We start from the raw sequence: 72089 nt of genomic DNA, 5'->3' as shown, positions 1-72089 counted from the left end.
CAAGTCACACAATGAGTTTTCATTGTTTGAGTCGACATTCCTGTGCTGCGGAGTGACACATTTAACATCACAACTAATGCTGCATTCACAGCAGACGCCACGGGAAACTGTTGCACAATGCACATTTTCACAGGCCGATAGACGGGCATCTATCGCACACATTGTGTCTGTCGCTCATTTTTTAAAATTTTAAAGTTTGCCAAAGAATCGCGCTTACGCAATGGCAAAACGGCGTTGAGATTCTCCGGATGACGTCACAGACTCCATCTCTTGTGGAAACTACCGTCTTGTGTGGTTTCACAACACCATACGGAGCTGGACACAAATTAACCGTTATACTTCGGGAGCTTTGGATGAGAACCACTTCCAAAGTATCGCTGGAAGCGATTCTCATCCATACGTGGCTCCCAAAGTAAACGGTGAAACTCACCAAGTTGTGTCCGGCCACAAATGGTGTCGTGAAACCACACAAGACGGCAGTTTCTTCTCTGCAGACGTGTCCACATCTAGGGTTGGATACTGTTCACAATTGAAGCAATTCGGTACCAGTATCAGTATCCAGAATTTGTTGTCAAACGGTTCCTTATTTCAGTCATTTTTTAAAAATGTTCAGTTGTAAAACAAAGTCTACACTTCTCAGTTTCAGTTTTTTATTAAGAAGATTTAAGAACAGTAAATAAATAAACATAAATAAATGTTAGTAGGCTTATAATTACCTGAACGAGTCAATGAGGTGGATTCATCACTCATTCTGTAGTAAATAACGTTTGGCTTCATAAAGTTGGACTATGGATGAAAACACAGAGAAGCAGCCATGAAAAGTTATAGAAGTAGATTCTAAAGTGTGAGGTCTGAATCGTCTTGGTCTACATTTGTGTTAGCTTGGATAAAAGTATGCATCTCGATGGACTGAAAGAGTGCTGGAAATGTTTTGGTGAGAGTAAGTACACTACAAGTCCTTTCACTGGACTGGAAGTTTCTCTAAAGGAAACTTCCAATAACGATGATCTGGACGTATGAGAATCTACACAGACAACGTTTGTCTTGTTTTGTAACAGTCAAATTGAAAATTCATGTATTACAGTAATAATTATATTTTAGCATTTAAAATATCATTTCAGTTAAGGAGCTTCTACATATCAGTGTATTAACATCAAAATGGTTTTCATAATTTCCAATGCTGTTAATTTAGGGCAGCTGTGGCTTTGGGTGGTACAAATACATTTGTTAAGCATTGTAAACAAAAACATGACGAATACAGTATATACAATATGAACATCTATGCAGGTTGTGAAAATGTAGATAAAATATTAATTTTTACAGAAAATGGAGCTTTAATGTAGCTTTACATGGTAAAATATCTAACTATGTTGTGAATTTATCCTATCACTGTTATAAATAAAAACTTGACGACACTGTAATGCATGTTATTATGTATAATATACATTTACAGAGCGACTTTGCCAGCAGCAGCAGAGAGGAAGGGGTGAGGAGGGCGAGGAGGGCGAGGAGGGCGAGGGGCCGGTGAGTGTTAAACACTGTCTAAGCAAGGATGCACTTCTGTCAGAACCCTAAACAATAATCAATCAGTTTCATATTTATGTCCAACATTGAATAAGGATGCAGAGAGAGAGAGAGAGAGAGAGAGAGAGAGAGAGAGAGAGAGAGAGAGTAAGGAGGTGAGTAAAAGCTCTTTTGGACCAAGGACAAGAAAAGGCTTTTACACTGTAAGTGGTAAATGCACATGTTTGTGTGTCCGCTGTGTTGCTCCTGGCTGGCACTGTCCTCCAACAAATGTACAGGACATACATGAAGGAGAGGGATTGTTTATTTAAAGGGGATATATGCGAGACATCGCATGACCGTGATGTTGTCATTAGAGATTAAGGTCCTCTTCACACCTAATAGTCTCCGCCAGACTCTGTATGATTGGGGGCTCAAACCTTTTGAATAACGTATATTCCCCTCCTAGTCTGAGGTGGCGCTGCATCAAGAATTACTGAAGGAAACTCGCTCATCTATTGGTTAATAGATAATTTCTGTTTTCCGCCACATTAGAGCAAAACATGGAGCTGCGTCAAATCTGTTCCTGGTGTTTTTATTTTGTTATTTTATTTTGTCCCCGCTGTCGTTCTACACACGCGTATGTTTTGCTTGTTCACAATTTCAGTGCGATTTTAATCAGAGTACTTTTTGCTCAGGTGCGTTTTGTTCTTTGTTTTCTCTGTTGTGCTGAAAAAAAGGATATAAGAAACTCTATATTGCACATTTTTATACGCTCTGTACATTTAAAACAGAGTAATGGAAAAAAGCATCCAAAATTCTCAGTGTTCCAAGGGTTAACCGTTTTCAATGGCACTTGTGGTCACAGCTGCATTTCACTGTTTCAATGTTCATACTTACTTATCCTCTGACAAAGAGGTATTCGTCATCTGTCGTTTTTTGTTTGTGTTGTTCTTAAAGGTTTTTTTCTTTTTAGGTAATTTTTTTCTCAGTGAACAAATATAAAAGAAGAAATTAAAAAATAATAATAATAATAATAATAATAATAAAACATAATCGGTAAATGTCTATGAATGCAATGAATGTGCCATGGTTTCAATGGGAATGCAAAATTGAAATTGTGTAGCTATAAATATATAAACCTCTTCACATTGTGCATGTTTTTAAAGTAGGAAGAGGCCTTGGTTGGATTAAGAGTTTAAGTTTGACAAATAAGGTACATAGTTCTTTAGAAATATGAAACACTGACCTTCTCGTACCCTCTTAGTGGGTTGTTGAAATGTCTGTTTTTTTTTTTTTTACTGTATTGTGTTAAAAGGTCTGCGGCTCTGCTAATTAATGTGCATTTATACTGAATATAACCATTTTGTCCCCAGTATTCTTTTGTATATAATCACAAGAACCCTCAAAGTGTTATTTGGTCTTCCACTGCCATAGACATTTAACCTGCGTTTCACTCCAAATGAATGAATGGTTACATTTGTGCGATGCATTTAATATCTGGAGGGCTTTTGTAAAGGTTTGCCCTCAAATGAATGTGTCTGACACAAATATTTCTTCACTCTCAGACATCTTATTTAATGTTTTTGTTTTTAATGTACTCAAGAAACAGAATTTGAATTTTTTAGTCGTGATATAAAGTTGCAATCATTGTGCAGAAGTCACAAAATAAAGTGTTTTTCCTTTTGTTTTTGTTCATAAAAACGAGTAAAAAAGTGAACTTTGAACTGTGATGTGTTTCCAAATTTCATAAATCCAATACTTTTTGCTCAGGTGTGTTTGAATAGGTTGTGCTGAAAAAAGGATATTGCACATTCTTATAGCCTCTGTATATACTGTATATTAAAACATAGTAATGGAAAAAAGGGTTAAAAAAAGGAAGAAGGATACCATATAAAACCAGTTGCATTAGTTGAGTTTGATCGTGGGTTAAAATTGTACCAACAAAGACTATGGTATTTGGTGTTTGGTATTTTAAAGCCAGTGGGTGGCCTGAGAAAATCGAAATCAGAGCCTCAGCCCCACTCATGTAAACACCATACGTTATCCAGTGAGCTGTATGGAGCATGTGTCCTCTGCCTCTTATCAGATGATGTGCAGTTCAGTACACGCTGATGGAACAAGATACAAAGGCGGGGACTCATGAGTAAAGCGTGGCATGCTGCAGTGTCTTTATCTTACAGATCTGGACAACAAAGCCACCACTCCAACCAAAACCTCTCCTCCCTGATCGATACATCACAGAGAAAAACAACGGTGTTGGGTGTAGCCATCTCAAGTTCGTCATCACTTCTCCACTCGTCTTTTTTTCACTTGGCCCATCCCTCGCCCGTCTTATTTTGCAGTTGCATCTGTAGCTGGATCATTAACACCCAACAAGTGATGCCCAGAACAGTGTGTGTGTGGTCGTCATGTGTATATTAAGAGCACAAGCACAATAAGCTCTTGTGTTGGATCTCTCTCTCCCTATGTGTGTGTGTGTGAAAGGGTTTGGACATGGTTTCAAGGCTAGGGTTAGAATTAAGGGACAGTCTGGGGCTAGGCTAAGGGTAAAAGTTAAGGATGAAGGGCTGAGCCTGCCACCTAGAGGAGCAGGGAGGTGTATGGACCATACCATAGATGGTCACACCACTTTGGTCCCAGGTGATGTGAGCATCAGCATCTGTTGCCATAGTGCACCGCAACCCAGCCCTTGGCATCAAGGGCACACATCATTGTGGGGGGGTGTTTATTTGTGAAATGTGTTTGTTTGTGTCATCTATTAATGTAGTAAAAGGACAAAAGATAAAAAATAAGCCAAACTACAGAGACCCGAGACTCTTAGGACTGAGTCATACTTCATACACTCTGCCTCCATGGAGATCGGCTACTTGTTTCCACATCCTCCTACATGTGTGCGGTTCAAATCAAACAAGGGTTAAACACTTAGACAGGGGTACACATTAGTCTAGTGTTCCATGCACTTGATGTCACATACCAACATACCAAAGTTGCACATGTTTGGAGCCTTCCTCGTCTAACCTCAAGCAAGTTTTCATGGCTTACGTCTTCTTTGTCGTCTCTCTTGACCAAAACAAGATTGCGTCACCAACTGGACTAGAAAGAATTGTACTACAGCATAGTCAGTGTGTACATTAGGGTAAAGGTAAGGCTTACGCATTTAGTTGAGATAGTTATGGTTGGGTAAGGGGCTGTGAGTGTCTTCACAACTGTAGAGGCATAAATGGGTGTGTGCACAGATACAGATCACAGGGGTAAACCCATAATCAATGGGATGGAGTGGAGGGGGGGGGGGGGGGGCGATAGTAAAAGAATGTGTGTGTGTGTAACCAGATCGGACAGTCTGAGCCCCTCATTAGTAGCTGGGCTGTGGACACCAGAGGCCTCAGAGAGGCTCATGCAGATGAGCAGAAACATGAGGAGCTGTGGTGGGGCTGTCGTGGGGGTGTGAGCGAGTGAGACAGCAGCAGTTAGCTCACAAGCTAATGAACAGCAATGTCTTTCGTCTCTTCATCTCTTCTTGCTTCCTCAGTCTGTTCCTTTCTCTTTTGGTGCTTTTCCATTATACAGTTATAGCTCTACATGGTGACTCTACTTGGTTTATTTTTGCTTTTCCATTAGTTATAGTACCTGATACCCAGTGCTTCTTCTTTTTTTTTTTTTAAGCTGACACTTAAATGTGAGCCGGCCACTGATTGGTCAGGGAGTGTCGTCACTAAACCCGCCACGTATCAAACACGTATGACACGTATAAAACAATGTCACGGCAGACCCCGTCCACTATGGCAGCACTATGAAGTCATGGAAAACAATGTGCACGATACCAAAATTGAGTAGAGTGGAGCTGTTTCTCAATCCTGGTCCTTGGGACCCACTGCCCTGCATGCTTTCGATTTTCCCTGCTCCAACACACCTGAAACATCTAAAACATGCAGTGCCCGGTTGGAGGCACTAACCCTCCAACTGGGGCTCGAACTGCTGCAAAGGCAAGAGTGCTAACCACTACACCAACCCTGTGGCCCCAGGTCGGGTATTCCCCTGATAATGCAACCTGTGCCTCCTCCTTGTGCCGCAGTGTTCCCACCAAAGTTTGCACTAGAAAATATTTTTGACGGCCCACGTGGCTGCTAATATTTCAAGATTCCGACCATGGTTATTTAATGCTGGACACACACACACAGAGAAAAAAGATTTAACAAGTTTTCATTGAATTCTAGAAAACAAACATTCCACAAACTGTAAAACTGTAAACTGGTCCAAATGTCACGACTCTCCGTCGGTGTCAGTTTGCATTAGTGTTCATGTGACAACGGCCATACGCAAAACCCTGGTCCCCACCAGTCTTGTACCCAAACCTACGCCCTTGCTAATGTTTGCCAGACTCTTACAATCACAAATGGAGCCATTTATCGGCAAAAATAAGCACTTTCCCTGGAGATAATTCAGAAGGGCGATATTGCCCCATAAGATTACACTGCAACCCTTGCCGCCCAAACAGTGAAAGTACTATTTACATACACACCCACATTTATAAATATGGGGCACAGATCGAAAAATACCAGAATTCCTCTTTAACAGATCATCAGAAAATACTTCCACAGCAAGTGTCAGTTAGGCAGATGGTTTTTTGTTGTTGTTGTCATTTAATTTGAGGCACTGAAAGAAAGTCTCTTACCCTGTTTCCATTAGTGCTGCTGCAGCATCTCAACACATATAGCGTTAGGTACATGCCAAGGTTGAATGACAGTAGTTCACAAGGTGCAGCCCCTTTGTAAAAGGATGTGGGAAGAAAATAAATGATTCACTATCTGACTTAAGTATCTGCAGCATCCTCTTTACTCACAGTACAGTGTTACACTCAGCTCAGTCACTCTGTCCTTGCTCTGTTATGTGTACACAAATACACTGAAAAACCCGAGTCAATAAAGCCGATAGTGATTCTTAAAAGTTGTCTTTTTTCAGCTTTAACATCTGCCGAATAATCAGAAGTTAGAATCACTGCCCAGTGGACATGTGTCTCTGACTAATGCAGTGTCAGTCTGTATGATTTTTGTCCAAGATTCATATCTCCTGTACTTGTTGTTCTGAAGAGGGCTACGGGGGACGGGTCCTCATTGTATGTATTTCTATAGCTCACATCAAAACAAACCTCAATCTCAATATTTTAAGGTGCTTTTCAAACATTACAAATACAAATACATCAGAAATAAATATGGACTAAACAAAATCATGAGACATGCATTTAAAATACGCTACACAACAACAAAAAACCCAAGGTTTCTGGCTCATTCAGAGCTAAAAGTCTATGGTCTCGGCAGCTTTCACAGAAAGTCTTTTTTTCCCCTTTGTTTTTTTAGCCTTGATCTTTGAATGTGCAGGAGTAATTGGTTTGAGTAATAAATAAACAGTTATGCTGAAGCGAATATTTGCTAAGTTTGAAGAAATTCACGGTGTTTCCTGAAATTCCCAAGATCAAAACACATGTTTTACAAGGTCACAGTGACCTTGATTTTTCACCTCCAAATAAACTATCATAGATTCATCAAGTGAACTTTTTTTTATGTTTTAATGATGATTTATTTTAAGCTTTCAATATCCTAATTGTATATATTGTTAGAAGTATCCTTTTATATTTATATCAGGAGCCTGGTCAGCTCTACATAGGTCTTCCTTACATCCAACTGAAGGCAACATAGGTTTCTCAACTCACTTGAAAGGGAGGGATTATGTATATTCAGCTGCAACTTCACCAATTAATGTTGTCTTTAAATTATTACAAATAAATACAGCTCTAAGCAACACACAATTTGTGAAAGTAACTTTCTTACCAATGTCGGTAGCCATGTTAAATTAATAGAAAATGTCCTTCTTTATTTTATATTACTCAGGCCAATGAAGCTGTCTCACTTCCTCCGTCTCTCTGTCGTCGTCGTCGTCCCCACATACACACACACACTCAGCTGCCACATCTCCAGCTCATATCCATGTTTATAAAGAGCTGCTCTCCATTACCCTAATTGAAAAATGAGAGTCAAGTGCCACTTTATTCTCAATTCTCAATACATGGCCATAACCCTCCAATACACCTCCGGCTACTGCAGCTCATCCAAAAGCAGTGAAGACAAAGCTGTCTCTGTGTCTCTGTGTGCAGACGACATATAGTTTTCCTTGTTTGTTTTTAAATCGGTTTCATTTTACCACTGTGTCAGAAAGAATGTAAACTCCACTAATTACATATATAAATGTATACATATATATATATACACATATACTGTACATACACACACACTCACACAAAACTAATGCAATGTAAGACAAGATTTATCCACTTAGAATCATTTTTGTCTCCCCACTGGCCACACACACACACACCTCTTTTCACTGAAGTACAACGGTTGTTTGTAACACAAACACTGAGACATTCCGTGACCCGATACACAACATGTTCTATAACATCGTCCACCTATAACAATAAAGAGGTCTATGGAGTATGTGGTGTGTGTGTGTGTTCTGCAGCTCTGGGAAAACGTCAATAACCCCCGTGAAACGCACAGAGGGAACAATATAATCATGCACCACTCTCATTCTGCGATGCCACAAGTTATTAGTGGAAAATAAAGTACAAATATAGAACAATATTGAGCGCGGCGGCTCCGACTGATGGAGAAAAACAACAGCACTCCGGGGTGATCGACGGCATTTCTGAGTCATTATTGAAGCATCCACATTATGATGCTACTGTTAGAACATGTCTCCTTGGTTATTATATATTATCCTGTGGAGCTGAAAAGAGTAAACAATCAGTGATTTGCTCGGTTGGCACTGTGTCCGTCTGATTTTTTCTTTCTTAAAAACAATATGAACATGTCTTAGTATGTGGCAGATTTTCACCTTTACCTTGACTCACAAACCTAAACATACAAAGACGACAAAACAGCTCCACAAGGGGTTTATAAAAGGGTCATGCACAATCACGTGCTGGTCCTTGTTCTATCTGTTAATTTATCTTTGGTTTCAGAAGACCCAGAGGGTGCTGGTGGTCAAACCACAAAACTAGACACTTTTAAGACAGAAGTTCACAAACCAGTGGGTGAAAAAGCCAAAGTCCATTCCAAAATCCAAACACTTGAACCCAGATGGCAGGAAAAGTCAAAAACCAGGTCAACAAATCAGGCAAAAATCCCAAAACTTACAAAGCAGGTCGAAGATAAACAGGCAAACAAAAGGATATGCTGATCTACATATAGACAGGTTGATTAGGTGAAAACAACAGGTACAGGAAGTGGGCGTGATCAGAGAAATGGCGGGAAAAATTAAACAAAGACCAGGAACAGGAAGAGTGAAACAGGAGAGTGCCAAAATAAAGCAGGGACTGGAAAAAAAAAATGTGCTAGGTTTTATTTACTTGCTGCTGTCTCATTCCTCTCTGTACTAACTTCCTCTACTATTTCCAGCTTGAGTTTGACAGAACATGAATAAAAATGCAACAGTAACTCAACTCCCAGTCCATTATCGGGGTGTGTTAGTGACCTTAAAAACATTTGATTTAGTATTAAGTCATATTGACATACTGAGTGATTAAACACATATATCTCTACTAACACGAAATGTGAAAAAATCCCTAGTTTAATAAGAACCATTAGAATTCACTTGAATATAACTTTTCTCCACTTCCTCACACTGCCCCACCAGCCAGCATGTATAGTTCTTGAGACAAAGAGGAAAAAGCCATTATGTCTAAGCTTCAATTCAACTGGCATAGCACCCTGTTGTGTTGGCTTCTGATTGTGCAAGCTGGCTTTGTGTTGCTCTCAACCCACAGAAATATATAAAAAAGAAAAAGTATAACTTTCATTCGGCTCAAAACACTGCAGCATGTGATTCTCAGCACAAACGAGCAAATGAATTTAAAAAGTGCACAGGGACCTGCCGTTTGACTTAATGATATGTCAGCGTGCCTTATCAAGCAAAGCAACAGGAGCTGCATTACCGGTTAAAAAAAGAAATGTGCTCTGTCTGCCTCTACTTTGGCAGCATTTTCTCAAGTGCACTTTGGTCTTAAAATGGCGCTATTAGTTGTGGAACAGCATGTGTATTAAATATCTTTGTTCAAGCCAAAGAACGGATGTCTGCAAACTTTGCTATCGCAACAAATCCACTCCTCCTCCTTTGAAACATAAATACCAGACTTCAAAATATTTGAAAAAGGGATACATAGAAATACTAGGCAATGCAGGGACTCTCAGACAAACTCTTCTTCAAAAAGCCAGATTCTACTTATCCTATTGATATTAGAGACTATTTAAGGTGGGGTATGGTAGAGTATAATGTACAGCGACAGAACTATAGTTTGCTGTTTCCAGCCTTAAAATCTGGACCATGTCACAGGTAAGAATAGATGAAATAAAAACCTATGTTGTCCCCCTGCCTAATTAAGCCCCATTCACAAAAAAAAAAACTTTTGTGAGGAAAGATTGCAATGAGTGCAGGCAGAGATCAAGTTCATCCAACAGACCATGAAAACATAGAAAAGCAAGCTTTCATCTCCAGTATGCAGCCTTTGTCACGACTCTTTTGCAAATGCACCACAAACAAAGACACTGTCGTAGGATGGAATGATGGACAAAATTTATGTTTTCTTTACTAGTTAACCTGCTGCTCAGAGGCTACTGCAATGTTTACAGTGGACTTACAGTCATTCTTACAGTACTGCACAGAAAATTCAGCAAAGAAAAGGCTTCTACAGGTTTTAGTGAGTATTGAGTGTGGCCGACCCCTACACTTGAACATCCATCCATCAATTCTGACAGGCACGGTACACACTGAACAGTTCGTGGGGGGAAGCCGGAGAAAACCAACGCACACACGGGGAGAACATGCAAACTCCATGCAGAAAGGCCCTTGTTCCAACCGGGGCTCTAACCCTAACATACATTATCTCAAGGCACTTTACACGGTATAAACCCAACAGGAACACAATGAGCAAGCGCTTGGAAACAGTGGAGAACAATCTCTGACAGAAGCAGAATCAGAATGTACAGCCATCTGCCTAGACCGGTTGTAGTAGGAGAAAATTACAGTATTATACCCAGGGAGCAAAAGCTCCAATTTAGTGCTGCAATTGTATTGTATTTGTGTCAGTCACTCTGGCCCTCGCAGCAGAAATGGGCCATTAACATGTGCAAGGTAACCTCATCTGTAGCCCATTTGCTTTGTATGTGAAAAAGATTGTAGAGAATGTGCGACCAACGCAATCAGTCAAACCTTGACAGCGGGGCAGGTTTGAATGTCAGCAGAAGTGCAGTTTTACTTTAAAGTCACAAAAATATTTCACAAATAGGAGTCTCGCACATGAGGTGTATTATTTTAAATCAGTGATGCTTTGCCTTCAAGTGAAGTATAAAAATGGGGGGATTTTCATACTGTACAATCATCACAAGAGAGATTTATGTTGAGATGCACTGACAAAAGTCCATGAATGCAAACTGCTTGATATGTCATGAAAGCAACAAGAATTTTAATGCATAATAAATTCAGAACAGTCTTATCATCACGCCAATTCACACATTTTCAGTGTAGAATAAATGGAGAGAGACTGGCACTTGGCAGCATAAATCATTGATGGATAGTGATTTAATTGGTGAGTGCACTGACCAAGAAGACCCAACCCTTTGGGCAACATTGTAATTTATCAACCAGATGCATCCATCAGTTTACAGGTTAAAGACCAGCCTCATCCCCTCCCATTGGCCAACTGAAGACAAAAGTGGAAGGAGGCTATAAAGCTGCCATTTTGGCAGGATGGATGAGGATCAGTAACTGGTGCTGGGAGAGGTGGCCCACCAGAGCCTGGTCCTAATTACAGTAGATTGATAGTAGATGGCTCCTGTGTCAAATTTCAACATCAGCCTTGGAAAAAGGTTACGTCTTCATCGGCATGGGTTTATCTGTAAGTTTGCCCCTCTGTTGGCAACTTCCTGTCTATAGTTTTTGACGACTCGATCAAAATCTTCAGCATGTTCCCAATCAATTTTGGTAAGAATCTTTCCACTGTTGAAGTAATAAAAAAAAACCTAATTTTCAAGAAATCCTTACCTCTTACAATGGTCAAAACCCCAAAGAAATCATATCTCTGTCAAAACCCATCAGATTTAAACAAAATGTGGGATGCGTATGCAGAATCAACCATTCTATCATCAGAGTAAGACTCAGCCGGTTTAGAGGTTTGGCGGAAATTTAAATGTAACATGGTTCAGTCCCGATTAACAAATTTAGACGTGTTTATTACATGCTAACACAGGGGTGTCAAACTCAAGTGATGTGGGTGTGTCTTTCGACTAGTGTCTAGTCTGGTTGAAAGGAGGGGGGTCTAAGAAAAACTGTTCAGTAGTAGATGAGCAATATGTGCTTAAGATTGTCACATAATATTCTATTATGATATCGCAACAAAGATATCTGTGATGATAGTTCACATCATTTTTAAAGCAAAGGTGCATGCTTTTGATATGGAATCACATATAATAAAAAAAGATTCACAAAGCTACATAAATCTAGATCAATTAGCAGAAACAGAAACAGTTTGCCTAATTTGTGAATTTGTGAAATTGTGAATTTCTCTGTGAGATGAATAAAGTATCTATCTAATTTTAGTTACCGTATGTGCCCGGCTCGCCTCGCCATAGTTTAGGTTGTTTCTCCACTACAACTACGGAGTCATCACATCAAACTGCTGTGACTTCGTTTTACACGCGACACACGCAAACGAGTGACTAGTGACTTGTAAAGCAGTTGTTTGTTGTTTGAATTTGTTCAGTACTTCCTCCATGACCGGAGCACAGACTCCGTCTGACACAGTCATGGAACTGATATACAGCGGCAGGGTTTGTGATCCCGGTTGTGATCAGCAGTGCTGTCGCTAAATGCTGTACACAAGACTCCTCTGTTAAATATTGAGATTTTAGACATTTCCCTGGTAGTTGTTGGAGATCAACCCACATTTTTATCGATTTTCAGAAAATATCACAGAGGAGAGATACAGTATGTGTCCCACTTCTCCCGGTGTCACGTTTTCATGTTTACTCTGTGTGTATTAACCTCTGACTGTATGAGTACAAACTGTGGCTATGACCCGTGTGAGCCGGTCGACCTCTGTGGGTCAGAACAGGCCGAGTCTCAGAGCCTCAGCCAGACAGATCAATGTCAAGCTCAGGCCGTCATTGATCAGAGGGAAGCATCGTCGCTCAGCGGAGAGCGGCTGCAGATGTAGAACCACAGATGGAAATAAGATGGAATCCATCATCCAGCCAACGCCTTCACATAACAAAGTGCAGCAAGTAAGACGTTTAATGCCCTAATGGACAATAACGGGGCCACACAACGGCATAGTGGCCTGCACTGTTGCCTCACAGCGAGAATTGCTGATTTAAAACCCAGTTCAGCTTAGAACCTTTCCTTGTGACAAAAGAATTTCCCGCAAGGGATTAATAAAGTATTTTCTATTCTATTCTTCTATTCTACTCCAGTGTTGCATGGTCCAAAATGGGGTTAATTGTCCACTATAGATTGACTGTAGGTGTGTTTGTCCTGCGGTGGACTGGCAACTTGTCCAGGGTGTACCCCACCTTCTGCCATATCTCAGCTCCCTGCACCACCCGTGGAGGATAAAGCGGTAGACAATGAATGAATGATTGAACATGTGATCAGAGGATTTTTACAAGGTTGTGGTTCCATACTAGTGGCTGTGAAAGAGTCTTTTCTCACCTCTGAACAAATCTGCCTCACCTTCATGTGCTATTTTAGCCCAATCTCCCAAAGATTTCTCAAAAGAGCACGCTGCCGTTAAAAGCAAATCCATTTCTCCACCACAATAGGGAGTAGTGCAGAGGTAAACACACTCCGGGACATTTTCTTATGGCTGTAAAATGCTGGTTTCTTTTTAGCAGCACCACTATCCTTGTTCAGCTTTAACCATGTGGTTTAACCATTTCAACAAAGGTCTGCTAACACTAACAAAAGAAGCCATTTCAACCCAAAAGACAGTACATCTAAAAACCCAACTAAGTCTCTTTCTCTGTGCTGCAACCTACCCAAACTTCAATCTCTTTAAAGTCAAGGATGGTGAAAATCACAAATAATAGGTGAGGATCAGACAGAACTCACATGTGGCTTTCTGAACTATAAACAACCTATTTTATCGTTTTATATGTATCAAGGATGGTGATGTAGGACCCAAGTGCAGGACACAACTCAGGGTAAAAATCTTTTTAGTGAACGAAACTAAGACAGACTCAAGCAAAAATAACACAAGAGGTAAGTTAAAAATGTACATAAGCCAAAACCATGGGGGGAAACAGGATGAGAGGAGAAAACCAGAATCCATTACACTTGTAAACACTTGATAAAAACCCACGCACACATGGGGAGAACATGCAAACTTCATGCAGAAAGGCCCTTGTTCCAACCGGGGCTTGCACCCGGGTCTTCTTGCTGCAAAGGCAAGAGTCCTAACCGCTATACCAACCATGTGGCCCCCAAACCAGAATCATAATCAACAAACAGGCGACAGCAACACAGGAAGCAAAACACAGAATCTGGCAGAGAGCAAAGGGAAAGAGGTGCGTATACTGTACTGTATATGTATGTACACACTAGAAACAGAGATACAACTAGTAAACATAGTAAAACATAGTCACTGCTCCACAAAGTGGGTTACTTTGTTAAAAGGCAAGAGATTTCTTCCTCTTAAAAGGGAGGTTTTTTTTTCTGTTTGCTCATTGTGTGAACTGTTGGGTTTTTACTTCTCTCTAGAATATTGGAAGGTGTCATACTGTTATACTATGTTATACTATGTACAGTGCCTGTAGATAGTTATGTTGTGATTTGGCAGATACCTTGTTTCTATAGATAGAAAGTGTGGTGGGAATATGATGGGTAATTCATGTACACTAATCAAAAAATAACAAGGGACCCATTGTCTTTGGAGATGTGAATACTGAAATGCTACATATTATAGATTTAAGAGGAAAAGGAAGGTGCTAGAAAGACGAGGAGAACATTTGGACAAGAAAGAAAGAAAGAAAGACAGACGAGTGTCCATGGGGAAGAGAAACAGCAGCAGGAGGCGGTGAGAGCGACAGAGGGAGGGAGAGTGGAGTAGAGATGATGATTTGTGGCTCTCTCCAGTGTGCTAGCGTTACAGGAATGGCCCTCCAGGGCAGCATGAAAAGCCTCTTGATTGTTAGGAGTGGTAACTGGAGCCCCCGGCTCCTTGCCCTGATAGATTTATTTACATTTCAGCGCCTGGACCCCACTCAGAAAAAAATGATACGAGGAAGCCTCGGCATCAATATTTGGTAGTAGTGATGATCCTCCTTCAGCTAAACGTGCAGCTCTTTTGTTTCATGACTTAATGCTGATGGTGATGCCGTGCGATGGGACTGGTCACTCATTGGCTGGTTGATACAAGTGGCTGAATCCAACACAAACCTGGCACACATTGTGTATTTCTTTTGTCCCGAGCCCGACCTGGACACAGCACAGTCAGTCGCACGCCTCATGAGTCACTGCCAGCACTTGTGATTACGATTCAATTTACAGGCTCATGATTATGACAATCAGTTCTTACCCACTAATAACAGTTTAGATAATCCCACCGTTTGTGGCTTATTTTGAGTTATTGTGGAGGAAAAGGAGAACGTAAATCTCAGTGTGCTGTTGTGAATTATAAACCCAATAAATAATATACATATATACACACATATATATGTATATATATATATATATATATATATATATATAATTAATTAATAATATATAAAATATATATTTTATATATATATATATATATACATATATATTTCAGCACCACAGACAGCGTCAGATTGCGTTCACATGAAAGAGCAACCAAGCAGGCCACCTGTGAACCAGAAATACAAAGGAGATTGTAGTAATCAGTGGGTTCCCAGTTGCGGTGGACTGTTGTATAGGTGGTCCTGAGAATGTCCAACATGCTCGCTGTAGTAGAGAGGCTGTGATTAGCCTACCCACACTAATGTGTCTGTGTGGCATTCCCTGCTTACCTTCTTTCAAACTCATAAATCTGCTTTTTCCTCGAAATATTACCCCCCTCCACCGGGTCCATATTTATTTATTTTTTCATACTCGCTCGCCCTACTACACCGTCGTAATTTCTTAAATGTTTATACCATTTTTTTTTTCATGCCAGCATTTGAGTTCATCCTATTTTACTCGATTTTGTCCAAACCCAGACCGCCTGGTCCTCTTGGGTCAGTTTGGTTAACCATGCTCTTATCAACATAATAATCAAGGTTTTTCTTAAAGATTAAGTAAATTTCACTGCAGGTGTTCAAGTCTTTTTGGTCTCTAATTAACTTTAACACTTAATCAATGGCTTTTCTGTGGGCATGATTGCATTATGGTAGTTGAGTACACTACTCACTTGTTGTACCACTATGATTACTTTCAAGTCACTCCAAATGGCCAGGGTATCACTTTTGTTTTTCTTTCAAAGACTCATGCTGCTCTAAATTTAAAACCAAATGGGCAATCAAAAAAATAAAAATACAAATGGCCCCCATGGTTTTAATTTGTACCTACTACTGTATGCAATTAATTGAAATCACAGCCTCTCTCAGGGTTTACACTGCATCATCAATGGCATAATGTTAATTCTCCTCTGGGAAGGCTTACCAGTGAAGTCCACTATTTTAGTATCATCTGAATGACTTTGACCACAGAAGTCTTCCCTCTACCATCTCGCTTTAGAACAACCACACTAACTCTTTATCAGGAGCAGATCGATTCCCAACTCACTCACATTTTCCAGCCGGTCAGGGAATTTACTCCACACCAAGAGTCCAACCTGTGAATCATCTGGGCTCCTGTCTGGATGGAGCAGCATTTGACTGAACTCTGGCTGGCAGGTGGAGAAAACAAGAGAGGTTTATGCGTCTGGAAGCTCAGAAATAATGTGTGTGAAACAAAGGCAGGAAAACATGTGTGAGCTTTAATCCACTGTTTCCTAAAAATGTATATCTAATGACACAACACACTGTCTCATTCATTCATTGTCTATGCTCCAAATGAGGGTTGCAGGGCCACTGGAGACAATCCTAGCTGACATAGGGCGAAAGGCGGGGTATACCCAGGACAAGTCAGCAGTCCACTGAGGGCCACTATATGGAGACAAACAACCGGTCAATTTAGAATGTCCAATTAACCTCTGCATGTTTGGACTATGCGACAAAACAGGGGAAAACCCAAGCACACGCAGGGAGAACATGCAAACTCTACACAGAAAGGCCCGAAGTGGGATGTGAACTGGCAACCTTCTTGCTGATAGGCGAGTAATGGATCACATGAATTATTTGCTACTCCAATTACTGTGTTAGACCAACTGAAACTGTTGCTCAACTGAAATTCTCAGAGAATGTCAGTGAAGAGAGAATGTCGGAGAAGTTTCACAGTCATACAGGACATAGTCGTCTGCACTACTTAGCTGGAGACAGCTGGACTTGGCTCTTCGGTTCTTCAGTTCCAGGACTAAAGAACTAAACCTTGGATGAGAGGTCAAATGTTTTCAACTTAACTCATGTCCAGTTGTCTAAGGCTAAATACAGAGGAACACCCAGATATTGTGATTGGGAGTGGAATTACTACTGCATGAATATGTTCAGTTGGACTCAAGATGGCCTGGGAGCTCTTCAATAGCACCACAGTTCCCACCTACAGTTTAAACCATGAAATGATTGAAGGTAGGTGAAAGACCACAAGATGAGGAAGGTTTCTTTACAAATTGGGTTTATTTGATAGAGGGTTACGAGATAAAAAGGCCAAAGGTCAGGTCGATTGCTCCTTTAACAGTCCATGTATCATCTAGTTTAAAAACTCTTGGATGAAGCTGGAACACCTTCAGCTTTATAGGAGCCAAATTCTTTTCTTAAGACATGGCTGAGGTTGACTGTGACCTGCGCAAGAGAGAACAGAGAATCCTGAAACAGCATACTGTATGTCATTTTCCCATTATACAGTTCAAGGACTACTCAGCTTGATTAGACTTGGTTTTGTTGCTTTTACATCAGTGATAGTACCTGGTGCTTTTTTTTTAGAACCTACTCTGACGAGGTTCCAAGCGATCTGATCCGATACTAAAATGTGACGTCAACAGCCTGCCGGCCACTGATTGGACAGAGAGTGCCATCACTGGAAGAGTCATGAGTTTGACGTCCGACACAAGAATCAAACTGAACAATTCCAGAATAAGTTAAAAAGACATAAAAATCCTGAAAACATGCGTTCATCTCCAACATTTAGTATTATTTATTTAACAGAAGAGTCTGAATTACAACCCTTTTTCTTTTGACTATCTATTTTAGTAGATAGATCCAACTAATAATTCCAGACTTAATTCAAACTTAAATAATCCATCTAGTTCAAGCTAAAATTCTAAACCCATGCAGTACAAATTGATGCCCAAAAAATTATGGCCCCTTTTCGAGTAAAACATGTAGTTTTACTAAAGTCTGTGAGGCTGGAAGCCATTGAACTTGGGCAGACAGTTTGTGTAAATGCTGCAGTGAAAAAAGTACAGTTGTGCAAGTTTTAATCTTGCACAACTTATCTTTATGATCCCAGAGGGGACAGTTTGTCATACAGCGGCGGTTAAAACCCCACACATTACAGCAAACCGCAAAACAATCACAAACAAGTTGTTCAGCAGAGCAATGAAGGAAGAGACGAATGAGTTCTTCTGTCCGTTTGTCCTGGAATCTGCTGCACAGCCTCATAAAGAATCCAAATCCTTCAACGTGAACTCTCTGTCTTCACTGCTACTTTCTGTTCATGGCAGCCAACAATGACATGTCACGATGTTCGCATTGATAAACACGCTGATGTTTGCATGTTAGCATTCTATTGGTTAATCAGATTTTTCTGACTATATGTAAAAGCAAAGGTCCAGAGATGAGGCCAATGTGGAAGGAAGTTAGGAAGAGGAAGAGCCTGAAAGCCTGTTTTCTATTGAATGGCCATCAGGGGGCGACATTCAAAAACACCTTCCTGATAAGTTTATGTTCCAAATTGCTTGTTTTAGAGCTTCTTCAGTACAACAGGACATCCACTGTTGTCCAAGGCTGATTTGAACAGATTATTTGCCCAAATTATGCTGTAGTGTTGACAGACGTGATTTTAACATCATGGGACGCAGTTTTAACCAGGTTTGATATTTACGGCTACAAGATAAGCTGTTCTCAGCCATGACTTCATCTGCAGTTTTGAGCCCTTCTCAGCTCAAAACATCGCACACACAACAGCTATTAACTTGATGCGTCGACAGTCTGCCTCCATGTCTGTTTATATTCTGAAGTCACGTTAAATCACGCAAGTTTCTGTGAGATCCCAAATCCCTGGAATCTCCTCCTCCCTGAAATCGTGAAATTAAACACCAAGTGTGTGGTCCTGAGTCTTGACTATATCATCTAGTCTGTGCTTTCTCAAGATTAAAACATTAAAAATCAGTAACAAAGTCTGTCGTATCGGTGGTCTCTAGTATGGGACAGACACAGCTTGTACTATCAAATACAAACCAAGCTTTTATTGACAAATTCAGAAAATGTATTTTGTGACCCAAGGTAGATTCATCTTTTAACACAATAAAAATGAATGTAATTTTTATTGTGATTGTAATTCAGTTACATAAGGAAATATGTGATCTAATCGTTGACGAGCAATTAAAAAATACTCTGTAATATTTTACTTTTAATTGTCAACTGGCTTTTGTAGTTGCAACAAAATGTTAAAACGTGTGTTATAATCTTTTCCTTTTTTTACCTTTTCTTTTCATCTTTTCTTTTCGTGAACATGTTTTTGCAAGCAAGATTAAAATTATAATGGTTTTGTTTTCCAAAATCATCTTCCATGCTTTTACATAATACATACTTAGTGAAGAATTCCCATCATGATGTGGCAAGGACGCATGCCGTATTGAGCTGCCATTAGTCTTACTCTCTTGGTTTTAAAAACAATTTAACTTTCACTTTTTTGCTACAAAATAATGGATTTTAAAAGGGCCACGCTACTGCTGCAGCACGAGTTAGAGTTTTGTACTGAGTGATTTTCCAAAAAGGAGAACAAACAAGCAGCAGCAGCAGCATCTCTGGACATCCAGCAGATATGCAAGAGCAGACGGCTCTCAGTCTTAAGTGGAAGAGCAGCAGCCATTCTCCCATTTAGGATAGTGGGCTATTTAGCCTGACGGCCATTAAATATGAATTAAAAACCACACAGGCCTCTTTGCCTTCGAAAATGTCATTACATATCTTTATGGCGGCCGATTGTTGAATAAGCAGTTTGCAGGGCTCCCCTGGGGGCAAGGCTGGTGATGGGAGTGGAGTGGAGTGAAGTGGATGGAGGGAGAGGAGGGAGAGGAGGGAGGAAAGAAACCGGGGTGGTCAGATGAGTGGTGGAGTGGAGAGAGAGCACGATGGGATAGGGGGGACAGATGGACGGAGGGAGTGAGGAGGAATGAGAGGACGAGTGGAGGGATGGCAGAAAACAGAAGGGGAAGGGCGGGGGGTGTACGGGCCACGTGTAGAGGATGGAGAGAGAGAGTAGTGAAGAAATAGCGGACAGGCAGGTCTGATATAACAAATGAGGCATAATAGCAGCTGAAATGGAATCTACATTACAGGTCCTAACTGAGTGCAGTACTTCAGGGGCCGGGCCCCAAAAGGAGCAAATAATAGCGCCGGCTTGAAGTGGTGCTTCAGTTTCTCTCTAGCAGATGAGGGAGATGTGGAGGGAGGAAATGAGATTGAAGGGGAAGGGGGAGTACTTCAGAGAGATACTGCCCTTCGGAGTATTTTCCCCATTGTTAAAAATGTCTCCAAAGGTCAGCGTGTGCCTGCATGGCCACTCGTTTCACTGCGCCGTGTTTACTCCGTTGCCAAGAAAACACCAAGCTGTAATTACCCCTAGCTGCACCTTTAAATTGTCATTTAACCATTGTCACAGACATAAAGACATTACCATCAGCATTGTCGCTTCTAATTTCACGGATTCCATGTTTGATGTACGCCCGGACAATGCACGTTTAATAAGTTCGACGTTCACCCGTGCACTTACACTCGTGCCACAGAATGAGCTTTAGACCGCGAACAGTGCCGCCGCATCAGAGAGATTAAAAATTACCATAATGTTTTTTTTATATGTTACATTATTATAATATATAACCGTTCTGATTTGACTCCAAACAAAAGCTGCGTCTGAACCTCGAAGGAGTAACAACTCTCCTCTCTCTGTAGAGTTTTTTTTTTTTCCCCATCTCAGCTTGTGATTGATTTTCATCCATCTATAAATGCAAGGAACGGCTGCCGTCTCTCTGTCTGTCTATCGCATAACTGTCCAGCAGTTTGCTTGACAGGCTTGGTGGGTGAGTGACGAAGGGCACTAAGAAATGCCAGATGTATAGGCACCAACAGATGTTCCATTCATCTGTTTATTAATCACATAACTGTCTGACAGTTCACTTGGTAAGTTACCGACTTATGTACAGTAAGCGGAAATTTGCAAATCTGTGTTCCACGTGAAAAAAAAAAGCCAGTCTGCTATTTACGTGTGTGTGTGGCTCCCTGTGGTTTTCCGCTAACAGACAGTAGGGGACAGTGGAGACAGCCCCCCAATCTCCATGCACGGCAACAAGACATTTAACCATCACAATGACTCTGAAGCTGTTAAATGAGGGCGCCATTCTGCTTTAAAGGCACCAGTGTGTGCGGCGCAGACTTTGACATTATTTGGATAAGAAGTGAATTCAATATCTGTACTCACGGTGGACGTAAGAACTAAACAGGACTTAATTACTTTGTTCTGTGTCGCATTTCTACGGCTATCTCTGTCATTTCTTATCCAAACAATGATTCACACAGAAATACAAAATTAACCACATTCTCAAATTCACTCTTATATACCTCCAGTTGGTTTTAAACATTTTCTTAGAAGCATAAAGGCACATAATAATGATATATTCATGAAATGAGCGAGTAATTAGCTGTGGTCGGCAACTGCTAGCATGCTATGCTAAGTGCTAGTGGTTGCTAATACACGATAAAACAGCGATGTCCGGCAACCCAAAAACCTTCTCACAGGTGCGGATACCTTTCAGAATGAGTAGCTCAAAACAAAATGAGGTTTTATCCACTCTTCATCTAATTATTAACATTAACTTTCTCTCTCTCGGCCATAGCGTGTCTGTGTCTGCCGGGAAAAAAACAAACTATGACCGTGAGTAGTGCTTGTGTGTGACTAATGTGCACCCTGCTGGTGAAAATAAGGAACTACAAAAATAAATCTAAATCTAAATCTTATACTTTATTGATCCCCTTAGGGAAATTATTAACAATTTAATATAAACTCTAACTAAGGAGCATTTTTTTTCTTTTTTTTTCTGTTAGTTTGTTTTGCTATCAGATTTTTTTCAACTTCTACCACGTATTATTAAGCCTTAGTGACCTGTGCCGCATTTTTTGAGCGTTCTCAATTTTTTTCATTTATGTTTAGTCTATTGTAAACTGTGTTAACTAAAATACATTGAACCCCGTTCAAATCACTATTTTTAATGCATCGTGTCAAAAAAGTAGCAATTTAAGGGTTAAAAAAAATTAACCCTAAGAACACAGAGCATTTTGGCTGCTTTTTTTCCATTGCTGTCTGTAAACATGCAGTATATACAGAGGTTATAAGAATGTGCAATATAGAGTGCGATATAAATCCTTTTATGCAGCACAACCGAGGCAATCTGGTGAAAAAAACAACTATATGGAATTAAACTTGTGTCAATATTCAATATTGTGTCACTTATTCTTTGCACTCCCTGATTTGTTCTTTGTGCTCCCTCCCTCACAAAATAATTGTAATTATCTGACATTTGTCAGATTATAAACGTTTTTGGTCTGGAAATTCTGGTGGGGCCATGCAGGAAAATCTTATAATGCAATCCAGAAATATTACTCTCATCCCCTCACAACAAAAACACAGCAGCAGAAACAAATAAAAATAAATTAGACTGACCGCTCACTTCATGAAGGAATGAAGAGGAACCACTTATTGTAAGTCGCTTTGGATAAAAGCGTCTGCTAAATGACATGTAATGTAATGTAATGAATGACGCTCTGCAGACCTTCATGTGCACAAACGAGTGCCGCCCTTGCTTCAAATCAGCGTTCTGGGTCCCTGAACTTCTGGCCCCACTGCCGAAACTGAAGTCTGTGCTGTACACATGCATGCACACACATGCACGCGCAGCACTTCAGCAGTACACAACACTGTAGGCTCTGGGAGATTATCTCGACAGGGCCCCACCGATCGGAAACAGAGGACACGCAGCATCCGGCACAACCAACTATTCACATACAACTACACAATATGTCTACAGAGGAGATTGCGTTCATCAAATGAAAACTGCGGACATTTCATTGGGGAAAAAATTGAATTTGAGTTGAATCAAAAACTCCTGTGACCCATCTGTGGAACCCAACCCAGGCTTTGGGAACCACTGATTTAAGTGACTTTGAGAGTGGCATGGCTGATGGAAAGATCTGCTGGGATTTTCATGCACAACCATCTCTAGGGTCTACAGAGAATGAAAAGGAAAAGGGAAAAAAATAGAAAAGGTCAGAGGATGATGACCGACAGCAACTACACTAACTAAACACTTGACACGACCAAGGTGTCTGAAAGCACAACGCGTTGTGAAACCTTGGCGCAGCTACAGCCGCAGAAGGAAGGCCACACCAGTTCTATAAGTAGGATTATGTGTGTGTGTGTATATATATGTATATATATGTATGTATATATATACATACATACTATATAAATAATATGCTGAATAAATGATAGGTTAAAAATTATAAAAGGTGTGTCGCATTTGCATGAAGGTCAGCATAATGTACGTGTAGAGAGAGAGAGAGAGAAAAATGCATGTCATTAATTATACTATAATTTAATTTTTCAGTGCAAGCACATGTACTGGGTTTGACTGACGAACAGGACGGACAGACAGACGGAGCAGCAGACAGCCCGCCAGACGTGAGCAGCCTCTGATTGTTGTTCTATTGATCATGTGATCGGTCAATACATTGCTCCGTCTGAAACATTATCTGCCACTATCAGGTTGACTAAAATAACAACAAAGATAAAAAAAAAAAAAAACTAAAGGCTAATAATAATAAATACAGGGATGGTTATAATATTGTGGAATGTAATATTACCGTAAAGCAACATATAAAGTGTGTGGGACATGAGGGAGGATATACAACACTATAATATTGTAACTTTTCTAAGAATTCCAACTTTAATCCCACAATTTACTTTTTATTTCTAAGAATCACTTCCGCGTTTGTTCCAAATATGTGGAAATTACATGACTTTACTGTAACATCATCACCATATTACCACAATATTACCCTTATTACCAAGCTGTACCATAATAGTACCATAATATTAACATGTTATGTAGTGTAATGCAAAGTCTTACCCCGCAGCCCTTAATAGTTGATGCAGACATACTGGAGCTTTTTGCGTATCCACGATAAGCCTCTTTTTAATAATAATAATGATAATAATAATAATAATAACAACAATTATTATTATTATAATGATTATTATTATTGTTGTTATTTTTAAAAATGTCTTGCTTGCACTAACCCCCCAAATAGAAACCTGACTCACACCTACAGTGTTCAGTGCGGTCTCTCCTCACAGTATCTTCCAAGCACCTGCGATATTTTGGGCCAACGTCTGCACACAAAGGTGCACAGCTTGCACTTGCACTCTCCTGTTCCCTGCATCACTCAATCTGTGTGTGTGTGTGTGTGTGTGTGCTTTCACTCCTGTCAGTCCACTTAAGGGCCTTTGGTTTCAGAGGAAGCCATTGTATTTTCTCCATCGCCTAGCAACCATCACCAAGGCCAGCGCTCCATTGTTGCTGAGGCTGAGCACCTGAATTGCCTGCCGCCTGTTTCTCTGTTTCTACTTTTACAAAATTGTACTGTAATTTCACAAAGTGGCGTTTCAGCATTAGAGAGAAAAGAAGAAGACGGAGGGGGGAACCAGCGCCTATGAAAAGTGGGTGAAAAGCTTAATTTGGTAGTTTCACATCAGGAGCCGTGTGCATTTGAAAAAAAAAACAGAGGAAGACGACAATTTGAGAAACAAATACTGAGCCATTTTTAGTGTTCTCAACCTATAGCCTTAACCGTGTGTGTGTGTGTGAGATGGAGACAGGTGAAAAGTGGCAGTGAGAAACGCCGTGAAGGTTCTTCTTCAGCGTGTGTGTGTGTGTGTGCGCCGTCACGTCTTGGTTTGCTGAAATGCACTCAGTGATGGACTGAGAAGACACCGAGAGACGAGGGAGAGAGAGATCCACAAAGACAGGTGAACAAAGAGTGGAGGGAAAGAGAGAAAAGAAGTGGAGACACGGAGTGAGAGAGAGAGAGAGAGAGAGAGAGAGAGGAGGGAAAAAAAACACATACAGAGCAACATGTAGTGGGCGGAGCTCTCGAGTGTTAAAAAGCGCCTGTGGGCTAGATTCTTGTGCGTGACGTCACTTTTACACAGTTTCTTTGAATAGCACCTGTGTGCATGGGGGCTGTCTGTCAGCTCCGAGTAAAAATATAACCCACGCCAGCAAAAACATATCTATCAGTGAGTCTCCACTGACCAGTGAGGACACACTGTGTCCTGTCTGTCCCGAGGCCACCGTCCACTCTGCTCTCTTCAGCGCTACCTGTTAGAATCTGGCCTCAAAAAGAAATCCAAATTCCTTTTTCCTTTTCTTTTTGTGCGAGTTCAATTTTAAGACTCCTTTTTGCTTTCTCGCCGTGCACTGAAAATGCCTTCTTCTTTTTTCTGTGCGCCTGCATTTCAATTGACGCCCTTGTGGATGACCCCCCCCCCCCCCCCGCCATGGTAAGTGCCAACGATTTCACAATGAGAAAAATGTGTGTGTGTGTCTCATTATTATGCTTAAACACATTTTTGTATATTTGTGCCATTTCCTCTCCCGTGTGCAGCAGCTCTGCTCGGCCACAGAAACGTCCCTATGATACCTGACATCTGCATCACCTGCTTTCTCTTATCGATTTCTTCTTTTTGTGTGGTCTGCACATCAGATCGCTGCATACGGATGTGACAGCCACAGAAATCTGGCTGTTGTTCTTTAACCCTCAGAACGCCTGAGCATTTCGGCTGCTTTTTTTTCCATTGCCGCGAGGCTGTAAAAACGTAGAGTGTCTTATATCTGATGAAAGAAAAAATTGACATTTCCACCAATTATATAAACACACCTGAGCAAAAAGTACTCAAAATGTTTAAAATTGGATTGAATTTGTGAAATTTGGAAACACGTCGCGGTTCAAAGTTCATGTGGAACTCATTTTTATGAACAGAAAGGAAAGACAAACGGTCTAATTTTGTGACTTCTGCACAATTATCTCCACTTTATTATGTCACAAGTAAAAATCGCGACATAAAATGAATCATAACTTTGACTCGACAGCAGAAATAATGAGTTGTGTATTATTCCCAATGCAATTCACCATGGGTGGCACCTGCGGCACAGATCTGTGCCGCGTGACCACGAAGGGTTAAAACAATTGATGGAAAGCAGCAGAAAGGCTCAAAAATATGGACACACACACACACACTGACATATGTATGAGCGCGTGCACACACTTCATTGTGTCATATTCAGACTCACTCACTCACCAATGCAGGCGTCATCTGTGCCGAGGGTCCGTGACGTGATCTGAGAGTTGTCACTTTTTAATCTTGAAAGAAAAAAAGAAAAGAGTATTAATTCACTCAACGAGTCAAGTCGTGCAGTTGATATCAAAACATATTCACGACACACGTCGTGGTATTTCAAGCGCGTAAAAGTGACGACTTAAAAGCATAACTCAAGCGTTTAATGGAATGTTTCATTTGTTTCCATCGCCACTGTGACCCGTGTCCAGCCTGAAGCATTAACTCAGCGGCAAAGTGCCAGCGAGACACAACCGACTGCACGTCTTCCCTTCCAAAGCGGTCCTGAGCCAAAACACTAATATTAATGTTAAATTATTAACGGAGCAGGAATGTGAAAAGAATGCAGCCGTTTTCAGCAGACGCTGCTTTTCCCGTCAGTGATGACATTGTCTTTCAAACGAGTGGAAAACCTGTTCCCAGAGCGTCAGTGTTCCTATTGTTTGATGACGATTGTCTAACAGTCGGCGCTTATTTAGTGCAAATGAATGCAATTTAAAAAACATTGAAAGACAAGAAAGCCTAAACACAGCCCCAAAGTCCCGAATGTTCAATTTACTACAGAATAGGAGCAACAAACGATCAATATTTTAGATGTTGGAAACGTCTAAACCAAAATATCCCCCCCCCTCCCCGTCCCCGTCCCCTCCAGCAGAGTCTCTGACTGACAGCTGAATCACAGTGATGTCAGCACATGAAAACACGGCGCAGCAGTGACTGACAGCTTATCAGCTGGTGTGTGTTCTCTCTCTGTTCCAGGACTCAGGGTTGTCACTGGTCGTGCCGAGCCTTGGATCTCACAGTTCGTGCCGCCCCCCCCCCCCCCACCACCTGACGCACGCTGACCCCCGTCCCCCGTCTTCACGTCGAGTCTCTGCCTTTCGTCCTTCGTCCCTCAGCCTTGTCCTTCCTGCAGAATCATCAGTGAAGATGTTCCTGACACGTTCTCTGCAGGGTTTTTTTGGCACGCGTGTGTGTTGTTGTGTCAGAGTCGAATACACTGTAAACGACAAATAATAAGACAGAAAGAAATCCACCTCACATTTGTTCCTGGTTTTAAAACATACTGCAAACTTAACTCAAACAACAGAACATTTCCAGGTTTTCAAAATGATATTTTAGGTGAATGCAGTACAGAATAAAATGGGACTCGTTCTCTTGAAAACCTGTTTTCTTGTTTCTAACTCGAACAAATTCAAGGACAAGGAGAAGGTTTCCACAGAGAATTCAGGCTGCTGTTAAAACGTATATACAGAGGCTTTAAGAGTGTGCAATATACAGCGTCTTATATCCTTATTTTTACCACAACCTATAGGCAATCATGAAAACGTTTGTTACTATATAAACACACACCAAATTTTTGAAATCCGATTAAATTTGTGTTACTTCGGTTTTTTATGATACAAAATCAATCATCATTTTGACTCGTGTCTCATTCCCACTGCAGTTTACCAAGGGTGCACCTGCGGCACAGATCTGTGCCTCATAAGCACGAAGGGTAAACTGGGCTACTAAAGACCGCTGACCTTTTAATATTTTTTTTTTTTTTTTTAAGAAAATGTCTTATCACAAAAAGCAAAAGGAAAAAAAAAAAGATGTATTAGTTGTAAACCCAGTTGCGCAGTCGATGGTTTTAAAATAACAAAAACGGCTGCAGTCGTCACAAATAATAACCTGCATGGAAAGAGGGGGGTGGGGTGGGGACGACGACTTGCTCCTTTTACTTTTTTATTGAAGTGAGTCTCTTTTCCACAGATGTTCTCTCGACAGCTTTGTTTAACGCGTGCGAGCACAAGGAGAAGGTCGCTCTGGACGAACGGCGCCGCCCGTGACACACAGGCCGCGGCCTCCAGACGAGGAGCGTGAAGGTTTCTGGAGAAGGTTTGGTTTTGAAGGAGAGCTTTGGAGGTAGCTTTTTTTTTTCTCTCCCCTGAAAGCAACCCCCACCCCCGTCCTTCCCTTGTCTTTATACACACAAGGGTTTGAATCTTACATTACAGCTCAAGGAGGCCATCTTGAGTACGGCGCGTAGCCTGGCAACAGAGCAGGAAGGAGGAGGATGGGAACAGGAGGAGATAGATAGAAGATTGTTTATATTCAAATGCTTTGATTTGTAGTTAGAACGAGAGGTTATTATTCTTTTTTTAAATTCTTTCTGTTCCAACATGGTTTCATGTCTGTTCCATTTGCCCGTGACGTTTTTGTTGTTGTAGTTTTTTTTTTTTTCCTGCATTGATTTGAAGAAGCACTCCCAAATTTGTTGTTTCATTTGTACGACGACAATATAAAAAAAAAGAAAGGCTCTCTCCATTCTAGTCTAGTCTATTTTATATTCAGTTGCCCTTGCACGGGAGAATACAGCAAAATCGCATCCAAAATAAAGTACTTAAGAATTTTAACAACTATAAAAGAGGACAGAGGAGTGGTGTGCACATATGTTTCATTTAGAAGTAAAGAATATAAGCCTATAATGGCTCCATATATCCTGCAAACCTTTAGAGGATGATGAGATATATATTACATACGTTGTAATTACATGTGTGTTTTAAATTTCATTTAAAGTTTTTGTTAAATTCTTGATTTTTGTCTGTTTGGCTGGCTGTATGTTGTATGTCATGTTAAATTATGTGACAGTGATTTATTATTTTACGACCTCCAAAGGATCACAGGTGTGTTTGTATGTATGATATTAATGTTATATTATATTCTGAATCAAATCTCTTGGTTCTAAATTGCCTGGATGATGATGATGATGATGATGATGATGATGATGTCCACAGCAGCGTGGAAGACTAGTGATTTTGTTGTTTTTTGTTTACTCAGACAACAAGTCATTGTCTCCCTCACTGATCTGAGACACACGCTTCAACTTAACAGTTTTAATTTTTAATTTTAAATCTTTTGGGGCTGCAGCTGACGATGGCTTTCAGAGTGGACGAGTTGTTCGGTCCATAAGATGTAAACAAACGTGTCGATCTGTGTTTCCCAGATCTCGAAAAATGATGACGCTGATGATCGCAAATGTCCACAAACCAAAATGACTGTGATTACATCACATTTTTATACAGCGCAAAGAAATTTTAGAAAAATGTAGAAAAATTATAAAACGTGTTTTGTTTATTGAAGAAAAAAACAAAAAGAATGATTAGATTAGGTTAAATCTGGATTATTATATATATATAAGTCACACAGCTCTGTTCAAATGTGAAGCATAATGACATAAAAATGCAAATGTATACCCAAAAAAAATTAAATCATAACTTCTTCATGACTTTACTTCACCCTTTTTTCAGAGAGGTGAGAGTTCGAGAAATGCCTGTACATAGTTTCCATTTCTTTGGACATTGAGATGAAAACTGTTATTTTAAATATGTTTTGTACTTTCAAATTTAACGAGAAAAATTCGTGGTGTTGTACAACTACAGTTTTTTTCCTAATAAAACATTTTTCTTAATTTCAAATTGTTAATACACTATTTCAACATGCAGTAAATTGTAAATAACTGCCAGATATTGAAGGTTATTCTGGATAAATGGACAAAAGCACAGTCTAAATTTCCAGACGGACATTTTGAGGCTTAGGTTTTAAAGGGTTAATGACTATGAATGTATTAACGGGTGCAACTCTATTTGAGGTGAATTTGTGAGTTCAAACATGAATTTTCATGTGTTCATAATCTGTTTCCTTTTTTTTATTGTGGTGGAGGTGATTACTCTTTTTTAAACAATGATCAATAAATAACACAGCCAAGTACTTGTGTGTGTCCTTACTTCACTTGTTTAAAAGGGGACAGAAGACAAATGAGAGTTCAGGGAGATCAATAAAACCAACAGCTGTTCTCAATACTCCCCAAATTATACAACAAAACGCTAATCTTCAAATGTACAAACAACCACGTCTTCACACCAGGTACATTAGACTATGTCATAGCATTTTATACAAATATGTTTACATATGTTTTACGTCTCAAGATATTAGGAACAAAATCTAAAAACAAAACAGCACTACTGCTTTGAGTTTGTGTTTTAAACCCCGGCATACGGAAATTACTGATTATAGTTTGAATCACTCGATTTCGACTTGATGTGACGTGATGTGAAATAAACAGCAATTTGTTCCTATTCTCATAGTGAATATGGATAAAAAAGAAAACTGTCCTGTGCTGCCATAAAATCAAAACCAAGGTAACTCTTATAAGATATTGCCTTGTTTTCTTTTTTTGATTCCAGTGAGTCTTGAGTAGTTTTACATTTCTCAGACGTGATATTTTATTGTGCAGACACTGACAACAGTTACATGATCAGGTACAGCTGCTAAATTCAGAGGTCACAGAGGTGTTGGTAATGAATAGTTTAATAAAAATAAAGGTGGACCAAAAACTGTGCATTCTGATTATCCAATTGAGTGTGATTAGGATTTTCTACATATAATAGGCTCAAATATCATATTAATAACCTCACAACCTCAGAGCAGACGAAGCTCTGCACTCACATGTGATCTCCAGCGCCTACTGAGGGGGACTTGGACCTTAGGCTGGGAACCATGGATCTAAAATAATGCTATTGTTGCCTTGATCTTATAGCTGCTACCTTGTGGGTCTGGTGCTGTTAAGAAATTTGCGTTTCACGCGAGACTTTGTAATACCCCCTGATTTTGGGTCAGTTGCCCTGATCCTGCAAGGCTGGTGTTCTGTTAACAGTAGGCAGTGGGGGGCAGTAAAATACAGGAGCGAGCAACGCAACGGTCTGTCCTTTAACCTGAAAAATAACACTAAAAACTGTGGCATGAGAATGTAATGTTTAGTTTACAGCTGCTTCTTTAAGGTCATCATGAAATCAACCTAGGTTTTGGGACAGATTTCACTTCAGTGTAATGAATTATTGGCTCCTGAATTTTGGTTCATCTCAATCTATAATCCACACTGTAAACTTGACCTCAACCCAATTAGTTTTCAGGTTAATTGTGTAAAAAGTGTAAATTGACTTTTATGAAGGAAAATTACCCTGAATTTGGTTGTCAGACGTTACATTACATGTCATTTAGCAGACGCGAGGAGTTGAACTTGCGACCATGATGTCTTTTGCACACAGGGTACCAGTCTTAACCACTGAGCTACCCCACGTTGTATCAAGTCACCAATAACACATAGTCTTCATTATGTTACAGACATAGAAACAATCACGCTCATAGCGTTGTTTCCAACGATGGTTATTATTTTGTTATTGAGTGACACTGCATCTGATATATTGATCAGTTTGGCAGACGGTGCATTCACTTTACGAGTTAAAGATTGTATTACCCTCTTTCCTTTCATGTCATCTCATTTTCCACAGTGTTCTCCCACATTTGACATGTGGACATGATACACAGTAAACGTTTCCAGGACAACTGGAAAGCAGTAGAATGCTTTCCATTAAACCCGAAGGTCCCCCCAATGGGGCGGAGGGGGGGGGGGTTGAGAGGTTCTGCATAAAAAAAAGGGTCGGGAGTAAAAACTGAACCCAGAGGGAATATATTGACGCTGGACATCCAATTAAACAGCAGCCTCTGGGCTACAAGGCTGTATATTTTAAATGTGACAAACACAGCTCAAATAACAACTATATGAATGACTACATATCAAACTTTGTACGGAACCGCTGCGTCAACCCACTCGCCGTATGGAGTGTGTTTTGGAAAAAGTGTTGGAGCGTTATATCAACTACTGTAAAATTGCTCTTACCTTTGATGTTTATCCGCGAAAATTGATTTTTCAATGGAAAAAAAACACTCTGTCACGTCAGACGGACTTCCGGTGTTACACTCAAAACACTCCGTGCGCCTCTAGCTGACGTAAGGACCCTAGGGGAAGCATTACCACATGTGTCACATCCGGCCATTTTGCTGCTTCTCATTGGCTAACAAAGCTGTCAATCAAGTGTTTGTCCTTCTATTGGCTGTAAGAAAGCCAATGAGATGTCGATCATTCATAAAGACCCACCCCTCGCTGAGATACAGGCCAGCAAAGAGAGACACAGCTCTATTGCGCCATCTGGTGTTGGTTTTTGGAATGTAAAATATATATAAATCTGCTGGAACTTTAATACAAAGCCATAAACTGTTTTATTGATATTAAAAGTGAAGTGAAGTAGTTGTCAAAATGTGCCAAATGAGACCGCGCATGTACTTTCTGCATGAAAGTTTGACTTTAGTCATACTAAAGTCAAACTTTGCAGAGATGATGTTCACATGTTGTACTTGGATTTGATTGAAGTTTAGAGCTGCAGCTGCATCATTCCAAAGAGATACTTTTTTCTACAGGCGAGCCAGAATTCTTTTCATTTTTTTTGTGTGCCATCTTCATTTACTCTTCATCATTAACACATGTACTGGTATTTACACCCAAAGTACTCAAATAGACCTTGTGGTTGCAGAGATATACTCATTTCATTATGAGCAGAGACCCATAAAATAGGCTATGGGCTTAAAGGGCTAATTGAAAAAAATATCTGTTGTGATTAAATGTTGACCAGTGTACATTATTTTCATCTTTCTGTGTATGTGGTTTCTTTTCCCCCCTTTTCTTCCTTTTCCTTTCTTCACACATTGAAGGTGTGTTTGTCCTCTTGTCAAAAATACAGACTTCAGAAGAAAATACAGAAGAGGTCATGTGCAAAATTATTTTAATATGGCTCAAATTAAAGATAATTATACTTTTGTTGGGTGTACAGTTTGTAAGGACTGTTGTTTTAAATGACTCCAGAATGAGCCTTTTACATTTATATCGGGGCCACTTTGTACCACCATGTTTTTACAGTAGCCCACAGTGGACAAACTAAACATGTTTTGAGTTTTGATGCTGGCTAAAAGACTTGGAGGGAAAGGTTGAGGATATTCAGCTGCAACTTCACCAATAAATGTTGACATATTTTGCAAACTGTAGCTTTAATAAATTGCCTACTCCATTTGTTTTGTATTCAAATCTCACCTTCCATTTATACAAATGTCACTGTGAACATTTCAATCAGATAAAGTGATTCATTGTTGGCTCAGGGTCAATACAGTTAGGATTTAGGTTAATCTCATCCATAATCCAAACTGTAAATTTGACTGTAATCAATTCAACACCATTCTTCTGAATATTGAACCATGAATGATGAAACACTCCAGTGAACGGTCAGAGGTGAAGCCGTCTGTTGATGGTTTTTTTCGTTGTTGTTTTTGTTTTTTGTTTTTTTTTCTCCCTTTAAATAAATGAACGCCTTGCACTCAGAATGCAAATGTAATCTGGCTGAGATTAAGAAAGAATGAGTCAGCTCAGCACCTCAACGTTCAAACCCCTTTAATGACATTAAATCATCACATCTCAGATGTTGTAAAGATGAAGGAGTGCGAAAGACAAACACGAGTGGAGGCGACACATGAGCACTGCAGCCTTCAGGTACTCATGTTTTATGTCCAACTTGAAGCCTCTTAGGAAAACACACCCATGGCAAGACACGCCCACTTGATGCCCATTGGGTCACAGAAGAGACTGGGTGTAAAAGTTGGGGTCACAGAGAGTGGACGTGTTTTCCTGAGTGGCTGCCGCTGCAGCTAGAACCTTCTCCTCAGATGTCACGGTGGAGCTGGAGCGAACCAAGGGAAGGCTTTACTGAGGGGGGAGCAGGGCCTTGGTCTGATCCATCACCTGCTGGAAGAACTTTTCCATCAAAGTGGTCAGAGGCTGCACCTGGGCGTAGAAGTCGTCAGTCAGAGGCTTGACCTGGGCGTTGAAGTTATCAGTCAGAGGCTTCATCTGATCCTCAATGTTGGCGATGTAGGGCTTGACCTGCTCCTGCAGCTTGGCGGCTTCAGCCTGGACTTTGTCCACCAGGGGCTGGATCTTGGTCCTGCTGTCCTCCACGTAAGTCCTGTGGGAGACGGAGGACATTCTGTTAAAAAGTGTCAGGTCTAATGCAGGGTTTCCCAGATGGAGGCCCACATTTTAAAAGTGGTAAAACTACGGCAACCAAATTCACAACGTAAATGAGAAGTAGAGCATATTTGTGTATAATGACATTTTATATAATAAAATAATGACATGTAATTCCAAACCAGACATTTACAAGGGATCAGCTTAAAAAAAATGAATCACAATTTATACTTACTGTGCAGTGTTGGTCAACTCAAGAACCTTCACCTTCTCCACCATGTCCTGGGTTGCAGCAGTGATGCTGGCAGACATGTCTCTGATCAGCTTGGTCACCTTGTCCACCTCGGACTGGATGTCCTGCTTCAGCAGTGATTTGGCCTCAGAGCCTGTGAGAACACACACACACACACAAGTATCTATTAGAACTTAATCTAGATCAGAAACACACTAATCCATCTGTCAATCTATGTAAAGAAACTGCACTGCCTAAACAAAGCATTATCCCTAACCTTAACTTAACCAGTTTCTCAGGTTCTGCCTCATTGGGACCAGGCTTTAGTCTCTGTGAGGACTACTGGTTCTGACAAGGTCAGTGTTTATGCCAAGAAAAGGTCCTCAAGAGGAGACAAATACAAGAAAACACACACCATCCAAATTGCAATACAACCAAGACCCTGCATTTACTTAATAAATAATGATAAATGTATGACAAAAATAAAATTGTGATGAACTTTAGCAGTGCTGCAGGACTTCAGTGCCACAATAATGCAAAAAAAAGGATCATATTTTAGTTTTTGTTTAGTTTAAAGTGACAGTTGGGCTTTTAAAAACAACAACAACATTACGAATCGTACTGCTATCACAACATCTGTCCAAATTATAAGAGTGTTTTTGTGAGATGACAGCGACAGCAACACAGAGCAGTTTCAGAAGCGAATTCTACTGCTCAACAGTGAATGCTCGCTTCGTGCGCTGCTGCTGCTGCTGCTGTATACACACAAACGCTCCCTCAGTCAGGTCTGACAGAGTTTTTGAGGAAATTCAAATCGAGTCTTACCGTGGACAACGGCCAGTACTACAACAAGAGCGGCGACGAGGGAGAATTTCATGGCTGCAGTTGAGCAAGTCTAACCTAAAGAGTGTAAAAAAAAGAAAAGAAAAGAAGAAGAATAAAAATGTCAAAGTTTCAACAGAATGAGAGCAAAATGTGCAAAGGCGACAGACAGACACACACCGTACCTGAACTCCTGGGGTTGTTGAACGGTGGCTTCTGTCAGGGAGATGCTGGCTTTTATACAGACGCTCCACACGCTGAGTCAATCATGACTCATCACAACTTCATCAACCGCAACACAAGGAGGAGAGGTCACCTGACGAGTGTGGTCATTGTGCTGGCTGAACCTTGATGCTTGATAACTGTCACAAGGGACGAACAAAGTCCTCAGAGATACAGTAGATGTTCTCTTCATGAGCCTCTGTCCTGTGCCCCTAAAACAGAGGTCTTCAACACGGGGTCGGCGGACTGCATTTGAATCCAACATGTTGTAGCAAATTCAAAATAAAAAGATGAATGTGTCAATTATTTTAATAGTTCAGCATTGCGTACCCTGCCTTTTGCCCTATGTCAGCTGGGATTGGCACCAGCGCCCTCATGTGGAGGATAAAGTGGTAGAAGATGATGAGTGAATGAGTATTGTATGCAAAATAACAAAATATGCATATATAAATATTTTTTTTTTATATCAAACCTAAAGAATATTCAAACTTGTTTTTTTTATTTGGGTGCACACATTGCACATTAATCAACATAGTTATATACCAGATTATAGCCATTGGGTGATTTACATCTGTCATGAGAGGAATCGTAGAGATGTGGGCTTTGGCCGCTGTCATGTCATTTTGGTTAAAGATCTTCTACATATTCACCATTAAAGAAATTATATATATATATAAAAAAAAAATATACATATATACATATATTACATTGGGTGGTGGTTTAATACATTTGTTCAGCACTATATATATACAGTATATATATATATATACATATATGTATATGTTTATATATACATATATGTGTGTATATATACACACATATATATTAATTTGATAAGTATTTGTGCATGAATGTACATGTACTTAATGCACACAGTACTGCTTATAAAGTAAATGATACTTTCTGTTGCTCAGTAGTACTAAAAGACAAATTGAAGGGGAAAAAGGTGAGAATATAAAGCTTAAAGTACAGCTTAAATGTTATTAAAGAGCCCTTTTATTCTGAGAAGGGGGAGTTGATGAGACCCAGTTGCTCAATTGTGCCGACAAAGCTTTGCCTCATAATTCACTCAGTCCTATCAGCAGCTGCTCTACACAATCACTTCCTTCATTCAGCACAGTGATAAAGTCACGTCAGCACATACAGACATGGAGTTATCATGTGTCCCCTCTCTTAACTCAAGGGGTTTCAAAATCAAACTTTTTTTCTCATTTCAAGCAATAAACAAACAGGAAACGTCACATTTCACCAAAAATCTGTCCACTTTCTGACAACTGATACACTTTATTCATTATTTTTATCATCATTTATTCTAATTTAATCCAATAATCTGTGTTTTTAGTGCACTTCTTTACAGCACATGAAAACAGAGTAAAGGTTAAAGGCTAGTTCGGCCTTAAACCTTTACTATTACTATGCAGGTGAAAACAACATAAATCAAAACATGAAAATATCAAAATATGTTTGAAGGTTGGGATTTAAAAAGGCCCAGGTCAGTGATAACGTGAATCTCATGGGGGAGGAGCTTATTCCAGAGTCTAGGGGCGGCAACTGAAAAAGCTTATTAGCTTATTTAGAACAAGAATCTTGACCCTAAGTTGCTGTTGACTGTCCTGTGCCACTAACAAGTGAATGGGTTGTGCTCATGTTTTACTGTTTTTGTTCTTTAACTTTTCATCCATCCATTATTTATCCCTTTATCCTCCATGTGAGGGTCACGGGGGGCGCTGGTGCCAATCCCAGCAGACATATGCTGAAAGGAGGAGTGTGAAAGAAATTCTTGAGTCATCAGTGTTGAGTGAATCATATCTTTACTGCATGCATGGATTTTTGCATGGAGGAAAGACACTGTCACCAAGGACAGTCTAAAATGGTCTCTCCCCTTCCTCCAAAAAGCTTCACCACTTATACACAAACATCAAAGTTACAAACAGAACAAACACCATACCTAATGTTTATGACCCCAGTAAATGTTATCTGATGTTTTACCAGATGCCATCATGTGCAACCCTCATGTTGACCTTTTCTGGTGACCTTTCCCTATCATATTATCACCCCAACATTCATTCACAGCTTGACTGTTAATTGTTGTCTTAGAACATTACAGGAAACAAGAAGAAAACCAGTTATTTCCCACAGGAGTAAACCCTGGACAGGTTGCCAGTCCATCACAGGGCCACATAGAAACAAACAACTCTCAGTCAGGTTGTGAATAAATTGCACTACCCTTCAGTATACATTCCTATATGGCAAATGGAGAAAAAAACTGCTTTTTCTGATAAAGGGCATTTTCACTAATACACTGCTCAACACCAAACACTGGGAGCCAGAGATCAGCAGCGGGGGGAAAATAGAAGCCCCAGATCATTTTTAGATATTATCATTGTAGGAGAAGTGAGTACCACAGATGGAAGTTCTTCATTACAGCACAAATAATAATTTGGTTTCTATGATGAGATGCTGGTCTAAAAAAAAAAAATTCAAACGTATACTATTTTATAGCTTGTATTTTTATGAGCACATTTTGGTTTTCTAGGTGTGTTAACGTAACTTATTTGAAGGCACACCTACAGGTTTTTTGTTTGTACGGGCCCCAGTTCAGTCCTGCAGGTTTTGAAGATACATCACTCTATAGATTAAACAGAAATACAGTCAACAATACATACAGAGCCAGTATGTGTACTGGGAGGGTGTGACATCTCTGTCAAGTACAAGGGAATTGAGTACAACCTGCCAGGGGTGGAGCTGAACTTGTGACCATGATGTCTTCTGCTTTACACTTCAAAACACCATATTTCCACACACATGCACTGTTACACTACTGATGCCACTGATAAATCGAGCTAACTCCAAAGTATTTATTTTTTATCGATTGTATTGCTGTTAAATAAATCCTTTGTATTCATTTTCCACCTTCGTGTCCTCCACAGACTTTGAGCCTGGTTACGCACCAGATTTGGGGCAGAAAACCATAAAACCATAAAACCAGAGACAATAACCTGTGCATGCAGTTTCCTTCTCTCTGTGGTCAGTGTCATGAGCAGTCCACAATGCAGCCAACATTATATTCATGTTAACAAATGCAGATTTATGTGTCACATATCAAACCATATCAAAAAAACAGATCAATAATAATTCCTTTGCACCTTATGTACATATCTTGTGTTTGTGTTACTGTATACATTTTTTAATGTCTTATGGTTTTATTTTTATTTCTTTATTTTATTGTATTTAAATGCACCAAAACAGCAAGTTAAATTCCTCGTAGATGTAAATAAGAAGCATGTGTACTGCTGTGCTACAGCATTAGTATTCAGGCAATGGTAGTAATAATACAGTATTAACTAGTGTTAATCTGTGTTTTTTTGATCACTTTAAAACTATGCTGGTGCTTGGAAAGTGCTGAACTCGTACTTTTTCAAGTACATGTACATAAGAACAAACTCAAAGAATACATGAAACCATAGTGGATTACAATAATGTTACAGTACATAAAATTCTTCCAATATATTTGTGTTGGAACAAAGTTGTCATTGGTTCCCAACCTGGTGTGTGTGTGTGAGAGAGAGTTTCAGTACTGAACCCTGACATTAACTGTCGTATTAACATTTAGTAGTAGTAGCAGCAGTAGCAATAGTGTTGCAGTAACTAACAGCAGTATCAAAACTTTGGAATAGTAGTACTTTGGTATGTCACAATGCTCTGCTCTGCATGTAACCATGAATGCAACGCTTCTAGTTTTACCTTACCAAAGGTACTTTGGTAAGTACCACGGTAATATTCGTACTCACCTCAGCAGTAGACATAACACAGTCACAATTAGAATTTTCAACAAAATCATCTCGGTCTGAATCCAGGACATAGAGTCCAGATCCACTCAGAACTAAGACAGTGATCCATACTTGAGCCTGTTTTATTCACAAGGAGCTTAAAGTGCTAATAGTGCTAATTAACGCTGCGTTTGGGTGTGTATCTATGTCATTACCTTGTCTATGAAGCCCTAAAAGTCCATAACAATCAGTTCAACCACTGCTGTCTGCACAGAGTTTGATTGTTTTCCTGAGCCCTACAAAGCGGCAAGGCACTTCCATTGACTAATTACATCACTGGCGTATCTCACCACTCCTGTAAACAGCAGCGCCTCCTAGTCTGGGCACATCCTGTGACGTACTTTCAACCGTAGAAGAAGAACTACTTTTGTTGTAGCTGCTGAACATATAGGTTGAGAACATGTTGAAAAAAGGTTCAGCGAGTGTTTGCTCTGTTCTTGGTTGTGATAAACAATACCAGACACTCCACAAGCTCCCCGCCAATGAGCAAAGAAAAGCTCAGTGGATATCTTTCATATTTGATGAGAATATCCCTGCTACATTTCCCAAATAGCTCCAACTTCAGGCAATATAAAGCAGGACACAGCACCAAACTTCACCAAAAGGAAGGAGCAGTGCCAACAATCCGGTTTCCGCCCTTCCCACAGCACAGAAACAGCTCTCATCATAGTCACCAGTGATCTGCTGATGTCCTCTGACTCCGGTTCCACATCCCTCCTCATTCTTCTCGACCTCTCTGCTGCATTCGACACCATTGACCACAACATCCTCCTCCACCGTCTCCAGCACTTCATTGGCCTCTCTGACACTGCCCTTCACTGGTTCCGCTCCTACCTCACTGACAGGGCCGAGCACGTGGTCCTAGGGGATGCTAAATCTCGCCCCCACACTGTCACCTGTGGGGTCCCCCAGGGCTCCGTGCTCGGTCCAACCCTCTTCACCATCTACGTGCTTCCCCTCAGGTGTGTCGTCAGCAGGCATGGAATTAATTTCCACTGCTATGCTGACGACACACAACTCTACCTTAAGGTCTCCCCCTCTGGGTCCCCCTCTGCCACTGTTGCTCGTCTCGGCTCCTGCCTGGAGGAGATAAACGCATGGATGAGTCAAAACTTCCTGCAGCTGAACGGCTCAAAAACAGAAGCCATCCAAACCAGTACTCCTCAACAACTCCGTTCTTCCCCCATAACCTCAGTTTCACTTTTTGGCCACAACATTCCCCTCTCGCCCTCCGCTACCAACCTAGGGGTCAAATTTGACCACCACCTCTCCTTCGACAATCATGTCACCCACATCTGCAAAACCTCCTTTTTTCACCTCCGTAACATCTCCAAACTCCGCCCCATCCTCTCCCTTCTAGCTGCAGAGAAACTCGTCCATGCCTTTGTCTCCTACAGGTTGGATTACTGTTACGCACTCCTCATCGGGATCCCTGGCAGGAGCCTCAAAAAGCTCCAGTATGTTCAGAACAGCACTGCCAGGGTCCTGATGAGGGTGCGGAAGCACGAGCACATCACCCCCATCCTCCACTCCCTTCACTGCCACCCTATCTCCGCCCGCATTGAGTACAAGGTCCTCCTGCACACCCACCACTGTCTGCACGGTGATGCCCCCACTTATCTCACTGACCTCCTCACACCACACTCGTCAGCCAGGACCTGGTCAGGCCAACAGCACCGTCTGCTCGCACCCAGGACACGGCTCAAGACCATGGGGGACAGAGCTTTCGAAGCTGCCGCTCCCCGTATGTGGAATGCCCTTCCTGACCACCTCAGAGCTCCACAGACGGAGGATGCTTTTAAAAAAGAACTCAAAACCTACCTTTTTAGAAAAGCATACAGCTAATTTATTTCTTTTATTATCTTGTTTTTAAAATGTAGCACTTTGGGATTTGTTGTTCAAATGTAAAGTGCAATAAAAATAAAATCTATTATTATTATTATTCATCCTGCAGCAGTCTTTGCGATGGAGGTGATTGATATTATTCACTATGACCCTTGGTAATAAGTGAGGATGTCCGAAAACCTAACACCGCATTTACATTAATTATGTGATCCAACAGTGCATTAAATCGATGAAGTCCAGTGACACTGGAAGATGCAAGAGTAAGTCTATATGTTTACAAGGACAGTTTAATCAAGCTAAGGCCATCATCCGAGGAAGACAGGCAATCGGACAACTTGCTGAGTCCGAGTATGAATGCAAAGGAGAGAATGGATTTATTTGCTGTGTACGTCCGCCTTCACGGAGGTAAAGGCAGACGTACACAGCAAATAAATCCATGACATTAAGAAAACCAAATTATTTTCTTAGCCTGTATTAAATCTGACATTTAACATGTATGTAAACACATTGACTGCCAGAGTGTCAGGGGATAAGTTATTGGCAGCAAGGTTGCAAGGAAATGAATAGGTGTGTGGGCAGTAAATATTCTACAATTTTGGTACTGGTACTGGTTAATGCTGTACAGCGTTTTCACTCTGAGGGTAGCTTGCCATCTTGAGGGTTAAGGCCCTGGTATACTTTTGCACACAGCGGACCCAACGCTGAGCACATGATGCAATTTGCCCATGCAGCTCAGATTTTGGGACTGTGTTGCCAAGAGCGTGTTGGATGCGCATTGCTAGCGCATGCAAAAAATTAATTTCCGAGTATTAAGCCCAGCTCACCAAGCAGAAATTCTTTTTTGAAGTAGTCGCCAAGGATAGTCATCCAAGCCTCAACGTGGCAACCCTTGAACTGGCTGACACCATGACTCCCCTGCCCGATGGACCTTTCAGCTGATGAGCTGCTCGAACCAGACGTGTTCGGGACGTGTTTGGGAGCTGTAGCATCGTTCTCTTCTTCTTTGGTACGAACTTGTACGGCCACCCGATGGTGAAGTCAGATACTACAGGACCCTGATGCACGAGTATACCAGGGCCTTCAGGGGTTAGAGAGCTGCTAGTAATCAAAGTTCATAACAACTTAATAGCTTAATAAAAATGAATAATTTGTCTTTATTCATCTTTTTTTCCTTCATGTTCACATTCTGGGTGATTCTAAGTAAGTCCTTTTGGATCTGACCTAATAATATGAAACAAAAACAGTTGCATTTCTGGCACGCTGTCAACACTCTTAGGCGTTGGGACGAATCGCAGCGTAGTTCTTGATGACTCCAGAGAACCTGATGGTGTGAATTTCAGGCTCCTTGTCTTTGAAGTCCTGCCACAGGTACTCAGGTGATAAAAGCTTAGTGGGCTTGTTGATCCACATGTACCTAAAATTGTAGAGGAAAACAAATGTTTGATGGACTGGCTAAAGAAGCATAGGCCACGGAAATAATGGATCTAAAGCCTTGTCAAGTAAAAGTTAAATGTATCAGTGTCTTTAAAGAAAATGTGGTGAGACAGCGACAAGAGGGGGGGCAGACAGAAAAGAAGGATTGTCATGACTACTCTCTGCAGCCTTCTGTTAGAAATAAGTGACTTTCAATGAAGTTGAAGATAAGGGATGAAGTAAACTGAAATTGGGGCATTGTGGATTAGCCAGCTAGCTGAAAATGATAGGAAAACACCCAGATGGTCTCTGCCAGTGTGGACATCCAGACACAATCCAACAAGCTTTATTTCTATGTGGTCAATTTAAAAGAGTCATCACAAAGACAGCCAGGGTCAGCACCTGTCCTGGTAGCTCTTCTTACCTGTTTAGGTGACTCTCCTCCTGCCAGGCTGCCTCAGTGCCTCTTTTCGTATCATCCTTGAAGTTTTCACTGCAAGTTTTGGTGAGCTGATGTACGTCCTTTACTTGGCCTCCATATGCCCCTCCACAGTAGTAGAAGTCACCCTCCCCAGGACTGATGTAGGCATTGGAGGATAGCCGCCGCTCATAAGGTAGCACATCACGATTGGTTTTGTAGTATCCTGTAGACTCATGTAAAAAAGAGAAGGGACCGTTCTTAAAACCAGGAAGATCAAGAAAAAGAAGCACCAGACTGCTGCAATTGTGTCACGGGGGTCAGTGGCTGTGAACAACAACCCAGTTGACAGCACCATCAAGTCTGTTGGTGCAGTCCACTGGGTTGTAGCCTGGGCTTTGTCGCAACAAGGAGGAAGGATTCTCTTTTGACCTGGATGAATCACGGCAACTAGTCTGCCTAACGACTCTGTCCCCCAGTGGCCATGGAACTTGGAGTCCACATCCAGACAGAAGATGTAGTCGGTGTTATCTTGAAGCTCCTCCTCTATCAATTTCTGGATGATATCCATCCTGCGTGCAGAGATCTCCTGCCAACGGTCGGCACTGGGTATGGTATGCACTATCAACTGGAGGCGGAGAAGAAGATGTCTTTAAAACATGATGGAACGAGGGTTAGGGAAACAGAACTAAAGTCCTTTACCTTTCTGCCAGCAGCCATTTTGACTTGGGGCACGTCCTTTGGCTTGTCGGTAAAGACGTGCATGTGGACAGTGAAACCTACAAAGAAGTGCTGTTCTGCTGTTTCCAGGAAAGCCTTCAGGAACATGGTGTACCTGTGGAGAAGATGAGAGGGGTCACCTCCAGGTTAAAGGTAAAACTAGAAGCGTTGCATTCATGGTTACATGCAGATCAGAGCATTGTGACATCATACTTTCCCACAGCGAACACAGTAGCTGCGATGCTGATGTTCTTTGGTTTGTAGATGGCGTCCAAGAGATCCAGGTTAAAAGATCCTTCCCAGACAACAGGAGCCAACCAAGGAGTCACCGTCACTACATCAGTACGACTATGACGAAAGACATAAGCTCATGTCATCAACAAGCAATGAGGCAGTCAGGATGACAGTGAGTGATACTTACCCATGGATGATGCTGGGCTGTTTGTACTTTACACTGAAACACAAACACAAAGGTTTGCTGATCAGGAAAAACACACAAATCTATTAGTGATTCCAGAACAAGGTTTTGGTTTTAGCACCCTAAAAGTCTGAAATGCTTAACACTGCAAACATTTTCCTGCTCTATAGAAGATGAAAAGGATGAAGATGAGCATACTACACTTACTGGTCAGGAGATTCCAGGTGGCCTTCGTGGGTAATATTGATGTTTTCAGCAGCAGATCTGCAGATTACACACACATCAACATCAACCAGAGTGGATGATCTATCTGCTCTCTGATTTGCTAAAGTCTTCCTAAGGAGTCACCTATAGTTAGTTATGCTGCTATAGATCTAGACTGCGGGGGGAATTTCCTGTGGTGCACTCACACTCACTCTCTCACACTCAGGGTATGAATATGACTTTGTATATGTCATTAACCTTGTCTCTTTCTCTCCCTAGTTTGTGTCTTTCCTTCCTTTCCCCTCTCTCTCTCTGTATCCTCATCTTGCAGGTTGCAGGATTCAGATCCAGTTTTCGAGGCTATTTTCATACTTATCATCACCATTATTATTATGCTATAATTACACTCTCTGCTGCTGCTGCTGCTTTTATACATTTGATTGTATTGCTATAAACATGTCATCATTTACTGTATAAACTTGATACAGTTGTTGTGTATCTGCTCCTGGTCTCTCTCTCTCTGTCTCTACCTCATCTCCCTCTTGTCCTTTCTCTCCCCCCTTTCTGTCTCCCACCTCTCCTCTGTCCCCCATTTTCCCTTCACCCCAACCGGTCGAGACAGATGACTGCACATCTCTGAGCCTGGTTCTGTCAGAGATTTCTTCCTGTTAAGAGGGAGTTTTTTCTCTCCACTGATGCCTAGTGTTTGCTCATTGTGTAAACTGTTGGGTTTCTCTGCTCTCCTCGATGTCGTCTATGTACAGTGCCTTGAGATAATGTAGGTTGTGATTTGGCACTATACAAATAAAATTGAATTGAATTGAATTGAACCTGTACCGAGCTAACAAATACATTCTTATGAAAACACTCAAGAGACAGACAGTGCACGCATTCTGTATCATCACTTCTTGAATGTGAACAGTGTGACATGTGGTTGTGGGACCAGAGAACGGACAAAGGACAAAGGAAGAGACCATGTTAGCATTGTCTCTGGTGATGAATATGAATATGAGGAATAGCAAACAGCAGGTTAGAGGAGGACCTATAGCCCATCACAGCCGAGAGGGGTCAACCAGACAAACTTGCTGTTACTTGTCCCTTTGTGGCATCACCACAGGAGACTATTTTAATTGTGTGCAACACAACATTGGAAGAGGTGACACTCAGATACTGACCCACGACTGCTCTCAGTCTGCTCAGAGGGTTCCAACATTCTGTGTAAAGAGACACAAACCCAAACATGAGACCAGTGCTTTATCCACATGGAAACAAAACCTTCCCTATACAATCATTTTTTTGTTTGTCTTCAAACAAACTGTTCATCATAAGACACTAATGTTGACAGAGATAGCGATAGCACATGCAAGAGCAACATACAGGTGGGGCTATGACATTATTGTTTTCCCAGTGGGGTTGTAGGGATCCCAAAACAACAACTGTTCTATGTGAATAAAAACCCCAAATAATACAAAGCTTTTGCAGATTTTTCCTAAACTGGTCCCAGGTCAGTGTGTGTGTGTGTTACCTGCAGGTCTTGAAGACATACATCACTCTATGAGTTAAACAGAAATAGACATACATCACTCTATGGATTAAACAAAAATACAGAGTCAACAACTTCTTAGAGGGCACGATCAGTACAGCAGTACTGTGGGTGTGTATGTGTACTGTGAGGGTGTGACATTGGGTTCACTCTCATTCCTGCCATCACCCTCTCCAGAGCCAACACCTATTTGCCTTCTTTTTGTTACTTTTACACTTCAAAACACAATATTTCCACACACATGCACTACACTACTGATGCCACTGATAAATCGAGCTCACTCCAAAGTATTTTTTTTTTCTCGATTGTATTGCTGATAAATAAATCCTTTGTATGCATTTTCCACCTTTGTGTCCTCCATGGACTTTGAGCCTGGTTACGCACCAGATTTGGGGCAGAAAACCATAAAACCAGAGACAATAACCTGTACATGCAGTTTCCTTCTCTCTGTGGTCAGTGTCATGAGCAGTCCACAATGCAGCCAACATTATATTCATGTTTACAAATGCAGATTTATGTGTCACATATTAATGCAAACCATATATAAAAAAAGGTAAATAATAATTCCTTTTACCCACTGCACCTTATGTACATATCTTGTGTTTGTATTACTGTATACATTTTTTAATATCTTAGGATTTTACTTTTATTTCAAATGTTATAGTCAAATTCCTCGTAGCTGGAAGTAAGAAGCATTTGTACTGCTGTGCTACAGTATTAGTACTCAGGCAATGGTAGTAATGGTAGTAATAATACAGTATTAAATAGTGTTAATCTGTGTTTTTTTGATAACTTTAAAAACTATGCTGGTGCTTGGAGAGTGCTGAACTTGTACTTTTTAAAGTACATGTACATAACAACAACAAATTCAAAGAATACATGAAACCAAAGTGGATCACAATAATGTTACAGTAAATAAAATTCTTCCAATATATTTGTGTTGGAACAAAGTTGTCATTGGCTCCCAACCTGGTGTGTGTGTGTGTGTGTGTGTGTGAGGGAGTGTTTCAGTACCGAACCCTGACATTAACTGTCGTATTAACATTTAGTAGTAGGATCTAGTAACTAACAGTAGTATTAGAAAATAAGTACTTATGTATCAGTACCACGGTAATATTAGTACTCACTCCAGTAGTAGACATAACTGCAAAATCACAGCTGCAGTTTGAATTTTCAAAAAACTCATCTCAAGTCTTAATCCAGGACATAGAGTCCTGATCCACTTCGAGCAAAGACAGCGATCCAGTAAAGAGCTTGAGCTTCATCATCTGGGAAAATGTGAAAAGGTGAGTCATGACGACTCTGTTGCGTCTTTGCATTCTATAGTAGTTAATGTATGTTAGAGTCATAAATCCGACCACTCAACCAAGGGCTATATGCAAGCTGTTCTATATGTTCAGGACACACAATGTTCTAACAACCTGAAGCCAACACACTTAGTAAACACTAACTAACTTTAGCTGAGGTTATATATTCCAGTAAAAAGTGACTTCAGGTAGTTTTCATTCTCAAGAAATCAACATAGTTGATCACAAATTTCGCAACATCACAGTCTGTCAACCCGACAAACCTGCTGTTACTTGAGGTTGTGATTTCCACGGGACGTAGTCTGCTCAGAGGGCTCCAACATTCTGTGGAACAAGAAAACATGAGACCAATACTTTATCCACAGGGAAACCAAACTTAGCCTATACAATCTTTATCTTTTTTGTTCTTAAAAGGTTTTCTGATGTCACACTGGCGTTCTGCATGATGATTGGAGCAGCTGTCTTATAGGTGTTATCTGAGAATAAAGTCAGAATTCTGAGTTTAAAGTCAGAATAAAGTCAGAATTCTGAGAATAAAGTCAGAGTTCTGATTTTAGCCAGAAAAAAGTCAGAATTCTGGTTTTAAAGTCAGAATAAAGTCATAATTCTAAGAATAAAGTCATAATTCTGAGAATAAAGTCAGAAATCTGAGTTCCTCTGAGAAATCTGAGAAATCTGAGAGGCGGGAGGCCTTCAAGTCAGGAGACCACGGGGAGTATAAGAGAGCCCGGTACGAGCTGCAGAAGTCCATCAGAGCAGCAAAGAGGGCTCACTCCCAAAAGCTTGAAGGCTACTACCTCAACCACAACACACGCAGCATGTGGCAGGGAATCCAGTCTGTCACTAACTACAGGAGGACCACAACAACCAAAGACCCCCGGGACGTCACACTCCCAGACAGCCTGAACAACTTCTATGCGAGGTTCGACAGGCTGAACACAGACTCACCCTCAAAAACCCCCTGTGACCCCACGGACACTGCCTTCCAGGTGACACACACACAGGTCCTGAAGGCTCTGAAGAAGGTGAACCCCCACAAAGCGGTGGGACCCGACGGAGTGCCTCCCAGAGTACTGAAGGCCTGTGGAGAACAACTGGCCGGTGTGTATACTGATATCTTCAACACATCACTATCTCAGGCTGTAGTCCCCCGTATCTTCAAAACCTCCACCATCATACCAGTCCCTAAAAGACCAGACACACCCACCCTAAATGACTTCAGGCCAGTGGCACTCACACCAGTCGCCATGAAGTGCCTGGAAAAATTAGTCCTCACCCACATCAACAACATGGTTCCAGACAATGTGGACCCCCTCCAGTTCGCCTACCGCCCCAACCGATCAGTGGACGACGCGGTAGCATTAGCTCTTCACCACACCCTGCAACACCTGGAGAGCAGCAGAGCGTATGCCAGGATGCTCTTCCTGGACTACAGCTCTGCATTTAACACCATCCACCCAGGCAGACTGATCGTAAAGCTGGCAGACCTTGGAGTCCCTACTCCCACCTGCAACTGGATCCTGGACTTCCTGACCGAAAGGCCCCAGGCGGTGAAGATGGGAGGACGAGTGTCTGCTGAAATCAGAGTCAGCACTGGATCACCACAGGGCTGCTGCCTCAGCCCCAAACTCTTCACCCTGTACACACATGACTGTGTCTCCACCCAGGACAGCTCCATCATCATTAAATACGCTGATGACACCACCATCCTGGGGCTCATCAAGGGGGGAGACGAGTCAGGATACAGGGCCCTGGTCAACAACATCACTGTCTACGGAGAGGAGAACGACCTCCTCCTCAACACAGACAAGACCAGGGAATTAATCCTGGACTTCAGGAAGAAACCCCCCCCTCTACAGCCTCTATTCATTAGCGGGACTGAGGTGGAGAGGACAGACAGCTACAGGTTCCTGGGACTGCAGGTAACATCTGACCTGAGCTGGGCTTGTAACACCACAGCCACAGTGAAAAAAGCCCAGCAAAGAATGTACTTCATCAGGCTGCTCAGGAAAGCTGGACTGAACCACCGCCCTCTCACCCTGGCCTACAGAGGACTGATAGAGAGCATCCTCACCGCAGGCATCACTGTCTGGTACGGGAACACCACACAGGCAGAGAGGAAGGCCCTGCAGAGAGTCATAAAGACTGGGGAAAGGATTATTGGGACAAAACTTCCTACCATGGACTCCATGTATACGCAGCGTTGTAGGAAAAGAGCAGAGGGAATCATCAGAGACTCACTCCACCCCGCTCACACTCTGCTCAAACACAAACGCTGCAAGTACAACCTGAGGCACAGCAGAGCGGACAGCATCAAAACACACAGAACTCGCTTTTTTAACAGTTTTTTCCCGGCCACAGTCAGACTGATGGCAAATCAAAACCACTGAACTCTCTGTAAATTACCAGACACTACCTCACCTAACCATGTGTATTATTATGTGCAATATTCCCTCCCTGATAAATGTGCAATGTCAGAAATGTGCAATACACCCCATAATCTGCTGTATAACTGTATATTTCTTTATTTTTTATTTCCCCACATCTTCGACATTTTTTTATTATTACTTTTATACTTTTATATTTATATTTATCCTTAAGTGTGTTTATGTTTCGTACTACTGACTCGTAGAACCCGCACAAGATTTCCAATGTGCCTGGACTGTCTGTTTAAGCACAAATGGCAAATAAAAACCTTGAACCTTGAACCTTGAACCTTGAACCTCCTGTGTGGCCCTAATCCTCTTCCGTATGAGTGAGTTATCCTTTGATGATCCCTTAAAAAAGTAATCCACCTCAGTCCCTTGGACACAAAAAAATTAAAGACTGTCATAGAAACAATATGAAGCAAAGTATTTCCCAGTTACTTAACAAATATTAATACATTTTCTGAATTGTAACCCCTAGTTTAAAAAAACAAACAAAAAAAAACACTAGAAAATTATCCCAGCCTGGGAGTGTCAAAAAGGGGCAGCAACATTGAATTTGATCCATTGTTAATTTATTTGTCAAGTCAGGTTGTAAATAAATTGCACCACCTGAGTCCTTCAGACACAAAAACAAAACTCTATTAAAGACTGCCATAGAAATATTATGTATGTATTTTAAAGCAAAAAAGAGCAAAGGTTAATTATCCATCCCATATATGCAAATTGGATTTTGTTCGAGGGAGGGATTATCAGATCCTGAAATTGGCAGCAACACAGGATTATCATCATTTTTTTACATTTACTTAGAAATATAACTGAGGTCAACAGTGAATTCAACAAGGAATACCAAATGAACTCCAGAGAGGGATACATAAAAATAAAATACAGCTATCCAAGCTCTGTCTGTTACATAGCTGAACAAGAATAATTAATAGTAATATAGGCTGACACTATAACACACTAACCATTCAGACAATGTATTGTCGCTTCATCTTAGGAGAGAATTTCCCTTTATTAACCTTTTTTTTCCTTCATGTTCCCAGTGGAGCATTCTGGGTGATTTCTAAGCAGCCTAAGTAAGTCATTTTGGATCGGACCTAATAATATGAAACAAAAACAATTGCATTTCTGGCATGCTGTCAACCCTCTCAGGCGTTGGGTCGAATCGCAGCATAGTTCTTGATGACTCCAGAGAACCTGATGGTGTGAATTTCAGGCTCCTTGCTTTTGAAGTCCTGCCACAGGTACTCAGGTGATAGAAGCTTAGTGGGCTTGTTGATCCACATGTACCTAAAATTGCAGAGGAAAATAAATGTTTGATGGACTGGCTAAAGAACATAGGCCATGGAAATAATGGATCTAAAGCCTTGTCAAGTAAAGGGTGGATGTATCAGTGTCTGTAGAGAAAATGTGGTGAGACAGTGACAAGAGGACGTAAAAGAATGCTTTGCACGAGCACTCTCTACAGCCTTCTCTTAGAAATATGTGACTTTCAATGAGAATGGATGAGGTAGACTGAGACTGGGGCACTGTGGATTAGCCAGCTAGCTGAAAATGATAGGAAAACACCCAGATGGTCTGTGCTCTGCTTACCTGTTTAGGTGACTCTCCTCCTGCCAGGCTGCCTCAATGCCTTTTTTAGCATCATCCTTGAAGTTTTCACTGCAAGTTTTGGTGAGCTGATGTACGTCCTTTACTTGGCCTCCATATGCCCCTCCACAGTAGTAGAAGTCACCCTCCCCAGGACTGATGTAGGCATTGGAGGATGGCCGCCGCTCATAAGGTAGCACATCACGATTGGTTTTGTAGTATCCTGTAGACTCATGTAAAAAAGAGAGGGGAACGTTCTTAAAACCAGGAAGATCAAGAAAAAGAAGCACCAGACTGCTGCAATTGTGTCACGGGGGTCAGTGGCTGTGAACAACAACCCAGTTGACAGCACCATCAAGTCTGTTGGTGCAGTCCACTGGGTTGTAGCCTGGGCTTTGTCGCAACAAGGAGGAAGGATTCTCTTTTGACCTGGATGAATCACGGCAACTAGTCTGCCTAACGACTCTGTCCCCCAGTGGCCATGGAACTTGGAGTCCACATCCAGACAGAAGATGTAGTCGGTGTTATCTTGAAGCTCCTCCTCTATCAATTTCTGGATGATATCCATCCTACGAGCAGAGATCTCCTGCCAACGGTCGGCACTGGGTACGGTATGCACCAACAACTGTAGGCGGAGAAGGTGATGTTTTTAAAAAACGAATGGGAGGAGTCAAATAGGACTCAGTCTATTGGAAACAGAACTAAAGTCCTTTACCTTTCTGCCAGCAGCCATTTTGACTTGGGGCACGTCCTTTGGCTTGTCGGTAAAGACGTGCATGTGGACAGTGAAACCTACAAAGAAGTGCTGTTCTGCTGTTTCCAGAAAATCCTTCAGGAACATGGTGTACCTGTGGAGAAGATGAGAGGGGTCACCTCCAGGTTAAAGGTAAAACTAGAAGCGTTGCATTCATGGTTACATGCAGATCAGAGCATTGTGACATCATACTTTCCCACAGCAAACACAGTAGCTGCGATGATGATGTTCTTTGGTTTGTAGATGGCGTCCAAGAGATCCAGGTTAAAAGATCCTTCCCAGACAACAGGAGCCAACCATGGAGTCACCGTCACTACATCGGTACGACTATGACGAAAGACATAAGCTCATGTCATCAACAAGCAATGAGGCAGTCAGGATGACAGTGAGTGATACTTACCCATGGATGATGCTGGGCTGTTTGTACTTTACACTGAAACACAAACACAAAGGTTTGCTGATCAGGAAAAACACACAAATCTATTAGTGATTCCAGAACAAGGTTTTGGTTTGAGCACCCTAAAAGTCTGAAATGCTTAACACTGCAAACATTTCCCTGCTCTATAGAAGATGAAAAGGATGAAGATGAGCATACTACACTTACTGGTCAGGAGATTCCAGGTGGCCTTCGTGGGTGATATTGATGTTTTCAGCAGCAGATCTGCAGATTACACACACATCAACATCAACCAGAGTGGATGATCTATTTGCTCTCTGATTTGCTAAAGTCTTCCTAAGGAGTCACCTGTAGTTAGTTATGCTGCTATAGATCTAGGCTGCGGGGGGAATTTCCTGTGGTGCACTCACACTCACTCTCTCACACTCAGGGTATGAATATGACTTTGTATATGTCATTAACCTCTTTCTCTCCCTAATTTGTGTCTTTCCTTCCTTTCCTCTCTCTCTCTCTCTGAATCCTCATCTTGCAGGTTGCAGGATCCAGATCCAGTTTTCCAGGCTATTGCTATCATACATATCATTACCATTATTATTATGCTATAATTAAAAGTCGATATCAGTATAATTTTTATCAACACTATCTGCTGCTGCTTATATAAATTTGATTGTATTGCTATAAACATGTCATCATTAACTGTATAAACTTGATACAGTTGTTGTGTATCTGTTCCTGGTCCCTTTCTCTCTTCTGTCTCTACCTCATCTCCCTCTTGTCCTTTCTCTAATCCCTTTCTGTCCCCCACCTCTCCTCTGTCCCCCATTTTCCTTTCACCCCAACCGGTCGAGACAGATGGCTGCACATCTGAACCTGGTTCTGTCGATATTTCTTCCTGTTAAGAGGGAGTTTTTTTCTCTCCACTGATGCCTAGTGCTTGCTCATTGTGTGAACTGTTGGGTTTCTCTGCTCTCCTTGATGTCGTCTATGTACAGTGCCTTGAGATAATGTATGTTATACAAATAAAACTGAATTGAATTGAATTGAACCTGTACCGAGCTAACAAATACTTTCTTATGGAAACACTTAAGAGACAGACAGTGCATGCATTCTGTATCATCATTTCTTGAATGTGAACAGTGTGACATGTGGTTGTGGGACCAGAGAAAGGACAAAGGACAAAGGAAGAGGCCATGTTAGCATTGTTTCTGGTGATGAATATGAACATGAGGAATAGCAAACAGCAGGTAAGAGGAGGACCTATAGCCCATCACAGCCGAGAGGGGTCAACCAGACAAACTTGCTGTTACTTGTCCCTTTGTAGCATCACCACAGGAAACTATTTTAATTGTGTGTAACACAACATAGGAACAGGTGACACTTTTAATGATAAACTCTCTGATCCCCTGACCACAGTGAGTGGCAGATACTGACCCACGACTGCTCTCAGTCTGCTCAGAGGGTTCCAACATTCTGTGTAAAAAGACACAAACCCAAACATGAGACCAGTGCTTTATCCACATAGAAACACAACCTTCCCTATACAATCGTTTTTTTGTTTGTTTGTCTAAACCAGGGGTGTCCAAACTTTTTGCAAAGAGGGCCAGATTTGGTAAGGTGAAAATGTGTGGGGGCCAACCATTCAGCCTGACATTCTTTGAACCAATAACATTAAATACAAATGATCTATTTTATGATTTTTTTATTGCAAAATCCTTCTTTTTTTTCATTTTCAAGTTTTTACCAAAATCACTGTGCCTGTTGTTTTTGAAGACCAAATAAAATGAAGGAAAAGTCTGTCTGGAAAAAAAACACTTTTGTGAATATTAAACATATCTAAGTTCATTTGAAACATTACATATTATTCACTATTAAATGCTCACTGTAAACTTTTAAATTCAAAACTGTGAACTGTGAACAGTGAAAAATCTATTTATTAAGATTTTAGAATTTATTCACCTCAGAGGACTAAACAAATCATGTCTGCACTAATGTGAAGGGTGATACTGAGATCTTGACTGCAGTATGTAATCCAGTTTTGGCTCAAAAACAGTGGTTTTAATGCGCAAGACATCACGCAGATGAGAGTCACTTAGTCTCGTCCTCATGTGGCTCTTGTTAATGTTCATAATCGAGAATGTCTTCTCGCACAAGTATGTCGAGCCAAACAAGCTCAGCATTTTCTTAGCAAATGTTCAAATCTCTTGGAACCTGCCTTCATCCAGCTGGCGGTAGAAGTTGACAAGAGGAAGCTGTTAGTGCCGACTGCGACACTCTGCGTCACACTGCAGCTCAATGAGCTCCAGCTGCAGGTGGTCTTGAGCGTCATCAGGGTTCACAGAGAAAGGAGAGGAAAAAAACGTGATGTCCTTTTCAATAGCTGCAAAATCCCGAAAGCGCCGTTGAAACTCCTCAACAAGAGAAGAGATGTCTGCTGCATACCTTCTCAGTTGTGCACTGAAAATTGTTTTGTGGGAAACTGGTCATGATTTCGTGCAGCGATAGGAAATGTGTGGTATTGGGCTGTGCTTGTGACAGTTGCCTTTGGAAAAGTAGCAGCTTGGTCCGAAAGGCGCTGATGTTCTCTGGCTTGAAGACCTCTCTGTAGGACACTTTACTGCTGATGATGACATCCAGCCTGTGCCAGCCATACAGGATTAGATAGTTCTGGCATCGGTTGTCCCTTTTTTGCCAAGAATTCCCGATTTCCTCCCGAAGAGAATAGAAACACAGACCCCCGACTGAGCCATCTTACGTCGTTGTGATACACAACATCTCCGTATTCAGCCTGGATGTCGAGCAGAAACTGTTGAAACTGTCGGTGGCATAGGGCTTTGGAGCGAATATAATTAATAGCCTTTGCCGGTTTCATAACATGATCATATTTCATACGTTTGGCACAGAGAAATTCTTGATGAAAAATACAGTGGAGTTTGATAGCATTGCCTCCTTCTTCGCTGACTTTGTTACAGACAAGGGTTGATAATCCACTTCGCTCACCAACCATTGCAGGTGCACCATCCATAATAATCCCAGTGACTTTATTCCACTGTAGTTTCATGTCATCTACGGCGGAACAAACATAAATAAATAAATCTGTTCCTCTTGTTTGATCCTTCAGGCTCTGGAGGCTGAGAAGCTCTTCACTCACATTCATGTCATTGTCCACTCCTATCAAAAAAATAAGTAACTGAGCAGTGTCAGATGCATCCGTGCTTTCATCGCAGGCTAATGAAAAAAGTCAAACTCAGCTCCTTTTGCCTCTGTTACGAGCCAGGCAAATATTGGCAAACTCTGGCTTCTTCTCAGGACAAATTTTCTCAGCCATTTTCATCACACAGTCTTTAATAAATTCACCCTCAGTGAAAGGTTTACAGTGCTTGGCAATCAGTGTTGCCACCTCATAGCTCGCCTGTGTAGCATTTTTATTTGACTCACAGGCTCTTGTGAAAAAGCACTGCTGTGCCATTAAAACAGCTTCTGGTTGCTTCAATTTATTGCCGTGTTGGTCCGCAGTTAGCTTGTCGTAGTTAGCATGTTTCGTCTGGTAGTGCTTCTTGATATTAAATTCATGGAAAACAGCCCCAGTCTCTTGGCAAATTAGGCAGTATTTCAGTGAAAAAATACTCCAATTTCCACTTGCTTTGGAAACGGCGGCCCTCGCTGTCAACTTTCCTTTTTTTATGGACAGTTGCCATGTCAGAAATGGGCTGGGTTGAAATGCTCACACAGGCCAAGTGCTACGGTGGCAAGGGTGCGGCCACAGGGCTACCGCCATTTTGTGGTGAAATATAAAATCGTTTTTTTTTTTGTACACGTGTATTTAAAACTCAGGTCAACAGTGCTGGTGGGCCATATATCATTGGTTTTATAACAGGTGAAAATTTGAACATGGGCCGCAATTGGCCCCCGGGCCGGACTTTGGACATGCCTGGTCTAAACTTTCACATATTGTCTTGACAGAGATAGCGATAGCACATGCAAGAGCAACAGACAGGAGGGGCTATGACATTATTGTTTTCCCAGTGGGGTTGTAGGGATCCCAAAACAACTGTTCCATGTGAATAAAAAACCCAAATAATACAAAGCTTTTGCAGATTTTTCCTAAACTGGTCCTAGGTCAGTGTGTGTGTGTTACCTGCAGGTCTTGAAGACATACATCACTCTATGAGTTAAACAGAAATAGACATACATTACTCTATGGATTAAACAGAAATACAGAGTCAACAACTTCTCAGAGGGCACGAAGGCAACACCTATTTGCCTTCTGTTTGTTACTTTTACACTTCAAAACACTATATTTCCACACACATGCACTGTTACACTACTGATGCCACTGATAAATCAAGCTAACTCCAAAGTTTTTTTTTTTTCTCGATTGTAGTGCTAATAAATGAATCCTTCCACCATCATTTCCTCCATGGACTTTGAGCCTGGCTACGCAAACCATATACAAAAAAGTAAAATAATAATTCCTTTTAACCCACTGCACCTTATGTACATATCTTGTGTTTGTATTACTGTATAATTTGAATTTTATTTAAAATGTTATAGTCAAATTCCTCGTAGCTGTAAGTAAGAAGCATTTGTACTGCTGTGCTACAGTATTAGTATTCAAGCAATGGTAGTAATGGTAGTAATAATACAGTATTAAATAGTGTTAATCCGTGTTTTTTGATAACTTTAAAAACTATGCTGGTGCTTGGAAAGTGCTGAACTTGTACTTTTTGAAGTACATGTACATAACAACAACAAATTCAAAGAATACATGAAACCAAAGCGAATTACAGTAATGTTACAGTAAATAAAATTCTTCCAATGTATTTGTGTTGGAACAAAGTTGAACAAAAGTGTTTCAGTACCGAACCCTGACAGTAACATTAGTATTAACATTTAGTAGTAGCAGCACTGTAACTAACAGTAGTATTAGTACTTATGTATCAGTACCACGGTAATATTAGTACTCACTCCAGTAGCAGACATAACTGCAAAATCACAGCAGCAGTTTGAATTTTCAAAAAACTCATCTCAGTCTTAATCCAGGACAAAGAGTCTTTATCCACTTAGAGCAAAGACAGTGATCCAGTAAAGAGCTTGCTTCATCATCTGGGAGAATGGGAAAGGTGAGTGATGATGTCTCAGTTGCGTTTTTGCATTCTATCCTAGTTAATGAATGTTAGATTAATAAAACCGCCCATCAACCAAGGGCTATATACAAGCTGTCATGCAGTCATGTGAAAAAATTAGGACACCCTATGAAAACACATGTGTTTTTTAACATATTTAGACATATGGATATTTAATATCAATTTTAACAATACTGAGAGATTCAAGTAATATAACTAAACAAGTAAAACTGAAGAAAATACTTTTTAAAACTTTCTGTAAAACGTAATAAAATAAACATGCAATTTCTGGTGAGGAGAACACCCCCACATTTTTCCCAGTTAAAATGGCTGATATCACACACAGGTGTATCATATCAAGTGCACATGATTAGAACATAGTTACTCAACATTTTGAAGGAGGCTTGCCTTATTTAAACCTCAGACATTCAGTTTGGTGTGCTCCTGACTGTTGACGTGAGCGTGAACACCATGGTGAGATCGAAAGACCTGTCTGAGGCCTTCAGAAAGAAGATTGTTGCAGCATATGAGTCTGGTAAGGGATTTAAAAAGATCTCAAAAGAGTTTGAAATCAGCCATTCCACTGTCCGGAAAATAGTGTACAAGTGGAGGACATTCAAAACAACTGCCAACATGCCCAGGTCTGACCGTCCAAGCAAGTTCATCCTGAGAGCAGACTGCAAGATGCTAAAAGAATTCTCCAAAACTCCTAAAATGTCATCATGGGACCTACAGCAGGCTCTGGCGACTGTTGATGTGAAAGTGCATGCCTCTACATCAGTGGTCACCAACGTGGTGCCCGCGGGCACCTGGTAGCCCGCGAGCAGCCAAAGAGGTGCCCGCGGGCTCATTTCACTTCACCTCACTTGTATGTATCCATATGATCACTGAGTAAAATGTCCTTGATATTGTTTATAAAAACTGTGATAATCATAAGGAGTAAGCACTGGAATTAATGTGTATGCAATTGAATGCATAATATTTATCATTTAAATGGTAAACTGCATAAAATGTTAATATGGTAGCCCTCCATATTATTCTCTAACCTTCAGGTAGCTCTCGGTCTCAAAAAGGTTGGTGACCCCTGCTCTACATGCATCAGAAAGAGACTGCACAAGTTTAATTTTCATGGGAGGTGTGCAACGAGGAAACCTTTACTCTCCAAGAGAAACATTAAGGCCAGACTGAAGTTTGCCAGAGAGAACATAGACAAAGAACAGGACTTCTGGAATAATGTTCTTTGGACAGATGAGTCTAAAATTGAATTATTTGGACAACAGAACAGAGGACATGTTTGGCGCACACCAAATACAGCGTTCCTGGAAAAGAACCTCATACCAACTGTGAAGCATGGAGGTGGAAGTGTCATGGTTTGGGGATGCTTTGCTGCAGCAGGACCTGGCCAGCTCACCATAATAGAATCCATCATGAATTCTACAGTGTATCAGAGGTGTGGGTGCTGTGGGGTGACCTGAAATGGGCTGTACATGCAAGAAACCCCTCAAACGCACAGGTTAAAGCATTCTGCATTGAGAAGTGGGGCAAACTTTCCTCAGACCGATGTCAGAGACTGGTAGAGGGTTACAAGAAGCGTCTCACTGAAGTTATTTATACGAAAGGGGGTAACACTAGGTATTAGGGGGTAGGGTGTCCTAACTTTTTCCTCAGAATATGCATTTATGTAGGTGTCTTTTGTTTAATGAGTAAAACAATGTTATTTTTTGCTGTTTACCTGCAATTATATCACTTTCTTTTGCATAGATAAATAAAAACAAGATTAGACATTGATATGTGAACAATTCTTAATGAATAACTGAATATTTTATGGGGTGTCCTAATTTTTTCACATGACTGTATATGTTCAGGACACAAAATGTTCTAACAACCTGAAGCCAACACACTCAGGAAACATTAAAGGGGACATATTATACTCTATTTCCCCAAGCTAAAATAGTTCCCTGGTGTCCTAATTAACATGTCAGTGACATGCTTTGGTCAAAATACCATAAGGATGAAGCACCATAGCAGTTCAATAACTCAGCCAAACCCGCCCCTTTCAGAACACTTGGTTTTGTGCGTGGTCCCTTTAAATGCAAATGAGAGCGGCAAGCTGCATAAACTGACGCTGTATGTGACTGTATCAGTCTGCGTGATCAGCAACATACAGCGGCAGTTTATGCAACTCACTGCTCGCCGCTGGCGATCAGCGGTGCTGTAGAACCTGATAATGTAATAAATCCTTGATAATGTAATAACCCCGATAATGTAATAAAAATTTACAGTTGAGTCCATTGAAAATGTAATAAAACCTGATAATGTAATAACTTCCCGATAATGTAATAAAGTGCATTTCCCAATAATGTAATACACTTTTTACCAATAATGTAATAAAGTATTACATTAACGGGAGGTTATTACATTATCAGGTTAGCTTTCATTTCGCAGGTCCTGATAACGTAATAATTCCCCAATATTGTAATAATTTAACAGCAGACCACCCGTTACTTGGGTTCAAGTGGTGATACTGTGTAAGCAACGCAAGCTCGAGAGCTCTAGTGCCACCAACAGGACAAAGTTGGACATGCATGTATGTACATTAACTTTTGACTTGTTCATCCGTTTTTCACAAAAACGATGCTTTGGTCAAAATACCATAAGGATGAAGCACAATAGCAGTTCAATAACCCTGCTAAACCCGCCCCTTTCAGAACGCTCGGTTTTGTGCATGGTCCCTTTATATGCAAATGAGACACAGGCAAACACACACCCACTTCTTCCAGGGGGTTTCTGATTTGTCCTATTTACTGCGCTTACTCGCTCAGCTTCTGTTCCCTCCGCTCCATTCCTCTCCCCCCTCCCTCCACTAGATCTCTGACAATATCAACATGGCAGCGTGCGCAGAAAACAGCGAGAGTGCCACTGTTCTTGCAAGCCGAACAGTGCCGAACTGTAAATCAGTTAAAAACACTTAGGGACAGCACTGCTGATCGCCACCGCTGATCGCCAGCGGTGAGCGGCGAGCTGCATAAACTGCCGCTGAATGTGACTGTATCAGACTGAGTCTGTGCTCCGGAGACCTCCGACACAAAGATCAAGCCGAACTTTAAATCAGTTAAAAACACTTAGGGACAGCACCGCTGATCGCCACCGCTGATCAACACGGCTGATCGCCAGCGGCGAGCTGCATAAACTGCCGCTGTATGTGACTGTATCAGACTGAGTCTGTGATCCAGTCATGGAGGACGTACTGAACAAATATTTTTAATTAGGACGTCAGAATGGTCAGTTATGAGCTCTATTTGACCGTTTCTTAAAAATGTGTGTGTTTGTACGTCGGTGAAATACGGTCACTGACAAAATACGGCGACCGCTGGCCGCAGTCGAAGTTTGCTGACTTTATCCAGAACATTAGCTTCATATATAAAATCCTCTTAGGCTGGAAGTTTGTGTAAAACACTGTGCTCCACTGTGCAGCCACCAACAGCACACTTGTCTCTGCGTTGACATAATACCGCTCTTCCTCCCTCGCCTGCACTCTCGCATTTTATAGGGACATGGTGGAGCTAAGGTGGAGCTCTCGAAGTGTTTAAAGTTTAAAGTCAGAACTCAAATATTTTTTTCCTGTGTGGCCCTAATCCTCTTCCGTATGAGGGAGTTATCCTTTGATGATCCCTTAAAAAAGTAATCCACCTGAGTCCCTTGGACACAAAAAAATTAAAGACTGTCATAGAAACAATATGAAGCAAAGTATTTCCCAGTTACTTAACAAATATTAATACATTTTCTGAATTTTAACCCCTAATTTAAAAAAACAAACAAACAAAAAAACAAACACTAGAAGTTAATTGTTTTTCCAAAGGGGAAAATTATCCCAGCCTGGGAGTGTCAAAAAGGGGCAGCAACATTGAATTTTATCCATTGTTATTTTATTGCAAAGTCTGGTTGTAAATAAATTGCACTGAATTGAGTCCTTCAGACACAAAAACAAAACTCTATTAAAGACTGCCATAGAAATATTATGTATGTATTTTAAAGCAAAAAAAGCAAAGGTTAATGATCCATCCCATATATGCAAATTGGATTTTTGTTTCGAGGGAGGGATTATCAGATCCTGATCCTGAAATTGGCAGCAACACAGGATTATCATACTTTTTACATTTACTTAGAAAATATCGTTAAAGTTTCTCCCTGCTTCTAAAACTGAGGTCAACAGTGAATTCAACAAGGAATACCAAATGAACTCCAGAAGGATACATAAAATAAAATACAGTTATCCAAGCTCTGTCTGTTACATAGCTGAACAAGAATAATTAATAGTAATATAGGCTGACACTATAACACACTAACCATTCAGACAATGTATTGTCGCTTCATCTTAGGAGAGAATTTCCATTTATTAACCTTTTTTTTCCTTCATGTTCCCAGTGGAGCATTCTGGGTGATTTCTAAGCAGCCTAAGTACATCCTTTTGGATCAGACCTAATGATATCAAACAAAAACAATTGCATTTCTGGCATGCTGTCAACCCTCTCAGGCGTTGGGTCGAATCGCAGCATAGTTCTTGATGACTCCAGAGAACCTGATGGTGTGAATTTCAGGCTCCTTGCTTTTGAAGTCCTGCCACAGGTACTCAGGTGATAGAACCTTAGTGGGCTTGTTGATCCACATGTACCTAAAATTGCAGAGGAAAATACATGTTTGATGGACTGGCTAAAGAACATAGGCCATGGAAATAATGGATCTAAAGCCTTGTCAAGTAAAGGGTGGATGTATCAGTGTCTGTAGAGAAAATGTGGTGAGACAGTGACAAGAGGACGTAAAAGAATGCTTTGCACGAGCACTCTCTACAGCCTTCTCTTAGAAATATGTGACTTTCAATGAAGTTGAAGAGAATGGATGAGGTAGACTGAGACTGGGGCACTGTGGATTAGCCAGCTAGCTGAAAATGATAGGAAAACACCCAGATGGTCTGTGCTCTGCTTACCTGTTTAGGTGACTCTCCTCCTGCCAGGCTGCCTCAATGCCTTTTTTAGCATCATCCTTAAAGTTTTCGCTGCAAGTTTTGGTGAGCTGCTGTACTTCCTGCACTTGGCCTCCGTATGCCCCTCCACAGTAGTAGAAGTCGCCTTCCCCGAGACTAATGTAGGCTTTGGAGGACGGCCGCCGCTCATAGGGTAACACATCACGATTGGTTTTGTAGTATCCTGCAAATTCAATTGAAAAGAAAGGGGAACATTCACAAAACCAGGAAGATCAAGATAAAGAAACACCAGACTGCTGTGTCATGTGGGTTAGTGGCTGGGACCAAGTGGACTGAAGGTGCTGTCTCCTGGGTTGTTGCCTTGGCTTTGTCATAAAGAAGAGGAAAGAATTCTCTTTTGACCTGGATGAATCACAGCAACTAGTCTGTCCAACGACTCTGTCCCCCAGCGGTCATGGAACTTGGAGTCCACATCCAGACAGAAGATGTAGTCGGTGTTGTCTTGAAGCTCCTGCTCTATCAATTTCTGGATGATCTCCATCCTGCGTGCAGAGATCTCCTGCCAACGGTCGGCACTGGGTACGGTATGCACCGTCAACTGGAGGCGGAGAAGAAGATGTCTTTAAAACATGATGGAATGAGGGTTAGGGAAACAGAACTAAAGTCCTTTACCTTTCTGCCAGCAGCCATTTTGACTTTGGGCACGTCCTTTGGCTTGTCGGTAAAGACGTGCATGTGGACAGTGAAACCTACAAAGAAGTGCTGTTCTGCTGTTTCAAGGAAAGCCTTCAGGAACATGGTGTACCTGTGGAGAAGATGAGAGGGGTCACCTCCAGGTTAAAGGTAAAACTAGAAGCGTTGCATTCATGGTTACATGCAGATCAGAGCATTGTGACATCATACTTTCCCACAGCGAACACAGTAGCTGCGATGCTGATGTTCTTTGGTTTGTAGATGGCGTCTAACAGATTGGGGTTGAAAGATCCTTCCCAGACAACAGGAGCCAACCAGGGAGTCACCGTCACTACATCGGTACGACTATGACGAAAGATAGAAGCTGATGTCATCAACAAGCAAACAGCCAGTCAAAATTACGACAGTGAGCAATACTCACCCATGGATGATGCTGGGCTGTTTGTACTTTAAACTGAAACACAAACATTAAGGTTTGCTGATGAGCAAAACACACACAACAGTCTGAAATGCGATAATAATCCCTGCAACTTGACTTTCCTCAGGTGTCTGTTTCTCCCCCCCTTTCTGTCCCCCACCTCTCCTCTGTCCCCCAACCATGCCTTGAGATAATGTATGTTGTGATTCGGCGCTATACAAATACAATTGAACTGAATCAAAAGTCTGAACTGCTTAATACTGCAAACACTTCCCTGCTCTAGTGAAGATGAAAAGGATGAATATGAGCATACTGCGCTTACTGGTCAGGGGATTCCAGGTGGCCTTCAGGGCAAAAAGTAATGGTTTTAGCAGCACATCTACAGATGACACACAGACACATACACACACCAGAGCATCAGTCAGAGTGGATGGATCTGTCTGAACCAATTCAACAGATACAAAACAAATTGTGATGCAGCCGTAGTTGCAATTGTTGAATGTGGAGAGACAGCGGCAAAGATGTGAGGTTGTTGGACCAGTGAGAATACAGGGGGAAGCATTGTTGGTATGTTTTTTTTTTGAACACACACCAATTTGTGATAGTGAACCTCGTGTATACATCTGACATGGTTGAAGCTATGGGTCGTAATCAGGGGTTGGCCAAAAATGTCCCATGATTACGTTTCAGTTGGAGGACAGGTTGGCTCAGGGGGCACCAGCAACTCTCAGGTTACCGGCCCAGTTCCGATCCACTCATTGTATTGCTGCTGCTTGAGGACTTCACCACAAAATGGAATGGGAGACAACAGTGTACAATGTCTCACTGGAGCAGGTGGCCTTCCGGCATGCAGTTTTTCAAGTTCAGCGGGTCCTGCTACAGAAGCACAGATGAAGCTTTTGCTTCTCCCGCTTTCCCTTTCGGTTATGTATATTGTGTGAACTGCACTGTTGTGTGATGAGTGATCTAAATGTCATGGCCGAAATAAACATATAAATAAATAGCTACTGACCCATCCACTGATGTGCCCTCATTCTTCTCAGAGGGCTCCAATGTTCTGTGAAAAAACAAAGAAAAACAATGACACCAGGCCAGTGGGTGTGTGTGTTCCAGGTATTACTCCTCATGTGGGAACCTGAATTTGTTTACAGCGTCACATAATCCGGACTTGTTTTCCTTTGCATTCAAATTTGATTTTCACAACTTGTGTAGACTAAACCTATAGCAGTGGGGTGTGGTTAGAGCGGCGGCTGATGGAGGAGAGGGAGGAGTGGCTCAGCCGCTGATCAGACAGCTGGACGGAATCAGGTAATCAGTCAGCTATATAAGCACGCTCGTAACCTGGTTCTGGTCTCTTGCAGTAGGCTGGGTCCAGTGAGAGAGAAGCGGAGCTGAGACGGCTGCAGGAACACGGTGGATGCAGCCGTCAGAGTGACGGCGGTGCTTTTTGGGGAGGCTTTTGAGACATTTCAGTTGAACTTTATTTGTTTATGCCACCTTTGACAATAAACTGGACTAAAAGTATCACATATAGAAATGACTAAAATTTGACTGAAACTAATAAGCATTTTAGTCCAAAAGTCTAAGCCTAGACTGCTACCCACACGTAACTTCTGGGACACTGAGCCTACTAAGCAGTGTCAGTCAAAAACTAATGAGCCAATGGGGACGCTCTGCTGAAAAACCCCACCCACTCGAGAGGTTTGTGCCAAAACTGCAAAAAGTTTGTGCCAAAAGTCTGAGCTTAGAGACAGAAGCAGAGGGAACCGTAAACAAAATAATGTTAATAATTTACACAATTTGACAAATTATTTGATTGCAAGTTATAAGTTTTATTTTTGAAATTAGTGTTATGTTCTCTCAAATTCCTATTTTTTTTTTTTTTTTGACACAAATCTAATTCCATATTAGACTAAATTAACTAAGGAAATGATGCAATGCAATTCCCTCTGAAGTCATGAAAACCAGTGTGTGTGTGTTTTACCTGTTGGTGTTGAAGGTGTACATGACTCTGTGGAGACAAACAAGAGTACTAAGTATTGGTACTACAATTACAGCAGCAACAGTACTGCGGTAACAGCAGTAACACAGGTTATTGTGCTGCAGTATTAGTACTATCGTAATAGTAGTTATAGTATTGCAGTCATTGTAATATTAGAATTCAAATTATAGGACGAAAGCAACTGCAGTATTAGTACTACAGTTCAATAAGTTGTAGTACTAGTGCAATTAATGTAGTATTACCATCCAGTATTGTACTCCTCTAAGTGCAGTATTAGTACTAGGACAATGGTAGTAACAGTGGGTATGAGAAAAAAAAAATATTCTGATAATACCGTTGCTATTAAGAGCTTTACAAGTTTCTTTTCTCTTTGTGTAAACATTTCTTTTGTTTCCTTCATCTCCCTGGCGGCTTGATTCATTCTGTTACCGGTGACTGGCTGTGAATCACCTTCAGAGTTTAAAGCGAAGTCTAAGTCTTTGTTGAGAACAGAGCTGGAAAGAAAACAGATAGCCTGGCAACTTGGAAACAAGTTTAAACCTAGCAGTAACTTAGTAAGTATAAGAACGTTTGTAACAGTAGTATTAGTACTTCAGTACTCACCCCAGCAGCAGAACAAACAGAAAAATCCCAGACACAGCTTTGATGCTTAACAAATTCATCTCACACTCTGAATCAGGATCAGGAAAATCCAGATCCACGCACAGCAAATACAGCGACCCAGCACTGAGCTTGTTCCTTGTGAACCAGCAGGTTGTGTGATGAGTGATGAGTGGTAAAACACTCCAACTTGGGCATGCAAAATAGATTCTGGATAAACACCTACCACCTGGCTTTAGGTGTGTCTTTAAGCTCCTCTTATAACATCCTCGGTGATCAGACTTTTACTAAACTGCTCACTGCAGCTCAATTAACTCCCCTCTCTGGGAAGGGCGACCAGAACAGAACTGATGATCAGGAGAAAATGAAGGTTAACATATACAGGGTGTCAGGCAATAAAAGGACCTCACACTGTTCCTTTAAGTTTTTAGAGGGAAAAATTCTTTTTAAATAGCACCAGATATTTATTATTATTGTGTCCAATAATAAGTGGTTTTGAAGTGCATGTGACCATGTGTCTGAGGACCGGCAGCCGTTTCAGGAAGCAAAGCTGCAGCGTGTTCATTGCTACAAATTGGTATGCTGAATATCACTTTTTAACATATTTAAATTAGCAGTAACTACATGTAAAAGAGTATTTGTTCAGGCAGTTTCATTATACAGTGTGGATATGTTCTCAGTTGCAAAATAATGACGATCATGTTTCTAAATTTAACATCTATTAACAATTACAGGAGATGGATGCAAGAACGTTTTATGGGTGGAGGGAGAATGATCTGGGAGTTCGGGCCATTCCCTCAGACAATGAGGACAGTGAGCTTGTGAGTGACAGTGACAGTGGAGATAGTGAGGAAGAGTGGATCCCTACATCAGGTTTGAGACACTGTTAGTTGCAGGGTCAGTCAAAGGTCAGCACAGAAAATAAGTGTGTGCATGTGTGCGTGTGTGTCAGTGGATGAAGAACACATTAGAATTTGTACTCCCTGCTTTGTGATTTAAAGGTGTATGTGCCCATGATGATGAGGAGACTAAGACTGAGTCTGAGAATGAGAATGCAGAAGAGGAGGTTAATGCCCCACAGCTACCCTGATGGAGAACACCCCAAAATGCACATACATACTGATGGGGAGGCCTTTCCCCATCTCATGGTATCATGCCACCCCTTGAGTACTTAAGGAAGTTCTTCTCAGAGGACATGCTAGAAGTTACCAGGCCCCAAAGAATTACTTAATTAGTTAATTAGTTAATTAGTTAAATCCGCCTCGAGAATGAACAATGCTGTCGTCATTTTTCTAGACAGCACTGACAAAGTGAATGAACTGGTTGAGAATGGTGTGGTGGTGGAAGGTTCACTGGTGCAGGTGTTACCTGATATAAAATCATTATATCAAACGTACCGCTGTTCATAAGTAACAAGGCTCTGATGAAGAAGGAACTGCGATAAAAATGATGCTGTAGATCTGCTCTCCTGAAGCACGTCGTGTCTTTCCGGAGACAGGTGTTTATGATACTCAAGGACAACAGATCAGAGTTAAATCTGGCTCTGAAGTTCAGAGTATGATTATGATTATACAGTTCACGTCACATCAGACTCCCTCAAATGTTTCGGTTGCGGGGCAGAGGGACACTTGGTCCACTGGTGCCCGGGAAGAGCAGGTGACTGCCGGCCTGACGCTGCTGCTGCTGCTGCTGCAGCGGAGCCGCCAGTCCCCACCCAAACACACACACACCCCCGACACACACAGACACAGACATCCCACACACAAGCAAACCACAGACGCACACATCAAACACACAGACAGAGGCACAGTGGATATGCTGGCTGGTTTCTACTGCAACCCTTAAACCCTCTTTTCAAATCTAATTGTGACTAGTTGTTAACCTTATAAAGCCTGACACATAGAAACTGAGATGTTTATTAAACATTAAAACAAAACCCCCAAAATAAAATATTTGCCATATCATTTTGTTTATGAGATTCTTTTTTCTTCTTCTTTTTTTAACATTTACAAAATATAGAATACTTGCGACCGTTTTTTTTTGTTTTTTTTTTACATAAAAACTTTTACAGCCTTTTTATTTCATTTTGTGGTATAGGCACATAAACAGTTTCTGTCCTTGTCCAGGCAAAGATGCACCTTTACACTCCTCACAGTATTTCAATGTACTTTCTTTTTCTCTCTTCTTCTTCTAATATGTTTGACATCCAAGAACACACACGTAACAAAGCCTAGAGTGATTATGATGTCAGAGGAATTGCTATTGTGAAAATACCCAAGATGTGTTTTAAAATGGCATTTCAGTCAATAATTATTTGAATTAGATCCTCAGAATAGTGTGTAGCATGTAGAATGTAGTTGATGAGGAAGGGAACAAGAACCACTGCGTGTCCATGTGTGTTTGCATACATTGCACAAGCGTCGCTTGCTTTGCTTTTTCACCAACAATGCAGCTGAGCACGCCTCCATTTACAATCCGACGTCTTCCTTAAATCGGATTATAGATGACATTTATTAAATAATTCTAATTATACATTTACTAACTACATCTATTAAATGTCACCAACCACACCTCTATGTACAATTCGACCTAACTGTACATAGAGGTGTGGTCAGCTGCATTGTTGGTGAAAAAGGAATTCAACCTCTGACTCAGAAAAACCTGCAAAGCAAGCGACGCACGTACAATGTACTCAAACACGCAGGGACACACTTCAGTGGTTCTTCTCCCCCTCCTCAACAACGACATGTTGTCCTTTCTCACTCGAGTTTGGGCCTTTTGTTCCTATGCACTCTATCTCTCTCATCATCAAAAATGCACGTATGCAATGACACGTGACAGTCACAAGTTTCCTTGTTTAGGCTAACATCTCTCTGGGTTAGTATCACCAGGATGGCAGACTCACAGGTCCACTCTCATTCAAATATTAAAATGTCTCACTTGTACAGGCCAATTTTCTATAAGATTCAGGGGTGTTAAACTATGGGATGGCTTTTTTTCCACATGGCAAAAATGCGTTCCTCTACAAAATGCTGCAAAAAAATGTGTTTATTTGTTTTTGTTCAATTGCTGTTTGTTAATTACTTTTCCCCATGTATTATCTAATTTAATTTAGAGAAATGTATTACATAGTATTCTGTATTCACATGTTTTGTGTATTGCTATTGTTGTTATCAAATATGTATATGTATTTAACTAATGTGTGTTTTGTGTGACAGTATTGGGATTTTTTTTCCCTGCACGGTATTTTTCTTTCGTACTTTTGTCCTTTTTGTGCAAAATAAATAAAACTAAAAACACAAAAAAATCGCTTGGTGACACAGGTCTTCTCCATTTCTGCATCAGTAAATCTGTGATACGAGGATAAATTACTAAGGACTAAGCCAGGATGAACTTAGTTCAACCTATGGTAAGACTCGCTTTTTGAGATATCCTGCATATTTTAATTGCAGGCCCCAGGTGTCCGACTTTCCACGCTCACACGTCTGCTGATTGACGTTTTTGGTTTGTTGTGTTTACTTTTTCAGTTTGCGCAGCACCTCCTTGGTCAACTGTTTACTGTAGCAGTTGATCTTCCAGTGCACTGGCATCCATCCCAGCAGCATTCGGTGGAAATCTGTCCATGCAAATGCAAACATCTCCCTCCACTCCCTCTCCAGGGCGGCAAAGTCTACCTCCTTTTTCACGGCTAATTTCAGCTCCGTGAAATAGTAGTCCAGTAAGCTTTGGGCCTTCTTCTCGCACTCCCTTTCGTCCATGCAGCTTCCTCAAAAATACACTACATCTTTCATTCCACAGCCCCCACCGACATACTGAAAGTCTACGGCAGCTACTTTCTGTCCACTTTGGGAAAAACAGAAGTCGGCAAACTTGGCATCTCCATGAACGACAGTCTTAAAACGACATTCGTTGAGAACCCTGTCAATGTCGCCTGCAGCTGCTTTGAGCTCTGCGTCGTCCATGGCCTCCAGCTCATCTGGACGAGTCTCCAGGTGCCAGTAGGTGCCGACAGGCCACAGTCCCTCTGGTTCCACACCCAGGAAGAGAGCGTGGAAGTGGGCAAGCCAGCTGAGGCAAGCCCTCATTTCCCGGTCCTTTACACTGGTTCTACAAGACGAACAAAAAAACATCATTTATCCAGCCCAAAATCATGTGTCTCACCTCTTCATGAAGACTAATTTATGATCATTTAATAATCTGCTCTGGCTGATCATCATCTATTTATCTGCTAATTATTAAAAATGATGAATTTTTGTTCACTTCATAGCTGATGCTTAGTTACCAAAACCTTTTTATATTTATATTTCTCAGTTTCATGATGCCCTGTTTCATGTATTTAATGATGACACAAATGCAGATTGGAGAGACAGATTATTAGTGTTGTCTAATACCTGGAAACAGGAGTTAAACAATTCTTTTGTGTTATTTGTGTTCCTTAAAGTGTTATATTGTCAGATGGAGGGAGAAAAAAAGGAAAATCTGATAAATATATGGGCCAAAGGTATCTGCATCAATTGTTGGCCATCGGCTGCACTATTTTCTCAGAAATCGGCTTTGTGTTGGCCATAGAAAAAATTGTTGAGCTCGACTTTAAATGGAGAACAAATGAAAATGAAAGATCAGATTACGACTGCCACTCCTTCACTGGATCTGCAACTGTTTCATTTGCATTCTGTTTTTACATGCTAAAAACATGCAACGCTGATATTGTCCTCTTTATTCTGATGTCACTGACGCCCACAGTCAAATTAGTCCCAAATTAAACCCGTCCTCAGCATGTAAATATGTAAATGAAAATTCAGCTGTTTTGACAACCTGACAGAGGTTATATCACTATAGTGTTCGCGATTTATTGAGATTTACTGCCATCTAGTGGTTAGACTGCAGAGTGCAACAATGTTGTGTTACTTTGTTTTACCCATCACTCACACTATTGGCTACTATTGACTGGCTCTGACTGGCAAGATTGTTGTTGACACAAGGCTTTTTAGAATATGCTTACACAATTACTGAATTTTTCTTTTGGACACCTTTTTATGGTTTTTAGTGTGGTTATCTTATTCTTAAAGTACATACACGCATGCATACATACATATAGGCTAATTACCCCAAAATATGATCATTTAGGTTTTTATTTGTGTCCTTACCCTTAATGTTAAAGGAAATACGGGTGGAAATGTTGACAATAATTTATATATATATCTGGGTACATTTCTCACGTTTTTAAGGTTTCCCTAAACCGGAGAGAGGAGGAGGAAGTGGGAACCCACCCAGGGCCGGTTTTGCTGCCTCTGACAGGACACTGCTCCACAGCGAGCACTCCAGGAGGACTTTGACAGGATGGGGCAGACTGTCCGTCTTAAAGATGGTGTTGTGCCAACCATTTTCAACTTTCCAGCTCATCTTCAAAAGGTATGTGTATCATTAACCAACAATAATTTAAGGTGTATAAGATTGATATATCAATATAAATATGTGATTAAATGTCACACAGTTTTTGTTTCTGCAAGTTATATCATGTATTTTAAAAAAGCACATTTTAGACACTCAAAACTTCTTTACTTAAGTTTATTTTAGTCGGTGCCAACAAGAAGCACAATTTTAATGCAAATTTTGCAAATGCAAATTTGCATTTGCAAACTAATGAGAGCATCATATGGCTTGTTATATTAAATCCTTTATCTTGGTGGTTCCCAGAAAGGTCTATGATGGTGTTAGTAGTCTAAGAGCCCAACATTATTTGAGGTGGTTTGAAAAACACTGGCTATCTCTGTCACTCATACACTGGAAAGAATACACATGTGTGAACATTGAAACTACACCCAGGGGTTTGCACCTATCTGTTCTGTTCATGGTTATAATTATTCATAAGTATGCAGTGTCATAATAACTACATCTCTGTACAGGGTGGAGAT

The 72089-nt window shown here is 41.1% G+C and overlaps 3 protein-coding genes across 3 annotated transcripts; all 3 read right to left on the bottom strand.

Moving 5' to 3' along the window:
* Positions 1-33625: 33625 nt before the first annotated feature.
* On the bottom strand, positions 33626-35478 carry LOC131471360 (type-4 ice-structuring protein LS-12-like). Its single transcript, XM_058647875.1, has 4 exons — positions 35453-35478; positions 35271-35345; positions 34449-34599; positions 33626-34211 (listed from the first exon to the last, which is right to left on the bottom strand). Exons 2-4 carry the CDS (start codon positions 35320-35322, stop codon positions 33950-33952), a joined length of 465 nt encoding a protein of 154 aa, XP_058503858.1. The 5' UTR covers positions 35323-35345; positions 35453-35478; the 3' UTR covers positions 33626-33949.
* A 6812-nt stretch (positions 35479-42290) lies between these two features.
* Positions 42291-57452, bottom strand: LOC131471322 (uncharacterized). The gene is made up of 23 exons (XM_058647820.1): positions 57323-57452; positions 56493-56519; positions 53789-53827; positions 52565-52621; positions 52361-52393; positions 52153-52287; positions 51922-52054; positions 51636-51831; positions 51210-51429; positions 50771-50906; positions 49122-49313; positions 48675-48958; positions 47461-47511; positions 47008-47139; positions 45863-45922; positions 45513-45551; positions 44341-44397; positions 44137-44169; positions 43929-44063; positions 43698-43830; positions 43428-43623; positions 43002-43221; positions 42291-42578 (listed from the first exon to the last, which is right to left on the bottom strand). The coding sequence occupies exons 1-23, from the start codon at positions 57379-57381 to the stop codon at positions 42437-42439; spliced, it is 2709 nt and encodes a 902-aa protein (XP_058503803.1). The 5' UTR covers positions 57382-57452; the 3' UTR covers positions 42291-42436.
* A 3953-nt stretch (positions 57453-61405) lies between these two features.
* LOC131471412 (globoside alpha-1,3-N-acetylgalactosaminyltransferase 1-like) lies at positions 61406-66495 on the bottom strand. Its single transcript, XM_058647949.1, has 10 exons — positions 66178-66495; positions 65557-65583; positions 64585-64629; positions 63895-63951; positions 63576-63608; positions 63365-63499; positions 63134-63266; positions 62864-63059; positions 62465-62684; positions 61406-62152 (listed from the first exon to the last, which is right to left on the bottom strand). Exons 1-10 carry the CDS (start codon positions 66234-66236, stop codon positions 62011-62013), a joined length of 1047 nt encoding a protein of 348 aa, XP_058503932.1. The 5' UTR covers positions 66237-66495; the 3' UTR covers positions 61406-62010.
* Positions 66496-72089: the final 5594 nt, after the last annotated feature.

Source organism: Solea solea, chromosome 13 (genome assembly GCF_958295425.1).
Source record: "Solea solea chromosome 13, fSolSol10.1, whole genome shotgun sequence".
Taxonomy (NCBI): domain Eukaryota; kingdom Metazoa; phylum Chordata; class Actinopteri; order Pleuronectiformes; family Soleidae; genus Solea; species Solea solea.
The sequence above is the reverse complement of the archived record's forward strand: the minus strand, read 5'-3'. Positions and strand labels throughout refer to the sequence as shown.

What these genes read in the sequence shown, in the direction of transcription:
- LOC131471412 (XM_058647949.1), bottom strand. Translation starts at nt 66,236, where the DNA reads ATGAATTTGTTAAGCATCAAAGCTGTGTCTGGGATTTTTCTGTTTGTT. An exon ending in CTGTTTGTTCTGCTGCTGGG is followed by an intron (nt 65,584 to 66,177) that starts GTGAGTACTGAA and finishes TTGTCTCCACAG; the next exon opens with AGTCATGTACACCTTCAACA. An exon ending in GAGGAGAGTCACCTAAACAG is followed by an intron (nt 62,153 to 62,464) that starts GTAAGCAGAGCA and finishes CTGCAATTTTAG; the next exon opens with GTACATGTGGATCAACAAGC.
- LOC131471322 (XM_058647820.1), bottom strand. Translation starts at nt 57,381, where the DNA reads ATGAGTTTTTTGAAAATTCAAACTGCTGCTGTGATTTTGCAGTTATGT. An exon ending in ACTGTGTTTGCTGTGGGAAA is followed by an intron (nt 52,055 to 52,152) that starts GTATGATGTCAC and finishes TCTTCTCCACAG; the next exon opens with GTACACCATGTTCCTGAAGG. An exon ending in GAGGAGAGTCACCTAAACAG is followed by an intron (nt 50,907 to 51,209) that starts GTAAGCAGAGCA and finishes CTGCAATTTTAG; the next exon opens with GTACATGTGGATCAACAAGC.
- LOC131471360 (XM_058647875.1), bottom strand. Translation starts at nt 35,322, where the DNA reads ATGAAATTCTCCCTCGTCGCCGCTCTTGTTGTAGTACTGGCCGTTGTC. An exon ending in AGTACTGGCCGTTGTCCACG is followed by an intron (nt 34,600 to 35,270) that starts GTAAGACTCGAT and finishes GTGTTCTCACAG; the next exon opens with GCTCTGAGGCCAAATCACTG. An exon ending in GAGTTGACCAACACTGCACA is followed by an intron (nt 34,212 to 34,448) that starts GTAAGTATAAAT and finishes CGTCTCCCACAG; the next exon opens with GACTTACGTGGAGGACAGCA.